Source organism: Oncorhynchus masou, unplaced genomic scaffold (assembly GCF_036934945.1).
Source record: "Oncorhynchus masou masou isolate Uvic2021 unplaced genomic scaffold, UVic_Omas_1.1 unplaced_scaffold_2282, whole genome shotgun sequence".
Classification (NCBI taxonomy): Eukaryota; Metazoa; Chordata; class Actinopteri; order Salmoniformes; family Salmonidae; genus Oncorhynchus; species Oncorhynchus masou.
Window position 1 is genome coordinate 17,448 of NW_027008751.1, and position 58,376 is coordinate 75,823.

At 43.6% G+C, this 58,376-nt stretch overlaps 2 protein-coding genes and 1 pseudogene across 32 annotated transcripts; 2 read left to right on the forward strand and 1 right to left on the reverse strand.

Annotated features, from left to right (window-relative positions):
• LOC135533198 (collagen alpha-1(XVIII) chain-like) overlaps positions 1-5,844 on the forward strand; it is a 7,359-nt pseudogene extending 1,515 nt beyond the window's left edge.
• A 2,246-nt stretch (positions 5,845-8,090) lies between these two features.
• On the reverse strand, positions 8,091-18,540 carry LOC135533194 (reduced folate transporter-like). 2 transcript variants are annotated; one of them, XM_064960590.1, is made up of 6 exons: positions 18,489-18,540; positions 17,006-17,664; positions 14,800-15,601; positions 13,721-13,913; positions 13,403-13,544; positions 8,091-13,288 (listed from the first exon to the last, which is right to left on the reverse strand). In XM_064960590.1, exons 2-6 carry the CDS (start codon positions 17,276-17,278, stop codon positions 13,085-13,087), a joined length of 1,614 nt encoding a protein of 537 aa, XP_064816662.1. In that variant the 5' UTR covers positions 17,279-17,664; positions 18,489-18,540; the 3' UTR covers positions 8,091-13,084. The 2 variants fall into 2 exon arrangements, with proteins under 2 accessions (XP_064816662.1, XP_064816663.1); XM_064960591.1 differs by lacking the exon at positions 18,489-18,540 and having other exon boundaries at positions 17,006-18,002.
• Positions 18,541-23,773: 5,233 nt separating this feature from the next.
• Positions 23,774-54,768, forward strand: LOC135533195 (poly(rC)-binding protein 3-like). 30 transcript variants are annotated; one of them, XM_064960593.1, is made up of 16 exons: positions 23,774-24,064; positions 24,277-24,323; positions 30,858-30,924; positions 32,627-32,749; positions 48,735-48,909; positions 49,149-49,172; positions 49,326-49,367; positions 49,487-49,603; positions 49,759-49,890; positions 50,104-50,232; positions 50,859-51,002; positions 52,435-52,476; positions 53,097-53,202; positions 53,708-53,763; positions 54,019-54,188; positions 54,356-54,768. In XM_064960593.1, exons 5-16 carry the CDS (start codon positions 48,829-48,831, stop codon positions 54,408-54,410), a joined length of 1,098 nt encoding a protein of 365 aa, XP_064816665.1. In that variant the 5' UTR covers positions 23,774-24,064; positions 24,277-24,323; positions 30,858-30,924; positions 32,627-32,749; positions 48,735-48,828; the 3' UTR covers positions 54,411-54,768. The 30 variants fall into 30 exon arrangements, with proteins under 30 accessions (XP_064816665.1, XP_064816664.1, XP_064816672.1 ...); XM_064960592.1 differs by lacking the exon at positions 24,277-24,323; XM_064960600.1 differs by lacking the exon at positions 24,277-24,323 and having other exon boundaries at positions 53,711-53,763.
• The last annotated feature ends 3,608 nt before the right edge of the window (positions 54,769-58,376 follow it).

A 58,376-nucleotide genomic window follows, 5' to 3' on the forward strand; every position in this document is an offset into this window, starting at 1 on the left:
GCTGGTAGATTTATATTGTTCTGTCACTATAAATGGGTCTCCAGCTGGTAGATTTATATTGTTCTGTCTCTATAGGGTCCAGCTGGTATGTATATTGTTCTGTCTCTATAGGGTCCAGCTGGTAGATATTGTTCTGTCTCTATATCCAGCTGGTTCTTGATATTGTTCTGTCTCTATAGGGTCCTGGTAGCTGTCTCTATAGTCCAGATTTATATTTCTGTTCTGTCTCTATAGGGTCCAGCTGGTAGATTTATATTGTTCTGTCTCTATAGGGTCCAGCTGGTAGATTTATATTGTTCTGTCTCTATAGGGTCCAGCTGGTAGATTTATATTGTTCTGTCTCTATAGGGTCCAGCTGGTAGATTTATATTCTGTCTCTGTCCAGCTCTATAGGTCCAGCTGGTAGATTTATATTGTTCTGTCTCTATTCCAGCTGGTAGATTTATATTGTTCTGTCTCTATAGGGTCCAGCTAGATTTATATTGTTCTGTCTCTATAGGGTCCAGCTGGTAGATTTATATTCTGTCTCTGTCTCTAGATTTATATTGGTCTCTATAGTCCAGCTGGTAGATTTATATTGTTCTGTCTCTGTCCAGCTGGTAGATTTATATTGTTCTGTCTCTAGCTGGTAGATTTATATTGTTCTGTCTCTATAGGGTCCAGCTGGTAGATTGTTCTGTCTCTATATTGTTTTATATTGTTCTGTCACTATAGGGGGTCCAGCTGGTAGATGTATATTGTTCTGTCTCTATAGGGTCCAGCTGGTAGATTTATATTCTTCTCTGTCTCTATAGGGTCCAGCTGGTAGATTTATATTGTTCTGCCTCTATAGGGTCCAGCTGGTATATTGATATTGTTATGTCTCTAGCTGGTAGATTTATATTCTTCTCTGTCTCTATAGGGTCCAGCTGGTATATTTATATTGTTCTGTCTCTATAGGGTCCAGCTGGTATATTGATATTGTTCTGTCTCTATGGGGTCCAGCTGGTAGATTTATATTGTTCTGTCTCTATAGGGTCCAGCTGGTATATTGATATTGTTCTGTCTCTATGGGTCCAGCTGGTAGATTTATATTGTTCTGTCTCTATCCAGCTGGTAGATTTATATTCTTCTCTGTCTCTATAGGGTCCAGCAGGTAGATTTATATTCTTCTCTGTCTCTATAGGGTCCAGCTGGTAGATTTATATTCTTCTCTGTCTCTATAGGGTCCCTATGGTCCAGCTGGCCTAAAGGGAGATATAGGCATGCCAGGTAGACCGGTAAGTATCTCTGTTCAGCTATTAGCCAAGTGGTGGTGCTCTGTAGCTCAGTTGGTAGAGCATGTCTTGGCATTGCGCTTGCAATGCCAAGACAGTGAGTTGATTCCCAGGACCACCCACATGTAAAAATATATGCACACATGACTAAGTCGCTTTGAATAAAAGTGTCTGCTCAATGGCACTGAAGTGTGACTTAGAAAGAATCCAAGTGTGCTATTTCCCATTGTATTAACATGGTGATGGACTGCTGCTGGATGTGAACCAGTGTGTTGGTTACAGGGCCGTCCTGGGTTGAATGGTGTCAAAGGAGAGAGGGGGGATTCAGCGGGAGGGACTGGAGGATATGGAGTAAGTATGACACCGCTGGTTGGTGATTGATGGGATTCATACAGTGGTATGGTTAGACCGTCATGACCCAGACAGGGCATCAGTTTCACCCAGATTGATCCATGTTTTCAGGGTCCTCCAGGACCACCTGGCCCACCCGGACCCCCCGGGCCAGCAGTACCTCTGGACAGGTTCAATGTGAGTAGATGTCTGATCCAGTATTGTATCTTTCCCAGACGTTGGTGTTGTGAGTTATATGCTGTAGTCCGTCAGGTTGTTAAAACCCACAAAGTCACTAATGTGGGTTTACAAATTGATAGGGTCTCTTTCCAAGGTACAGTAGTGTAACTCTTCTCCCCTTTGTTCTGTTTCACACTCAGAGGGATGATGTCTCACGGTTATATCCTGGTAAGTCAACTCATTCTCATTGGCCAGTCCCACACCATGACATAGAACGTTACATGTAAAACGATGTCATGTGTTGGATTACATGTTGGCCTTTTTCCTCCACCCATCAGACTCCAAAGGAGACAAAGGTGATCGTGGAGTACCAGGAATACCCGGGGTACCAGGTACAGTAAAACCAGCTAGTTATTTACCTCCGCTGGCCTTGGGTGTACTAACACACGAGATTGAGCTGATTGAACTCACGTTCTATCGTCTCCACTCTAGGTCTCACGTCCAACTTTGACATCTACACCTTCAAGGTAAGTGACGAAACTACATACCCGCCATGCGTCTCTATGTGTTTGATGTGAGGTCAAATGACGTGGGGTGTGTGTGTCCCTGCAGAGGGAGATGAAGGGAGAGAGAGGAGACTCTGGGATGAAGGGGGAGAAGGGCGAGCCAGCCGGAGGATATTATGGTGGCGGTTACGGTGGACAGGGTGGTCAACCTGGACCTCCAGGACTTCCGGTAAGAATAACCACTGAACAACAACAGCCATTTTATTTTACTGCATTCTCCACGTTTTATCAGTGCCTTGCATCAAAAGACATGTACAATGGAATTCAATTAGAAAGTTTTAATGAGCAAGATCTATCGATCTCCAGGGGCCAAAGGGAGAGTCCATCATCGGTCCTTCAGGGCCCCAGGGCCCTCCAGGTAACCCAGGAAGAGGGTACGAAGGCAGGCAAGGGAACCCAGGCCCACCGGGGCCCCCCGGACCTTCAGGATCATCCTCCTCACCTGGAGCCTACAGGCCAACACAGAGTGAGGCGTACTCTCTCGCACACACACTCATACATACAGTACATAGGCAGGAACACAACCTTCTGGTGACATGAAGTACAGTAGCTCCTTGGTTAACAGCTTCAATGAATGATCTTTTTACATCTCAGCCATCAGCATCCCTGGACCTCCGGGCCCTCCTGGCCCACCTGGAACTGATGGACACTCCTCTGGGGTGAGTCTGTTAACCCCTTCATTCCTAGTATAGGGTCTAGGAGGTTAGGGCCTGTTTCTGGACTGGGCCTCACTGTGATGATATATACACCACTTCCAGGATGTGGCATCATTTAGCTCCTTGTCGTCCACGTTTGAACAGGTGATGGTCCTGAGGTCATATGACACGATGACAGCCACGGCCAGACGACAGGCAGAGGGGACGCTGGTGTATCTGGTCGACCAAACAGACTTTTACATCAGAGTACGAAATGGCTTCCGGCAAATCCAGGTGCAGTGTTTACCGGTGTAATGGATGCAAGCCACTATATTTATAAAATACAACACCTTCATCCTTTGTTAGTTTACATGATTAACTTGGAAGTTTTACCTTTCAGCTTGGACCATACATAGCTTTACCCCCTGACCAGGTAAGTCGTTGGAAATGTGCACTTGAGAAATGCTGACAAACTATTGTGACAGTGAAGGAATCAATTAATGAAGTTATTAATCACATTAGTGAATCTTATTGACATGATTTCTCTGCCTGTATCCATCTGAAGGGTAATGAGGTAGCAGCTGTCGACCCTCCTCCAGTGGTCTACTACCAGCCAGACCATCCCTCTAACACGGCCACAGAGCAACCCCCCAGACAGCTAGACCCCCACGAGCCACAGCCTGAGGGACAACACCCTGTTCACCCTGACCCACGTTATTCGACTCACCCGGATCCACGCTACCCAGCTCAGCCGGATCCACGCTACCCAGCCCAGACGGATCCACGCTACCCAGCCCAGCCAGATCCACGCTACCCAGCCCAGCCAGATCCACGCTACCCAGCCCAGCCTGATCCACGCTACCCAGCCCAGCCTGATCCACGCTACCCAGCCCAGCCTGATCCACGCTACCCAGCTCAGCCAGATCCGCGCTACCCCTCACATTCAGATCCCAGATACCCCTCACACACTGATCCACGGTACCCCAGTTATACAGACCGACAGCACAACCCTGACCCTGTTCAGCCCCAGCCAGCCCCTGTCCCACAGAACCCGGTTTACACAGACACCCGCTACCCTGTAACCCCACAACGCAGACCCAGACCTCCTGAGACCCCCAGCCACCAACACACGTCAGGCCCAAGCGTGAGTAGCCAGTGATTTAAAAGTCATAAATGTAACCTAAAAACATGCCACTGCTGAAATACTTCTGATTGTGGATGTGATGGGAAGCACGTTTTTAAAAGCAGACTTTTCTTCTTCTTCTTTCCTTCTGCAGATTCACCTGGTCGCCCTGAACGCCCCCAGGGGGTAACATGCGGGGTATCAGAGGGGCAGACTTCCTGTGTTTCAACCAGGCTCGGGCCATCGGGCTGAAGGGAACCTTCCGGGCTTTCCTCTCCTCCAAGCTCCAGGACCTTTACAGCATCGTCCGCAAGTCAGACAGAGACCGCATGCCCATCGTCAACCTAAAGGTACTGTCAGCTAAGACTGAGATGCATTTTCAGCTTCATTCAGAATCCCAGTATCATTCCATATCATTTAAGTAATTGGCTGCAACTGTCCCTAACCATTTGTCTGTCCCCTCTATAGGATGAGGTCCTGTTTGACAGTTGGGAGGCCATCTTCAGTGACTCAGAGGGCAGAGTGAAGGACAATGTACCCATCTACTCCTTCGATGGCAAAGACATTTTCACAGACGGCACATGGTGATAAACTACACTTCTACATATCACTCACTATACAAAATATCAAAACCTCTCTTTTACAACACCCATAAAGGAGGCATTGATAAGTTATGTAAAGTTAACAGCTGAGAAAGTGAATGGAAGCAAAAATATGATGATTCATCCCTTCATCTCGTTCTCTCTCCTTATTCCCTCTCCTTACCCAGGCCAGACAAGATGATATGGCACGGTTCGACCAGCAGGGGGCACGGCCAGGTGGATAACTACTGTGAGACGTGGCGTATAGGGGAGCGTGCGCTGACGGGCATGGCCTCCTCTCTACAAGGGGCCAGCTCCTCCAACAGAGAACCAGCAGCTGTCACAGCTCCTACGCTGTGCTCTGCATCGAGAACAGCTACATCGGACAGTTCAAGAGATAGGACTGACCAACCAAACGCACACACACTACAGCCAGATCAAGAGATAAGCATAATGAAACACCCACACAAACACATCAGCCAATCCAGGAGGCCTAACAAAACGTACCTACCAGTGGAGGCTGGTGACTTAAAATAAATAGGAGGGTAGACCCAGGGTATAGGTGTGGAACGCACAGGGACAACAAAGTGTGTTTCAAAAATCGTCAATGACTAATTATTTTAACCTAAAACATTTAATAAAGACATTTATAGTACACTACTATGGGGAATGGGAATGAGGGCTACTTACAGTGTTGGAAAGGGACCACAGCAGTGATTGAATGAGGGTATGAGGCATGAGTTGAGGTGTTCAGAGGCTTGACCAGTGCAGGACAGGATTTGCCTAAAAAGACAAACAATAACACAACACACTACACAGTTAGACAAAAGGGCTAAGAATGAGTTAGTCCAAGCAAGGAGTAAAGTCATTGATGTGAAATAATGTGATTGTGTTTGTCTCGAAATACAGGAATGAGAGAAAATTGATAGGGGTACTCAGTGCTTGGAGAGGAAACATTCAATGTGCCAGTGGAGGAGCGGGCACATGAGACATGGCTTCAGTTCATGTAAGGAGATAGTTGACAATGGTTGTGGAGTGATCATCACCTCTTAATCAGGGAACAGGAGGGACTTCCTGGAAATACAAATAGCCGATACATTCCATTACAGCTGCGCCGTCATAGGTTTGGACAACAAGTTTCTCTATGAAGTTAAACTCAGACATCTCAAAATTCATTAACTTGATCAAAGTAGCCCAAGAAAACTCCTGTCAAACACAGACTGCGGCGCATCTCGCCCACTTGACACATCAAAGTAGCCCAAGAAAAGTTCCTGATTAAAGCCCTGATCATCCACATGCCTGACCATAACTGACAACTGCAAGCACCATAGGTCCCAGAGCGGTGGGGCAATTTTTACCCCAACTGGGGCCTGGAGTTTTTCCTTATATGGTAACCTAACTAGGAAAACTCTGGACACTATAAAGTATGCCAGTGATTAATTAGTTGTAAAAAAAGGTTGATCAGACTGAAATATAGTCTCGTTTTCATCCCATACAGCATGTCCGATGTCTAGCGTTCAGGTGTGCCTGGGCTGCTGCAACATTTATGTCATGAGTTTTTACTTGTGTCTGTCCGGAGTGATTGTGTTCTTTGCTAAATAAATACCGGAGGAAAGTGGAAAGCTTACTTGAGTGCACGCGGAAAAATGTGCTGTGTCAACCTCTCTTTAATCAAAATGTTTATGGATGATCCGATGAAGCTATCAAATCATTCTCAATTGTTTTCCACATCCTAGAAAAAACAAGTTGAAAGGTCGATATGTTCAACAAGTAAAGCATTCTAATGTGCAATTACCTCTGCAAGCTCCTTGTAGTTGCCCTTGTTGGCGGGAATGTCCCCTCTCGTCATGTCCTCTATCGATGCAGCTTATTCCCAGAAGCTTGAATGTCTGCATTTATATTCTCCCTGCTTTTGTTTTGCCGTTTAGCTGAACGATCGATGTTCTTCAGGTCACTGTACCCACCTTTCCACCAAGGCTCAGACTTTCCCTAAAGCAGGCAAGGCCAGCAACACAGGCAGCTTGATGAAAGGCTCCCTGTTACCAGCTTTACTTTTGATACCAGTTGGTATTGAACGCCCTCACCTTTTCATCTTTCTTCATGAAACTGATCTCAGGCAGTGGTCGACCCTCCCTTTTCCGTGTACCCCAGAGAATGAAAGGGGTTCTTCAACAAAGTCCACAAACTGCACACTTCACGCTGGTAGATAGCTAGCTACTGAAGTTAGCGAGGCTAACTTTAAAAAAAGTTAAATCAGTTGCACTAGCTGGACACAAAAATTAAGTTCTAAAACCAAGAAAACAATTTATATACCTCTTCTGTCTCCTGTCATTTGAAAAAAAAAAAATTTGAATTGAATAAAATACCAAAATTGCTTAACTATCACTGTTCACTCAATCTCTATCCGACAATGTCACCAAGCTTCTCAACACATAGAATCCCCATAATGCTCTGTGGCACAATCCCAATACAACACACTGTTTGTTCTCTGATCCTAAAAGCTTTGATCGGTTGGAGGACTTCCTCCGGAAGTGGTCATAATTACCATGTATGTCTATGGAAGGGGGTGAGGACTACAAGCCTCCTCGGTTTTGTATTGAAGTCAGAGGAGGATGGAAGCTTGCTGTCCTCCGGCTACACCATGGTGCTACCCCAGACAGTGCTTTTGAAGTTACTGTAGACCATTGCAAAACAGTGTATTTTAATCAATTATTTGGTGACATAAAACTATACTAAATATATTCTTATCTAAAAAGTATAACTTGAATGTTTCTGTTTACATTTTTATGAAATTTCACTGAGGATGGTCCTCCCCTTCCTCCTCTGAGGAGCCTCCACTGATACGTACACACACACAATGGTGCTTTGTATATAACAGCTACATTCCCCTTCTCAATACACTCAGTCCAGCTGGCCAAATATCCATAATATGGGGTTGATCAAGAACAGCGACAACCAGGCTAAGAGATCGACACCCCCCCCAAGCCACCCCCTTTTTACACTGATCGCAGCTGACTAAACAGCCCACCCCGACCCCCTGCACCTAAATCGCTGTTCTGTAAACACCTCTACTGTTTCAGTAGAGTTTGTATTCATTCCACTTCTCCTTTCACTGTCCACTTCGGAAAGCCATGTTCATTGGGGGTTAGATAACAGACTATCACAATGTACATTTATTTTTTTGTGGTCTTACCCTCAAAAGCATAATACCCGCACTATAGAAAGTCTATAGCCTTTTAACAGTTTGCCCTAGAATCAAACCACACCTACAGATTAAACAGGACACATTCTGTTCAACAAGAGTCCAACAAGCTAATTGTTACAGTATTGTACATTAAATGTTTATTATCCAATGTTGTAATTTTTTATTCACTTTACATTGTTGTAATCAGTACATATAACCAGTTTTTGAAGCACTATCTATAACATTGTCATAAATGTTGGATGGTTTTATTTTTCTAGCGGACATCAAAAGGGAACAGGATATTTCAAATGTTTTGATAACAAAAGGAGTATTTATTTTGCGATTAACATTTTGTTAAGTAGTTTTAACATTCACACTTTTCAGTAATGTACTCCATGGATCTATGTATTGACAGAGGAAGAGATGAGTCTGGGCCAAGAATCATGACATTTTGTATCAAAAATCAAATGCCAATGTTTTTGTTTTGCAATGTCCTTTTGCGTTTCAAAATCCTCAAAAGTGCTCTTAAGTGTTTTTCATGTCTATGCACTGTGATGGAAATTAAATAAGGCTTTTAATCCAAAGACCAAAGCATTGCAGCTCACTGAATTAACCGGTGTATGACCCTGGTGAGGAGTTTCAATGTCATCAACGTTTATTAAAAACAAAAAACAAATGCCACATTGGAAAAACAAACTGATTTATTTGTAAATCAAAATAAAATGTTGACATGAGTCAGTTTTTTTACAGCAACAAAATAGGTTCACAGTCATTCACCCAAAGTGTATATTTTCGGCATTGATTGAAGTCAGTGTGACAATATTAAACATGAACAATTCTGACAGTTAACGTTACAAATCTTATCCTATACTGAACTCGTTGGCTAGTATACTGCACGGCATATAGACCATTAGGTGCAATTAATCTCATACCTTTGTATTTGTTTACGAGGCCATATGACCATGTAAAAATCATTGTATACTCTACAACCTCATCACTATAGGCTGAAACCTACCTTGAGATATGACCTTTTAAATCAATTAGAGAATAGTGCAAAGTTCAAGTTGCATAGCGTTCTCAAGTTAAGTGCTTGTATTGTTCACACACATCTTTTATCCACCCTGCATGTAATTAATAGGCACTCAAACTACTATAGTCTATATTCTGACATGATTTCTCAGTTTGTAGTAAGATGGTCCTAAGAATACTCAAGGGGACAGGAATTCAGCAAACCACTTTCTATGCACAGCAATTAAACTAAAGGCAACTTCAATTAAAAAAACAAAATAGGTTAGGTGTAATCTGCATTTATGGGCGTACTTTAAGTATGGTATAAACACATTTAGAATGTAAAGGGTACACCAGATATGAGTTCCCAGAGTTGTCAGATTCCAAAGAATAAACATAGGCCGAAAAGATATTTACATTTTTCAACTTCATTTTGCATTTTATTTCCTGTGACAAACATTTAAGAAAACCCAATTTCACTCTTATACACAGATAAATAAATTGTTCCATTAAAACAGTAGTTCCCAAACTGTGGGATGGGATGCAGAAAAGAGAACGGACCTATACATTTTTCAATAATAGCCTATAATCTGAGAATTTACAATCAACAAAATAAAAGCTAGACAATCAGGCCTCCACTGATGGTTGGTGTTCTTATGTACCAACATAACATGTCAAAATGCATAATAGAATTGTATGAAATTTGCTTAAAAGCAAACAAAATTTCAGCTCCATGGCAAAATGCATAGAATTGCTGGAAATTGGTTTTAAAATTGCAATAAAATGTTATTTCAACTCCATGGCAGGATGTGAAATTGCAGGGGATTAGCTTTGAAACTGCAAAATAGTGTCCGCTGCCAAGATCATATTTTGTATTTATGCTTTGGTCTGTGTGTGTTTGTTTTTTACTACTCGACCCTTATGGTGGGTGGAGACTCAAAACACAGCACAATTGGTGGGTCACGAAGCAAAAACGTTTGAGAACCCCTGCATTTAAACAAAATAGCTAATTAGAAAATTCTGGAAAATACCATGCAGAATAAAAGTCTGCCAGCTCATTGCTAAATCCTCAAAACTCATTTGCAGTAGTTCATAACAACTATACTCCAGTTTACACATTCACATTCATGAGGGCTTCCTATTACAATAGATGACAATGAATTTATGATTAGCACTGCTGGGGGAGAAAAGACAAATCTGCATGAAAACATTTAAACAAAAATAGGGGAGAGTGGGATAGCCACCCTTGTTTCTAGGAAACCATACACAAAATGTTATAATTTGACCAAATATCTAGGAAGAGGGTCATCATTTCATTGAGTCTGAAGGAAGAAACCACATGAAAAAAGTAAAGTAAAAAAGAAAAGATTTTCACCAAGTCAAATTATTTTCTGTTATAGAGGTTTCATGATGCTTGTATCTAAAGCCAAGTAGATCATTTTAAGATTATTCTATACATAAGCATGAAATTATTGTATCTGTGTGTGCTAATATAATCCAAATGTTTGCCTTGGGGTAAAAGTTGAGCCAATTGAAGTGTTTTCTTCCCAGGCATAATGCAAGGCATTATCGCTGGGATGAGGTAACAGGGCCTGGCCAAAGTTAAAAAAATATATATATATATATATATATATATATGAAGTACAAAGTGTTTGTTAGGAGCCTGTGTTAAAAAGGTGCTTAAAATTATTAAAAAGAAAAAGCAATTGTGTTCGGGAAATAAAGATAGATATTATTTTTAAAAGGTTTTGGTAATATTTCATTCAGTAGAGACATTTCTATGCGGCTTAACTTGCTCTATTCCGTGGCTCAATTTACCCGAATGCCAAGAGACCACTTTTTTCCCCCAGACAACCTGTTTTCAAAACTGTAAAGTTTACATGAATTTGGATTATTTCCAGGGATACACAACATCCTGAAATATATGTAGATATCTTTGTTAGAAAGAATACAATAGATCTCGTAGTGATGCTGAACGTAAAAAATGGCTCAACGTACCCCACCCTCCGTAAGCAAAACTACACACAACATGGTAGCTAAAACACTTCCTGACACAAGGTGCATTGAATTACTCACTGGCAGCAAGCATAACTTGTTCTCAACTGGCCTACCTGGTTAAATAAAGGTGAAATCAAAAAGAATCCACTGACATTGTTAGTTTGAAGGCCCTAAAACAATTGGCATCTGCTTTGTTCACAAGCAATCGCTGATTAAACCTAAGACAATGGGAGTGTAGTGAACATACACACAAAAGGGCTTCATTTAGAAAATCCTTTTACACTTTTCAAAGAAAAATCTTCATGAAGATTCAGCAGCCCAAAAATGCATCCTGTCACATGTCTACTTAATCTAAAGCAGTGCTAATGTGATCACATAGTAATCATGATCCTGTAAGGCACACCTCTCTCACTGGAGGACTTCTGTACAGCTAACAATAGACACACAGATTCAAAAATATGGTTTGCGCTAATCAATACAATTGCAGCAATTGTCGAGAATTCCTAATGATCGCAAACAGTGAATCATTTGCTGAATATAACAGGCTATTGTTCCATCAGTAGAAGAAGTAGTCCAATAGAATTAGTTAGACTGTTTCTGTAGATCATTTCCTATTGGTCCCCTCTAATTGAGATTATTATTTTCTCAGTCAGAGTTACGAAAACAAACATGCTTTAACATCAGGGAACATATGATTACCCTGTATTTGGAAAACTCTGAACATAATCAACAGTGGACAACACCATTTGGGATGTTTCTGGGATAAGAAGAGCAAAGCAGCCACTACATAGTACATGTCAACAGTCTCTCTGAGAACATTAGGCTGACAACTAGGCCCAAACTGACTATTAAAAACAAAACACTGTTTGAGTGAGATGTAGGGATTGGTCTAAAGCCGAAAAATAAAATTCCTTAAATGTAGCTACTACAGTAGCTATATGCTGGTCTATTGTACTTCGAAAACAATGTTGAGGCAGGTTGCTTAGGATGCAAACCTTCCCAAACAGCCTAATTCATTCTCTTAGAGGTGCTCCCACAATAATGTGATTTGTAAAAAAATACTTAAGTACTACTTAAGAAGTATCTGTACTTTACTATTTCTATTTTTGACAAATTTTACGTCACTACATTCCTATAGAAAATAATGTACTTTTTACTCCATACATTTTCCCTGACACCCAAAAGTACTTGCTATATTTTGAATGCTTAACAGGACAGAAAAGTGGTCCAATTCACACACTTATCAAGAGAACAAACCCTGGTCATCCCTACTGCCTCTGATCTGGAGGACTCACTAAACACAAAATGTCTCAGTGTTGGAGTGTCCCCCTGGCTACTGATGAAGAAAAATGCAATTGTGCCATCTGATTTGCTTAATACGTCATTTGAAATTATTTATACTCTTACTTTTTAATACTTAAGTTTATTTAAAACAAAATACTTTTAGACTTTTACTTGAGTCATTTCTATGAAGGTATCTTTACTTTTAATCAAGTATGACAAGTTGGTACTTTTTCCACCGCTGCTTACAAGACCATTAGGCTCGATCGAGTGAGCTTTTTTATTATCTTGTAGTAATGTAGGTGGGCCCTGCCTGTAATTCTTTAAAAAAATATATGTATTCCATAATAACATCCTTTTGGTGAACTGAATACACATTGGATATAACGGATAAGGCACTAAGGGCTGAGAACAGTGACTGTTCACTAATACTGGTAAACTACACTCCCCCAACACATCCAACGAAGTGTCATGAGGTTTCGACTTACCTCTAAGTCTCATCTGTCCTTGTGCAGTCGTGTGGAAACCGTAGCAGAGATTCCCAGACAGTTTAGACCACTCAAAGTCAGTGTAGGGGGTTTAGGTGTTGATGTAAAGATGACAATGTTCAAGGGATAGTTGAGGATTTTGGCAAGGAGACCCTTTATCTACTTCCACACAGTCAGATGAACTCATGGATATCATTTTTATGTCTCTGCATCCAGTATGAAAGAAGTTAGAGGTAGTTTCGCGAGCCAATGCCAACTAGCGTTAGCTAGCGCAATGACAGGAAGTCTACAGGGACAACTTGCATGCTAGCTGTTCCGATAGACTTCCAGTCATTACGCTAACGCTAGTTAGCAAATTCCTTCTAACTGCATGCAGATACATAAAAATAGTCTCCAATCTGACTCTGGGGAAGTAGATAAAGGGCTTCACTGCCATCATTCCACAATATCCCTTTCAGGCCTTCACATTGTTCCCATTGGACAGAGGTTCCATCTCTGAGGGGTTTGATGGTACGGAACATAGCTCAGTGGGCGTGGCCTGGTCTGTGTCCCCTCTCCCTCCTGCCGATTGGTTCCTGTAGTGGTGAATGATGACCCAGGCAGCACAGCCCAGGTAGATAACCGTCAGCAAGGCAAAGTAGAAGAAGTAGACCAGGAACTATTGGAGAACAGAACAGCACCCATTAGAAAACATATGGTGTTCCTATATGGGTGACGTCAGCTTGCAGGAAGTCGTCTGAGCGTGGTTGTAGTCAGAGTGTGTGTGACTGACCTGGGAGTGCACGTCTAGTCCCAGACCCTTCTTGTCAGAGACGATGAGGGTGATGATGGTCTTCAGAACGGTCGCCAGGAAAGTGTTGACCCCAAACACCAGGGCACACAGCTCCTTGGTGAGCGACGAGGCGATCTGGAAACTACAAACACCACAACAGGATAGTCAGCAGATTAAATGTACAGCCTATAGTAAGAAAGACGTGACAGTTCTATGACAATGCATTCATGCACTGCACACGTCTGAACATGAATATCCCCCAAATCCCATTATACGTATACAACGACTTTAAATAAAAGTAGACCTAAGGAAACGTACATGGCGATGGGCACGAGGAACTGGTAGAAACCCCTGAAGAGGGAGTAGGCCACATAGCAGACCCAGATGTTGCTGGTGGTCCCCATGAGGAGCAGCAGGCCAGCCTGTAGAGCAGTGATGACGCCGATCACCAGCTCAGACCACACGTTCCAGCGGATCTTCACGAAGCCCGCTGCAAATGACGTGATCGCACCTGGGACAGAGTTAACGAGGTGGAGTTAGTCGAAGAAGATAAGCTGACTAAGTTCATGACTGAGTAGGTGATTAAGGCTTGGGGGAACTTCATTTAATAAATGCTGTGTGTGGACTCAGGGTCACAGTTTGACATTATCATATCAAGGCAAACAGAGGGGACTGCTGGTTCAGTAAGCCTTTATGTTAATATTAGGCATCAATAAAATAATTCTACTAAATGACTATGGGGAGCAGCACATTGTCTGGCGTCATCTCCCTGTGTGATCAACACCTAAACCATTGTCATCTTCCACCACCTGTCAACAGAACGTGACTGGTTAGACTTCTGTTGTCTCACCACATTCTACTTCATGGGAATTCCTCTTCCTAGATTGATGGGCTTTGTATGTCTCCTGTCCTTGTCAGCTGTTTAGGTCATGTCATTTCAGTCATAATTAAATAATTGGAGAGGGGTCAGTCTAAAACAGTGTTTCCCAACTCCAGTCCCCCAACAGTGCGCATTTTTGTTGTGGCCCCAGACAAGCACACCTGATTCTACTTGTCAACTATTGAATCAGGCGAGTTAGCCTGGGGCTACAACAACGTGTGTTGTTGGGGGTACTGGAGAACTGGAGATGGGAAACCCTGGTCTAAGACAACTCATTTGACTGAGAAAATATGTACCTTGAAGCATGTTGCCATGGTGCTCTCACTACTACCTCTGCCAACTGCTGTAGGGGTGTTAATATTTTGTAGGAATCATTGACTTGGAGAACACAGGCTCCAACCCTGTCAGACAGTGAAGACCCAGGTGAATGCTACACATTGGTCATTAAAACACTTGTATACCTGTCTTTGGAGGGCCTTTGTACCCAGACTAAAACCTAGGGAAATGGATCCCTCACCCAGTAGTGTGGAGACAGCCTCCACCCCTCCGTTGTAGACGTGTTTGTTCTCCGTGGCGGGGTACACCTTGTTCCACAGGACATGGACGTACAACAGCACCAGGTAGTAGCCAGCGGAGTTGAATACCCACCACAGGCTCCACAGTCTCAGGCTGGGCCTCCGCGGCATGTTCCTCAGCTCCGTCAGCATCTGAATAAACACTGAGTCCCTCCAGGAGGAACCAGAGCTGAGGGGGGCCAGGGAGGGTGTGTCACCTGAACCCAAGTCCGCTTCACCCTGCTTCATCCTGGCCAGCTCTGACTGGGCGGCAGCCTGCTCCTGGAGGTTCCTCTGGGCAGCGTGGTGGGCCCTGTTGAAGAACAGGGACCTCTTGGGCCAGGGCAGGCAGCAGGAGAGCACCAGGCCGAAGGACACCAAGGCCAAGGAGACAACACTGAGCGTGGCGAAGGAGAGCCTGCCCACGGATATCAGCACCTGGCCCAGCACCGAGCTGGCAAACACCCCCATGAGGACGCAAGAGCGTGAGTAGCTGGCCACGCGTTGGTAGAGCTCTGGGGTGACCAGGGAGAAGATATAGGAGGAGTAAGCCACGCGTGCTGCCATGGTGATGCCGTAGAAGAACTCCATGAACTGCATCTCTAAGAGAGAGGAGCCCAGGAGGAGGAGGAGCCAGATGGCCACGTGGCTGAGGCTGGAGAGGACCAGGACGGGCTTGTAACGCAAGACGTCTGTCAAGAGGAAGACTGGCACCAGCACCGCCATGTAGGAGTAGGACAGAATCGGGTTGATCTCATTGGTCACCTGGAGGAAGAGAATGGCGGGTATGAGAGGGGAGACCACATAGAAGAGAGAGGACTACATAGAATCCAATTCTCCTTGTAAAAAGTTGCAGCTGAAGGCTCTATAAACATGCCGGCAGGTGTTCTCAAATTGCGTATTTAGGCTAGTTTCCTGAGAGTCCTCGAACACTGACAAATGCACATACCTCATATGCTGTTCAGAATAACCTTGTCGCTGTGCTGACACCTTTTGCCAATGCAACAACGTTAATCCCCTCTACAGGAAATGAGGGGAGCAAAAACCTTCACTGATCCCCTTCATTGGAACTAATGCTACATTGTAGGCAAGGACACCTTCCAATGAGACTGCAGACGTCAGGCCATTAGGTTCATTAGTTGATACTGAGCCAGACAAGCCTACAGTAACCAATCAGAAAAAGACTCTGGCCTAATTTGTAGGAATGTGAACTCTGACCATACTGAGGAGGGGTTACTGCACTCACACTGTGATAGCCTTATTACAGTCCAGTGGGTTCCATGACTAAGGAACACTGGTTCAATTACTTTAGGATAGAGCGGTTGTAGTTCAAGCTCCTAGTATAAATTCAGATGGAACACGTGTCAGCTGATATAGCTTATATCAGGGTTGTCCTTCTACGTGACATACAAGGCTATAGCCTCCAGCGCAGGACATTGTCTTTCATATCCCTCAAAATCAATTGGGCCTCAGGTCAAACTGACATGCCCTGGCCTTTAAATATTTACATTTAACCTTTATTTAACTAGGCAAGTCAGTTAAATAAAGGTTAAATACATTTTTGTTTATTCAGTAGAAGACCGATAGCAATAGTTGACACGACTAACAAAATACTTGTTTACTAAGGAAGAGTGAAGATACGTTTCTCAATCCTTCCTACTAGTGCTCCATCCAGCACTAGTAGGAAGGAGCCAATTTGTTTTCAGCACTTATTTCCCTGACTGATCAAAACTCATTTTCTCATGGCTCTCTCTCATCCCTCTGCAGCAGACATATGGTGAGCAATATGTTTGGAACATCGAATCGCAATGAAATCACAGTATCGAATCGCAATATCGGCACCTAGGTATCGTGATAATATTGTATTGTGAGGTCCCTGGCAATTCCCAGCCCTACTTTGTAATATAAGTTAATCAATTTCTATGATTCCAACAGTTCACCCTAGTATTTTGATCTTTAACATCAAATCTCAACATTTGGTAAGAAAAAACATTTCTCAACTCGATTATTTGCCCACATCGTGCAGCCCTAACTCCTACACATCTACCCACCACTTAAGACACACACACGGATAGTTGCACACACACACTACACACATTGCACACTCATGCAAAACACACCACACCAACATTACAAACTGTTATAGGGGGATGACTGTGCATCACTGACCTGTTCCCTGGTGAAGTTCTTCTCCATGCTGAGCAGGTTTGGTGTTATAAAGGGCTCCCCAGGCTTCAGCTGCACCATAAACCCATAGAAACACAGGAACACCACCGACAACTCCCAGGTCCGGGCGGTCTTGGTCTGGCCGTCTGAGGGGTCCTCAGGTGGGGGAAGAGACACCTCAGGGTCAGGCTCTCCAGGGGAGGTCTCCTTCAGCTCCAGTTCAGCCTCTTCCTCCACAGCCCTGTCCCCACTCACCATAGCGTCTTTGTTCACCATGGTAGTGGCCTGACAGTGGACACTGGGGTCCCAAGTCTACCTCTGACTGTATCAAATGACTAAGTGGTATTGCTATAGTGAAGAGGCTTGCTATAGGAATTTTCATAGAAACCAGAGAGTAGGGCCTAAACCACCAATTCAGATGTTCTAAGCAGACAAGTAGAGATTCCTGTTAGAACTATTCCCTTCCACAGAGGATCCAATGTTACACATTACAGAGGGGGTGAGAGGGAAACTTTTCACAATGACGAACATGGCGGTAAAGTGCTACCTGCAGCGATTTTCATACTGTATGCATGAGAGAATGTCAACCTTTGCTCCATTCCATGGATTAACAATGATTGAAAGCAAGCTAGTTTACAGCTGGACCTCTGGTCATTGCGAACCTGAAAAATACAAGAATGTTTGCAAATAGTCATTCAAAGTTTGTTTTATGCTGTATTCTTCATTATTTTGTGGGATGGTGCTCAACCAAACTCCCTATGTCCAAAGCTGTCCTTTCCAGGCAGGGTCATCAAATCACACGTATTATAGTAACAACCATGGTAAACAACGACCCAAACAGATCTGAGTTGTCAGGTCACGAGTATTATTTGGGTGCAGTCAGCGTATTATAATTTTGTTGTTCTCTGTTGGACTGATTTACTAACTTGGGGTTGACACACTCCAAAAATAGATTCACAACGAACGACTTTTGTGACGTCTACCTCTTGACCAGCTTTTGCATTTCAGTTTACCAAAGCTAAATAGCTTTGTAATTGCAATGCATGCGAGACCAGACATAGTTACTTTAAAAAGTATTCGCTAAAACAGGGGTGCAAGTTCTGCACGCATGGCTGGCACGAGCCATATTCAATGTTAGCTAACTAGTTACGTTTCCAGTCTGGAATACCTAACGTTAGTTAGCTAAAGGTAGCTAAGCTTGTCTGGAAGAGGTAGCTGAGCTTATTTTGATAAACCCCTTGCTATTGAACAATGTCAGAGAGCTAGCTCCAGATAACATCAACTAACCTAGACAATTTAGCTAACGTTAACGGTCTATAGTAGCTGACATTATCCAGCTAATATTAGCTAAATCATGCGAGTTAATATCTTTTTGCAGGGAACATTGGTGAACTTGTTAGCGAGCTGAAGTTGACACCAATAATTGGGTTTTAAAACAATGTACATACAACTTTATACATTGACAAGGAAAGTAGGTAAAACCTACCCCTAAATTCTTCCCCGACTGAACTCGTGTGCGCGCTGTTGTCCAGCTGAATGCATTTCAGAGCAACTGAGTCTGTGAGATTTTGCATGGAACTATGGGGGCTGTAGTTTCTGTCGGTTGAACGGAGATAATCCAAAATGCACCTTAAAATGTATTTAATCAATTAACATTAGTATATCACTCAATGATCAATACTTTTCACTAGTTTCAATACCAATGGCAAATAGGCTACATACTGTATTCCAATATATTAGGACATAATATCACATGAACATTTAATGAATAAAGACAAACACCCTACACAAAACATAGAGCATTCTACTGAGCACGCAACTGAACATTGCCCCATGGATAATCATTGGACCTGACCGTCGCGCGCTGTGAAATCAGGGAGTTCTATTTTTCTGGTCCGGGTTGAACCAAGCAATGGCGCATCATGTCATCGAGGAAAAGCGGGGAGGGAGGAGCGCCCTTCTCAAATCAAACAGCAATCTGCTCCCCTCGGGCAATCGTCCCGAAACATACAACATCTCTTTTCCATAAAAATAAATGTTTGAATGTTCAAACTAGTTTTCATTGGGAAGGCAAATAAAAGCGTTTTTATCGCAATCACTTTTGCACAGAATCCGACTCATCACTAATCCGATGTATCACTCCAATTGCTAAATTACTTCACGTTTGTTAAGAACCGGCTCACGCCCGTCAGGCCGCCCTGTTCCAAAATGAATGCAATCACCTTCACCCGATACAAACTCCCCATCGGGGTAACCCGGGCTAGATAAACGAATCCCCTTTGTGTTAACGTCCATATTAAATCTTTGGAGAGTAGGCTACATGTCGGCGTTACAATGTAACTGAATAAAGTAACGTTGTAATGGTATGAGCAGAAAACGTATGCGAATGTTTGTAAATTTATTTTCGCGTCACGTGTGATCTTTTATATACACATTTGGAATACGTCTAGCAGTATGAATACGCGTGAAAACGGCTGCAACATCATAAACAAACTTCAGCAAATATTTGCAATCTGAGTTTGACCTTTGGTGCTATAAATGAGGGCATAGCAATGGAGTGGTGACTGACTCTCTCCAGTGCGCATGTCACATAAACCTATTGTGCATTTGCCTACTTATTTTTCAAACTGGGTTCTTTTATGGGATTTGGTAGGGTATTTATAACATATTTACTACACATATAAATAGTTATCTTTTTTATTTTTATTTTTATTTCACCTTTATTTAACCAGGTAGGCTAGTTGAGAACAAGTTCTCATTTGCAACTGTGACCTGGCCAAGATAAAGCATAGCAGTGTGAACAGACAACACAGAGTTACACATGGAGTAAACAATAATTAAGTCATTAACACAGTAGAAAAAAAAGAGAGTCTATATACATTGTGTGCAAAAGGCATGAGGAGGTAGGCAAATAATTACAATTTTGCAGATTAAGACTGGAGTGATAAATGATCAGATGGTCATGTACAGGTAGAGATACTGGTGTGCAAAAGAGCAGAAAAGTAAATAAATAAAAACAGTATGGGGATGAGGTAGGTAAAATTGGGTGGGCTATTTACAGATGGACTATGTACAGCTGCAGCGATCGGTTAGCTGCTCAGATAGCAGATGTTTGAAGTTGGTGAGGGAGATAAAAGTTTCCAACTTCAGCGATTTTTGCAATTCGTTCCAGTCACAAGCAGCAGAGAACTGGAACGAAAGGCGGCCAAATGAGGTGTTGGCTTTAGGGATGATCAGTGAGATACACATGCTGGAGCGCGTGCTACGGGTGGGTGTTGCCATCGTGACCAGTGAACTGAGATAAGGCGGAGCTTTACTTAGCATGGACTTGTAGATGACCTGGAACCAGTGGGTCTAGCGACTAATATGTAGCGAGGGCCAGCCGACTAGAGCATACAGGTCGCAGTGGTGGGTGGTATAAGGTGCTTTTGTGACAAAACGGATGGCACTGTGATAAACTGCATCCAGTTTGCTGAGTAGAGTGTTGGAAGCTATTTTGTAGATGACGTCGCCGAAGTCGAGGATCGGTAGGATAGTCAGTTTTACTAGGGTAAGTTTGGCGGCGTGGGTGAAGGAGGCTTTGTTGCGGAATAGAAAGCCGACTCTAGATTTGATTTTCGATTGGAGATGTTTGATATGAGTCTGGAAGGAGAGTTTACAGTCTAGCCAGACACCTAGGTACTTATAGATGTCCACATATTCAAGGTCGGAACCATCCAGGGTGGTGATAATAGTCAGGCGTGCGGGTGCAGGCAGCGAACGGTTGAAAAGCATGCATTTGGTTTTACTAGCGTTTAAGAGCAGTTGGAGGCCACGGAAGGAGTGTTGTATGGCATTGAAGCTCGTTTGGAGATTAGATAGCACAGTGTCCAAGGACGGGCCGGAAGTATATAGAATGGTGTCGTCTGCGTAGAAGTGGATCAGGGAATCGCCCACAGCAAGAGCAACATCATTGATATATACAGAGAAAAGGGTCGGCCCGAGAATTGAACCCTGTGGCACCCCCATAGAGACTGCCAGAGGACCGGACAGCATGCCCTCCGATTTGACACACTGAACTCTGTCTGCAAAGTAGTTGGTGAACCAGGCAAGGCAGTCATCAGAAAAACCGAGGCTACTGAGTCTGCCGATAAGAATATGGTGATTGACAGAGTCGAAAGCCTTGGCAAGGTCGATGAAGACGGCTGCACAGTACTGTCTTTTATCGATGGCCGTTATGATATCGTTTAGTACCTTGAGCGTGGCTGAGGTGCACCCGTGACCGGCTCGGAAACCAGATTGCACAGCGGAGAAGGTATGGTGTGATTCGAGATGGTCAGTGACCTGTTTGTTGACTTGGCTTTCGAAGACCTTAGATAGGCAGGGCAGGATGGATATAGGTCTGTAACAGTTTGGGTCCAGGGTGTCTCCCCCTTTGAAGAGGGGGATGATTGCGGCAGCTTTCCAATCCTAGGGGTTGAGACAATGGCGGCGGATAGTTTCAGAAATAGAGGGTCCAGATTGTCAAGCCCAGCTGATTTGTACGGGTCCAGGTTTTGCAGCTCTTTCAGAACATCTGCTATCTGGATTTGGGTAAAGGAGAACCTGGAGAGGCTTGGGCGAGTAGCTGCGGGGGGGGAGCTGTTGGCCGAGGTTGGAGTAGCCAGGCGGAAGGCATGGCCAGCCGTTGAGAAATGCTTGTTGAAGTTTTTGATAATCATGGATTTATCGGTGGTGACCGTGTTACCTAGCCTCAGTGCAGTGGGCAGCTGGGAGGAGGTGCTCTTGTTCTCCATGGACTTCACAGTGTCCCAGAACTTTTTGGAGTCGGAGCTACAGGATGCAAATTTCTGCCTGAAGAAGCTGGCCTTAGCTTTCCTGACTGACTGCGTGTATTGGTTCCTGACTTCCCTGAACAGTTGCATATCGCAGGGACAATTCGATGCTATTGCAGTCCGCCACAGGATGTTTTTGTGCTGGTCGAGGGCAGTCAGGTCTGGATTGAACCAAGGGCTATATCTGTTCTTAGTTCTGCATTTTTTGAACGGAGCATGCTTATCTAAAATGGTGAGGAAGTTACTTTTAAAGAATGACCAGGCATCCTCAACTGACGGGATGAGGTCAATGTCCTTCCAGGATACCCGGGCCAGGTCGATTAGAAAGGGCTGCTCACAGAAGTGTTTTAGGGAGCGTTTGACAGTGATGAGGGGTGGTCGTTTGACTGCGGCTCCGTAGCGGATACAGGCAATGAGGCAGTGATCGCTGAGATCCTGGTTGAAGACGGCGGAGGTGTATTTGGAGGGCCAGTTGGTCAGGATGACGTCTATGAGGGTGCCCTTGTTTACAGATTTAGGGTTGTATCTGCTGGGTTCCTTGATGATTTGTGTGAGATTGATGGCATCTAGCTTAGATTGTAGGACTGCCGGGGTATTAAGCATATCCCAGTTTAGGTCACCTAACAGAACAAACTCTGAAGCTAGATGGGGGGTGACCTCTGAGTATGGCATGACCAATTTGATTATCACGTGGTTGGTTTTAAGTTAAAAGAACTGCCTCAGGCTACATGGAGAGAATCAGTCCATTGTCACAGCACTTTAAATGTTATGTGATTTAGCCAGTCATGAGATATCTTCTGTGCCCTCAACAGAACCCATAAACACATATCTGGGGATTTGGTTGTCATGCAGTTATCCCAAGGCAGTCCAACAGTGTGCCTTGATTTCATGGACATCACAGCCATAGCTGTGAGGAAGGCCTCACTGCAAATTCTGGATCCATCCAAGACCTGTCTGCATCTAGTGCTATTTCCCAGACAAAGCACTTCCTTCTGTGTCACCTCCTTTGAGAACCAGACCCTAATGTGAAAGGATAGCATGCATGCAAACAGTGGCAGCCATTCTGCTGTATCACTTTCACCCATGAATGTATTCTGCGCTTTCAACTAGGAACTTTCCATCTCTTTCAGATCAGTGGTTATAAGGAATCGGACAGAGGAGGAAATTAGTCTTAGGACATCATTTCCACAACATTTTCCTGTTACCTTGGTTTGACTGTGGCAATATCCTGTATATTATCCACAGCGACCAATACTCATTTCATCGCAGCTGGTAAACCCTGCCTATATTTCCCCTCTGTGCCCATCTTTCCCCTCCCATTTTCTATGAATCTTTTATAGCCATCTCCTGTCCAGTATAGAGGAGGTACATCCTCTACAGCACAGCCTGTCAGCTGTGTTTTATTAGAGGGCTGAGATACTGCTGAATCAGAGGTTTCACCTCTCCTCCCTCTTTAACAATCAACTCTGTACGTGTGTATGCATGCATTCCTGTGTGTGTGTCTGTGTGTGCACGACTGCGTGTGTTCTGTTTTCAGAAATAATGCAACATGTCATGCGTAACCTCCTTTAAGAGGGTAGCCGTACATGAGAATGACTATAGCATGCAGTACAGCACCTGACTGGATCTCAGCTAGTGTTGTAGGGAAGAATGCTGCCTTGTGTTATCACACTGGTTTAGGTGAATCAAAATCTAATCACTCTAATATGTCCCAGGTCAGGGTCTTAAATCACTCACACAGGCTAAGTGCACCTTCCAAATCTGTCATTAAGAGAGAGGGAGTTTCTAAGAGTCCAAAGGCAATTTCTCTGATTGGCTGGATGAGTCATTGCACCTATTGGCCCTGCCTTCAACGTCTCTCATTGGGTTGTGCAGTTTTACAGCTGCCTCTCATTGGGCCAGTAGGAGAGAGTGGGCTGGGTCTTACTCTTGTTCTCTGTGTTTGAGTGTCTGTGGATGAGTAAGACACTCTCTCTCCCATCCTGGGAGTAACTGCTTGTGTTAGTTCCTTTCTGTTGGCTGTGTGAGTGTGTGTTTGGGTGTGTGTGTGAGAGAGAGAAAGGGAGAGAGTAGCATTTACGTTTCACCTCCCTGTCTCCCTGTTCCCTGTCCTTCCTCTCCTCCTCTCTCGTTCCCTCTCCTGGACTACCCCATTGGAACCTAGCCAGACCCCTTCCCTGCCTGGACCCTCCACTCTCCATCCCTGTGACTCTCCTCATCTGTCCATCCCTCCCTCTCCCAGGTCAAGGTAAGCACCACTCTTTCCTATTCAGAATGTGACTTTATCTAGCTTCCTCTAATTTCAGACGTCTGATGAATTACAACCCTGGATAAGTTTACACCATATTGCAGTTTTCTAATCAATCTCAGGTCAGAGATTTTCAAGACAGTTGGCATTGCATACAGCCAGTGATCCTGAAAAGCTCTCTTCCCTTTTTCCTCCTTGGCTGCTGTTCAAAGACGCCTGCTTGCCTGGCCCTTCTTCCTCCATGCAGACCATGGCTCTGGTGAGTCTGCTCAGAGGGAGGCAGGGAGGGAGAGAAAGAAGCAGGGGATTAAAATCAGCCAGCAAGGCCACATGGATTTCATCTACCCAGACTAAGCTCAGTCTAAAAGAGGTCCCTTATCTCTCTCCTCTTTTTTGGTCTTTGAAACATGGGTATCCTGCTCTCTGGGCATGGTAGTCTCACCTCATTTGAAAGTTTAAAATAAAAAGTAAATTCATGCTCGGGTGCAGTGGTGGTTGTTTGTACCAGGCTGACTCGTGTTTTGTTGTTCTTTTAGGCTGTTGTTTTCATAGGCTTTGACCTAATTATCCACAGATGCTCCAACAGTAGGTACAAAACAGTATCCCTACTTCCCCTCTTAGAAATGCATTGTCTCCTGTACTGTGGAGGTTGTGGGAGCACCATTAGCTAGCAAATGGAATTATGATGGACACAGGATAATTGCCTTACCAGATAGTGTAATTACCTGCTAAATTGAATCAAAGCCATGGCCTCACTGTTTCCCTTCTGTAAACAGGGTTTAGAGGGAAGGCATGCTGACTTGTACTGAGGATGGACAGGATGTGCTCTGCTGGCTGTCTGATTGGACTTCCTGTTTTGAATCTAGTTAGGAGGGAGGGCTGAGTGTGTTGATGTACTCCCTCAAACAAATATTGTTCTGTATACATACGACTGTGCTTTTACTAGCCAGTTAGAACCAGCACATTGTAACTACTGTGACCTGCATGTGATACCGGTTTGTTGGGGTCATCTTGACTAATTTCAACTGGTGGTGATTGTACAAATATTCTCATGGCATCTTGTTTTATTAGATGCATAGCTACTTGTACTAGAAACAAACAGAGTCAAATAAATGTTGACATTTTCCCCCTTACAAGCTTCACACGTCTTTGTTAACAATCCAACGACTGTTGTTTGGAGTAAGAACACAAGGTTGCGGTGTCTATGGCTTGAAAAGTCGAGAGACCAAACGGTTTGCCAATAGTGCTGTTAACATTGTATCCTTGACTTCTCAGTTGCCCTCTGTCTGCATAGTAGGACAGCAGAGTTCAAAAGACATTAAAGATCCAGAACCTGCCATTCAGGCAGTACTGTGTCTTATTGTTCCATTGTCAACCTCTCAATAGGATGGATTCATGTTTTTTAACGAGTGTGGGAAATGCAGCTCAATAATGTGACATTTATTGAAACCATAAGAATAGTTAAATTATTATAATAACTCTGATTTGTGCAGGTGTTTGCAGTGGAGCCGTATCATGTTGTAATCTATGTTCAGTATCTGCTCTATGCATCCATAGTACTGTAGCTCTGAAACATACCTGCTGTGTACATGCCTCAGGGTTTTGGCAGTTCCATTTACTCCCATATGGCTCTACAACAAGGAGCTGACATGAGCTGTTTTATCAGGTGTAAGGAGGAAAACTGATGATGATGGCTTATAGAACTCAGGGCCCCAAATGGAACAGAAAACACAGCCGTATGGAATTTGGAGGACATTTTGACAGATTTGACGTGTAAGTGTTTGTGCGTGTGCATGCTAGCACCTTCTTGTGTACAGTAGGATGGCATGTTGATAAATGTGTATTGTCCTGTCAACAATAAGGAAGGAATGACTTTACTTAACCATTGATGGACGTTAGGGATGATACAATAGCTTCTCATTACCACACCTCTGTGTTCAATAGGCTCATTAGGTTGTATTCTATTCCTCCTGCACCCATTTGCACCATAACTCATAACAGGATGTAGTGTAAGTGATACTCTGGCCTAAGAGAGAAACCTGAGTCCTCTCTCTGTTCACTGGCCACACAGAGGAGAGTTATGGCCTGGAAAATCGAGATATATTTTTCTCAGAGGAATACAATCTATCTTTCTGTTTGTCCTTTCTTTCTTTCTTTCTTTCCTTTCTTTCTTTCTTTCTTTCTCTCTCTCTCTCTCCTTTCTCTCTCTCTCTCTCTCTCTCTCTCTCTCTCTCTCTCTCTCTCTCTCTCTCTCTCTCTCTCTCTCTCTCTCTCTCTCTCTCTCTCCTTCCCTCCATAACCTGGTTTGACAACCATTAGTCAGTTTTATGATGTTGACGGGAGGATTATAGACGGCTCACTGTTAGCTCACTGTTTCCTTTAGACACATTTCCTCCTAAGCATCTGCAGGTGCAGCACATGGAGTTGAAAGAGCAACTGATGATTGTCACCGCAGCTTCTTACAGTAAGCCGAGCCACTCTCCCTGATCGCTCTCTCTTTGGGAAGGAGGGGGTAAAGATGAGTACGAAGCACAGAATACCTAGGGGACGAGGATGTGTAAAATATAATTTGTCTTCATCTAATACGTGATGCTGTTTTGTCATGTGTCTATGCAAGCCTTGTCTGTCCCTGTTTGGTACACAAGCATTTCTGGAGAGAATGGATTGTCTGGCCGTCTCGGTTGACACGCACATGACAAAGTTGTTGTTGAAACAACCTTGTGCAAATAATCTGCACTTCCAGGTTAGCTACAGTACATATTAACTATACACACCTATAGATGTAGAATAGGATCAGAGACGAAGGCAGACATCTCAGTACTCTCTTTGAGCTGTTGTATTTCTGCCTGTATTATAGAATTAACTGAGTAGACCGGAACAGGGCATTCGCCTCAGACTGATATGGAAATCATGTTATACACACTATTTTGTCTTATGGAATTCAGTCTCATTTCAAAGCATTGCATTTTGGTTGATACCGCAGCCCTTGTGACTGTTGTTGTCAGAAAGGGTCAAGTTATACTGCAGCCCTTATGACTGTGTGGTTCACAGGGTAAAGTTGCACGTACTAACAGACATAATTTCAGTACTTAAACCAACATTGTTTTTTCATCACTAACATACTCTTACTAGTGGCCTTTACGGTGTTGATGTCAAAGCAACGTATAATTAGAGAGCAGGGATATTTCTCTCAGCAAGAGGTTGAAAGAGGGAGAAAATGGAGGGAGGAAATAAAGAGGTAGATGATTACTTTAAAGGGGCAATCCACAGTTGAAATAATAAAGCGTTTTCCCCCACTTATGTTTGGTAAAAGGCTCAGGGATGTGCCTGGAGAAATGTTACCACTTTCAAATTCATAGACAGAGATATAGATGCAAGGATCGACCAACCAAGATATCAACATTATAGTTTTAAGCATGCACTGTTTGTTTACAAGTACAATGTTTACAAACATTGGAGTTAAACAAGTTTATATTTTGTGGTTCTGATGGAGTACGGTAGTTGAACTAAGCTCATAAGTTATGTTATTCAAGAATCAATGGGTACATATCATACGTCCATATGTCCAAAAATTTACAGTTGAAGTCGGAAGTTTACATACACCTTAGCCAAATACATTTAAACTCAGTTTTTCACACTTCCTGACATTTAATCCTAGTAAAAGGTCAGTTAGGATCACCACTTTATTTTAAGAATGTGAAATGTCAGAATAATAGAAGAGAGAATGATTATTTCAGATTAGATTTATTTCATCACATTCCCAGTGGGTCAGAACACTCAATTAGTATTTGGTAGCATTGCCTTTAAATTGTTTACCCTGTTATGGCTGCTGCGAAATTTCGCAGCTTTTTGTTAAAAATCGCGCAACATTTCAACGTCCTGCTAGTCATGCCAGGAATATAGTATATGCATATGATTAGTATGTGTGCATAGAAAACACTCTGAAGTTTCTAAAACTGGTTCAATGATGTCTGTGACTATAACAGAACGAGTTCCGTGGTCAAAATCGCAAGGAAACCTGATCACAAAATCGACGAAGAAAAAATCCATCCGCCAGTCTTTGTATTGTCTATTGCACGCTATAATAGATGGAGATGGGCTTGCAGTTCCTACAGCTTCCACATGATGTCGCCAGTGTTGTGATTTCTAGGCAACTTGATCCTTGGTCAGATGAGTAATAGGCACAACCTGTCTTCGGGAACACAGCTGGAAAAAATGGAAGGGGGAAAGTGGACTTCGTTTTCCAAACTTGTTGCTATTGAATACAGATCGCTCCGTGATCAATTTGATCATTTATTAACGTTTATTAATACCTAAAGTTGGATTACAGAAGTAGTTTGAAATGTTTTGTCAAAGTTTATAGGCAACTTTTTTAATTTAAAAAAATGACGTTGCGTTGGGAAACGTGACTTTTTTCCTGGATTTCACGGTGTTCATAAATGGACATTTTGGGTATATATGGACCGATTTAATAAAAAAAAAAAAGACCCAATTGTGATGTTTATGGGACATATAGGAGTGCCAACAAAGAAGCTCGTCAAAGGAAATGAATGTTTTATATTTTATTTCTGCGTTTTGTGTAGCGCCGGCTACGCTAATTTCTTTGTTTACGTCCCCTTGTGTGTTTCTGGGGGCTGCATGCTATCAGATAATAGCTTCTCATGCTTTCGCCGAAAAGCATTTTACAAATCTGACATGTTGGCTAGATTCAGAACGAGTGTGGCTTTAATTGAGTACCTTGTATGTGTGTTTTAATGGAAGTTTGAGTTGTATCGTGTACTATTAGTTGGCGCTCTGGAATGTCCGCTGATTTGGTCCCTGTACAGGTACAGCAGCCATAACAGGTTTTAACTTGGGTCAAAGTGTCGGGTTCTTCCACAAGCTTCCCACAATAGGTTTGGTGAAGTTGGCCCATTCCTCCTCACAGAGCTGGTGTAACTGAGTCAGGTTTGTAGGCCTCCTTGCTCGCACACGCTTTTTCAGTTCTGCCCACAAATTTTCTATGGGATTGAGGTCAGGGCTTTGTGATGGCTACTCTAATACCATGACTTCGTTGTCCTTAAGCCATTTTGCCACAACTTTGGAAGTATGCTTGGGGTCATTGTCCATTTGGAAGACCCATTTGCGACCAAGCTTTAACTTCCTGACTGATGTCTTGAGATGTTGCTTCAATATATCCACATAATTTTCTTTCCTCATGATCCCATCTATTTTGTGAAGTGCACCAGTCCCTCCTGCAACAAAGCACTCCCACAACATGATGCTGCCACCCCGTGCTTCACGGTTGGGATGGTGATCTTCGGCTTGCAAGCATCCCCCTTTTTGGTGGTGGTCATTATGGTGATGGTCATTATGACCAAACAGTTCTATTTTTGTTTCATCAGACCAGAGTACATTTCTCCAAAAAGTATGATCTTTGTCCCCATGTGCAGTTGGAAACCCTAGTCTGGCTTTTTTATGGAGGTTTTGGAGAAGGGGCCTCTTCCTTGCTGAGCGGCCTTTCAGGTTATGTCGATATAGGACTCGTTTTACTGTAGATATATGTACTTTTGTACCGGTTTTCTCCAGCATCTTCACAAGGTCCTTTGCTGTTGTTCTGGGATTGATTTTCACTTTTCGCACCAAAGTACGTTCATCTCTAGGAGACAGAACGTGTCTCCTTCCTGAGCGGTATGACAGCTGCGTGGTCCCATGGTGTTTATACTTTTACTATTGTTTGTACAGATGAACGTGGTACCTTCAGTCATTTGCAAATTTCTCCCAAGGATGAACCAGACTTGTGGAGGTCTACAATTATTTTTCTTGGCTAATTTCTTTTGATTTTCCCATGATGTCAAGCAAAGAGGCACTGAGTTTGAAGGTAGGCCTTGAAATACATCCTCCAATTGACTCAAATTATGTCCATTGGCCTATCAGAAGCTTCTAATGCCATGACATAATTTTCTGGACTTTTCCAAGCTGTTTAAAGGCACAGTCAACTTAGTGTATGTAAACTTCTGACCCACTGGAATTGTGATACAGTGAATTACAAGTGAAATAATCTGTCTGTAAACAGTTGTTGGAAAAATTACTTGTGTCATGAACAAAGTAGATGACTTGCCAAAACTATAGTTCGTTAACAAAAACGTTTTTGGAGTGGTTGAAAAACAAGTTTTAATGACTCCTAAGTGTATGTAAACTTCTGACTTCAACTGTATGTAGCAACTGCAGATTGCCCCTTTAAGGTAGAGAAAGTGGGAAGGGGCAGAAGACAGACAGCACAGGACTTCCTTTTAGAAGTCATAAAATATGAAACAGTCTGATTCATCGTGGTAGGCTTTGCTAAGAAGCTTCTGATGTAATAGCATATTGCATTCAGAGCATTTCTGTCCTCAGTCCAACAGTGAGTTGTATTTGTACACAGCGACCAACAGAGGGCACTGTTATCCTGTTGAAACAGCAGCCACAGCGGTAAAATTACTAGTTTCCTCTGGCAGGCCAAGCACATTGAACACACACGACTTGTCCTAAACCACCCTCAGAGTGGCAGGTTATCATTGCGTTATGTGCAATTGATGTTGACGACATCCGCTGACCTCCCACTGTCTAGCCGACTATCTAATCAAGATCTAGAGACAATGTCATCATCTATATTATGGTCAATTCTATCTAAAGCATTTCAGGGGTCCAATGGAGGAAATCAGAAATAATAATGGAAAAGCGGTTGATTGAGATAGTCAATGTTCAATGAAAAGTCACATTTAACCCCTGCCTGCAAATGTTTGACTCTTTCTCTCGTCTCCGGGTGGATCAGAAGTGGAGAGCTGGAATCTTCTGGAATGTGGGATAAGACAGGGTCCCATGACATGGACCCCTCTTTGGTAAGAACAGCATGATCTTCTGACATTACCCATTAGGCTGATAATCAACACACACACACGCCTACACCCAAGGCCTATACCCAAGGCATGCACCGAAGGCCTACACCCAAGGCCTACACCCAAGGCCTACACCCAAGGCCTATACCCAAGGCCTATACCCAAGGCCTACACCCAAGGCATATACCCAAGGCCTACACCCAAGGCCTAAACCCAAGGCCTATACCCAAGGCCTACACCCAAAGCCTACACCCAAGGCCTACGCCCAAGGCCTACACCCAAGGCCTATACCCAAGGCCTACACCCAAGGCCTATACCCAAGGCCTATACCCAAGGCCTACACCCAAAGCCTACATCCAAGGCCTATACCCAAGCTGTTGCAGAGTTTAATGTGTAGTGCCAGGGTTGCAAAGGGCCATCTCTGAGGGTCTGGTGACTTTCTTTGCATCTCGCCTCTGCCTGTTTGTTGTGCCACTGTCAACACACACGCACGCACGCACGCACACACACACACACACACACACACACACACACACACACACACACACACACACACACACACACACACACACACACACACACACACACACACACACACACACACACACACACACACACACACACACACACACACACACACACGCATACACTTTTTCACACAATATAAGGAGGCTGTTATTTTCAGCTGCAGCAGAAGGGAATGCTACTAATTAGAGTTTTTGTTGAGTTTACTAATGATGAAAGTCATTTAAGCATACACTAATGGTGTAGGTCCACATACTGTATGGTGTTTGTTCTGCCTTTTAGCCAGGGGTGGACTGACCATCTGGCATTTCGGGCAAATGCCAGATGGGCTGGTCCAGTTTTAGCCCATTGGGCCTGTCTAACTTGGGTTTGTTGTGCAAAATTATCTTTATCTGAATAATATAGGTGGCCTCAAGGAATAAAATGGGCCGTTGTGGGGCCTCAAGAAAAAAAAATGGGCCTTCATGCAGGCCTCAAGGAAAAATATGGGCCAATATGTTAAAAATGCCAGAGCCGATTTCGGGCCCCAGTTTCATTATCTTTGACCTAGAAGTGGAGGCTTTCACCTACTGGAGAAATACTAATAGATTAGATGTTCCATAACCTGTAGGTAAGTAGGAATGGTTCTGAACGGATAGTTCATCACTTCTGCTCTTTTCTATAACCTGTAAGGAACACTATATATGGTCTATTCTTGGCATGTAGGTTTCTTACTTATGGTTGGCACAAATTGAGATATGGGGAGGGGAATGGGCAGGTTATACTGTGTGCAAATTAATTACTGTAGTATTTATATAGTTTAAAAACTGTAGTGTTTTTGCAGATATTACTGTAGTTTTTACTGTTGACTATAGTATACTATAGTATTTCTTATTGTATTCTACGATGTACTACAACATGATATACTACACATGATCGAGGCATACTTCAGTGTGTGGTATAGTATTCTACAGTATACTAGAGTTTACTACAAAATGATATAGTAAGTACTGTAGTACTCTCTAGTAAACTGAAGCATTTTTTCATGTGGGCTGAAATTATTTATTTTGCAGTATGCTCTATTTTACAATACAGCGTTTCAGTCATATATTTTCAAATATATCTGGAATTTAAAAAAAAAAGTGGTAACAGTTGTATGTATGTATTCTTAATGGTTCGTATGTTTTCCTCCTCTCTCTAGAATGGGTTGATGCTGGTCCTGCTGGAGCTGATGATCTGAACCAGTCTGTCAGCCACCGAGCTCCCCCTCCTCCAAACACAACCACTGCCCATGTCCTGATCCCAGTGGTCCAGTTTGTCTGTGGTAAGTCCCTCCTTACCCCTCCCCTGCCCTCCCTCCCCTGCCCTGCCCACTCCTCTTTAGTTTTTTTCTATTAAAAGCACATTAAGTCTATGCTTAACTAAAGACGTCCAGTGCAGTCCATAGGCCTATACCCAAGGCCTATACCCAAGGCCTATACCCGAGGCCAACACCCGAGGTCTACACCCGAGGCCTACACCCAAGGCCTACACCCAAGGCCTACACCCAAGGCCTATACCCAAGGCCTATACCCAAGGCATGCCTACACCCAAGGCCTACACCCAAGGCCTATACCCAAGGCATGCACCGAAGGCCTACACCCAAGGCCTACACCCAAGGCCTACACCCAAGGCCTACACCCAAGGCCTATACCCAAGGCCTACACCCAAGGCATATACCCAAGGCCTACACCCAAGGCCTAAACCCAAGGCCTATACCCAAGGCCTACACCCAAAGCCTACACCCAAGGCCTACGCCCAAGGCCTACACCCAAGGCCTATACCCAAGGCCTACACCCAAGGCCTATACCCAAGGCCTATACCCAAGGCCTACACCCAAAGCCTACATCCAAGGCCTATACCCAAGCTGTTGCAGAGTTTAATGTGTAGTGCCAGGGTTGCAAAGGGCCATCTCTGAGGGTCTGGTGACTTTCTTTGCATCTCGCCTCTGCCTGTTTGTTGTGCCACTGTCAACACACACGCACGCACGCACGCACACACACACACACACACACACACACACACACACACACACACACACACACACACACACACACACACACACACACACACACACACACACACACACACACACACACACACACACACTGAAGACACACACACACACACACACACACACACACACACACACACACACACTGGGGCTAAGGCCACTCTCCGTCTGACACCCAGGGTAATTTGTGTCCTTTGTCACCGCAACTGGCTCTGCCACACTGGCAGCTTTAGCTTACAGCCAGTCAGTGCAGGAGTGTGCAAGTGCAGGCATTTGTGTGTAATTTCTTGTGCATTTGGTGCCTGTGTGTGTGGTCTGTAGCCTACTTGTCAGGGATAAACATGTGTCCTAGTCTCCAAGCTTTAAGTGCTCACTGTGCCACACAAGTGTGTGGTGAATGGGGATACGTACAGTATGATTAGAAGCCTCTTACTTGGGCCCTTCTGTGATGTATTCTAGTGTTTGTATAGTCGTCCATGTCACCAAGCTATGAGATTGAAGACCTACGGGTGAGAACATGCCACCTCCCTCTGTACATGTGGGTGAGTTGCTCCGGGTGCCAGTTCAACTGACGTGGTCAAGTTCAATCTATATCACACTCATGTGTCGGCAGTATTAGACAGTGTTTCCATTGACCCCAGGATCAACAGCGCAGGTATAAACAGGCACACACACACACACATCTCTCTCAACTACCAGCAAAATGTACACAGTCATGAATCATCTCAAAACAAGTGATGTATGCTTCAGATACCCTACGAGAAGACAGCCGAAGAGAGAGAGGGAGGAGAAAAAAGAGAGAGAGGAGGGAAAGGAGACAGTAGAACACAGAGAGAGAGAGACCCTAGAGCATGGTACATGTAGCTTTATCCATCTAAACACAAAGGGAGACAAAGTCCCCTCTCTCTTCTGTGCCCTCTGCAGATCCTTAATGGAAGAGACAGATATTACAGACTACAACTAGTGCTTCCACTAGCTGCACCCCGCAGTACTCTGACTGGTTATAATCTCTGTCCTATATCCATGGTGATGCAGTATTCTGGCTGGTTATAGTCTCTGTCCTGTATCCATGGTGATGCAGTACTCTGGCTGGTTATAGTCTCTGTCCTATATCCATGGTGATGCAGTACTTTGGCTGGTTATAATCTCTGTCCTATATCCATGGTGGTGCAATACTCTGGCTGGTTATAGTCTCTGTCCTGTATTCATGGTGGTGCTGTACTTTGGCTGGTTATAATCTCTGTCCTATATCCATGGTGGTGCAATACTCTGGCTGGTTATAGTCTCTGTCCTGTATCCATGGTGATGCAGTACTCTGGCTGGTTATAATCTCTGTCCTATATCCATGGTGATGCAGTACTCTGGCTGGTTATAGTCTCTGTCCTGTATTCATGGTGGTGCTGTACTTTGGCTGGTTATAATCTCTGTCCTATATCCATGGTGGTGCAGTACTCTGGCTGGTTATAATCTCTGTCCTTTATCCATGGTGGTGCAGTACTCTGGCTGGTTATAATCTCTGTCCTATATCCATGGTGGTGCAGTATTCTGGCTGGTTATAATCTCTGTCCTATATCCATGGTGATGCAGTACTCTGGCTGGTTATAATCTCTGTCCTATATCCATGGTGGTGCAGTATTCTGGCTGGTTATAATCTCTGTCCTGTATCCATGGTGGTGCAGTACTCTGGCTGGTTATAATCTCTGTCCTATATCCATGGTGGTGCAGTATTCTGGCTGGTTATAATCTCTGTCCTATATCCATGGTGATGCAGTACTCTGGCTGGTTATAATCTGTTTTATATCCATGGTGGTGCAGTATTCTGGCTGGTTATAATCTCTGTCCTGTATTCATGGTGGTGCAGTACTCTGGCTGGTTATAATCTCTGTTCTATATCCATGGTGGTGCAGTATTCTGGCTGGTTATAATCTCTGTCCTATATCCATGGTGATGCAGTACTCTGGCTGGTTATAATCTCTGTCCTATATCCATGGTGGTGCAGTATTCTGGCTGGTTATAATCTCTGTCCTGTATCAATGGTGGTGCAGTATTCTGGCTGGTATAAATCTCTGTCCTATATCCATGGTGATGCAGTACTCTGGCTGGTTATAATCTCTGTCCTTTATCCATGGTGATGCAGTACTATGGCTGGTTATAATCTCTGTCCTATATCCATGGTGATGCAGTACTCTGGCTGGTTATAGTCTCTGTCCTATATCCATGGTGATGCAGTACTCTGGCTGTTTATAATCTCTGTCCTGTATCCATGGTGATGCAGTACTCTGGCTGGTTATAGTCTCTGTCCTATATCCATGGTGATGCAGTACTCTGGCTGTTTATAATCTCTGTCCTGTATCCATGGTGGTGCAGTACTCTGGCTGTTTATAATCTCTGTCCTGTATCCATGGTGATGCAGTACTCTGGCTGGTAATTATCTCTGTCCTATATCCATGGTGATGCAGTACTCTGGCTGGTTATAATCTCTGTCCTTTATCCATGGTGATGCAGTACTATGGCTGGTTATAATCTCTGTCCTATATCCATGGTGATGCAGTACTCTGGCTGGTTATAGTCTCTGTCCTATATCCATGGTGGTGCAGTATTCTGGCTGGTTATAATCTCTGTCCTATATCCATGGTGATGCAGTACTCTGGCTGGTTATAATCTCTGTCCTATATCCATGGTGGTGCAGTATTCTGGCTGGTTATAATCTCTGTCCTGTATCCATGGTGGTGCAGTACTCTGGCTGGTAATTATCTCTGTCCTATATCCATGGTGGTGCAGTACTCTGGCTGGTTATAATCTCTGTCCTGCATCCATGGTGGTGCAGTACTCTGGCTGGTAATTATCTCTGTCCTATATCCATAGTGGTGCAGTACTCTGGCTGGTAATTATCTCTGTCCTATATCCATGGTGATGCAGTACTCTGGCTGGTTATAATCTCTGTCCTTTATCCATGGTGATGCAGTACTATGGCTGGTTATAATCTCTGTCCTATATCCATGGTGATGCAGTACTCTGGCTGGTTATAGTCTCTGTCCTATATCCATGGTGATGCAGTACTCTGGCTGTTTATAATCTCTGTCCTGTATCCATGGTGATGCAGTACTCTGGCTGGTTATAGTCTCTGTCCTATATCCATGGTGATGCAGTACTCTGGCTGTTTATAATCTCTGTCCTGTATCCATGGTGATGCAGTACTCTGGCTGTTTATAATCTCTGTCCTGTATCCATGGTGATGCAGTACTCTGGCTGGTAATTATCTCTGTCCTATATCCATGGTGATGCAGTACTCTGGCTGGTTATAATCTCTGTCCTTTATCCATGGTGATGCAGTACTATGGCTGGTTATAATCTCTGTCCTATATCCATGGTGATGCAGTACTCTGGCTGGTTATAGTCTCTGTCCTATATCCATGGTGATGCAGTACTCTGGCTGTTTATAATCTCTGTCCTGTATCCATGGTGATGCAGTACTCTGGCTGTTTATAATCTCTGTCCTGTATCCATGGTGGTACAGTACTCTGGCTGGTTATAATCTCTGTCCTGTATCCATGGTGGTGCAGTACTCGGGCTGGTAATTATCTCTGTCCTATATCCATGGTGGTGCAGTACTCTGGCTGGTTATAATCTCTGTCCTGTATCCATGGTGGTGCAGTACTCTGGCTGGTAATTATCTCTGTCCTATATCCATGGTGGTGCAGTACTCTGGCTGGTTATAATCTCTGTACTATATCCATGGGTGGAGCAGTGCTCTGGCTGGTTATAATCCCTGTCCTATATTCATGGTGGTGCAGTATTCTGGCTGGTTATAATCTCTGTCCTGTATCCATGGTGATGCAGTACTCTGGCTGGTTATAATCTCTGTCCTATATCCATGGTGATGCAGTACTCTGGCTGGTTATAATCTCTGTCCTGTATCCATGGTGATGCAGTACTCTGGCTGGTTATAGTCTCTGTCCTATATCCATGGTGATGCAGTACTCTGGCTGGTTATAGTCTCTGTCCTATATCCATGGTGCTGCAGTAATTTGGCTGGTTATAATCTCTGTCCTGTTGTCCAATATCAATGGTGATGCAGTACTCTGGCTGGTTATAATCTCTTGTCCTATATCCATGGTGATGCAGTACTCTGGCTGGTTATAATATCTGTCCTATATCCATGGTGATGCAGTACTCTGGCTGGTTATAATCCCTGTCCTGTATCCATGGTGATGCAGTACTCTGGCTGGTTATAATATCTGTCCTATATCCATGGTGATGCAGTACTCTGGCTGGTTATAATCCCTGTCCTGTATCCATGGTGATGCAGTACTCTGGCTGGTTATAATCTCTTGTCCTATATCCATGGTGATGCAGTACTCTGGCTGGTTATAATATCTGTCCTATATCCATGGTGATGCAGTACTCTGGCTGGTTATAATCCCTGTCCTGTATCCATGGTGCTGCGGTACTTTGGCTGGTTATAGTCTCTGTCCTGACCTACATGTCTGATGTCATCACATAGCACTAAACCGTTTAACCCACATGTCTGATATCATCACTAATTCTAACTATGGATGGATTTTCCATTAATGTGGTCATTTGATTGGATTAGTGTAACTTGTACTGCATAGGATATGTTATTTAAGCAATAACGCTCAAGGGGTGTGTGGTATATAGTCAATATATCACGTCTAAGGGTTGGTCTTATGCACAACGCAGTGTGGAGTGCCTGTATACAGCCCTTAGCCGTGGTATATTGGCCATATACCACAACCCCCTGAGGTGCCTTATTTCTATTATAAAATGGTTACCAACGTAATTAGAGCAGAAAAAATAAATGTTTTATCATACCAGTGGTATCATACCAGTGGTATACCAGTCTGATATACCACGGCTGTCAGCCAATCAGCATTCAAGGCTTGAACCACCCGGTTTATAATGTTTTATAGAACACAAATCTACAAATCGCGCATTGAGAAATTATGTCTCAAAAACACCAATCTGTTGAGGAGGTGAATAGCGTCAGTGAATGTTGCGTTTGATTAGAAGTTGAAAGGACTATTCCTCTGTATATGCGGACGCTGGCATTACTAAAGGAAGACTACATACGACACATGACACAAGAGACAGATCAACACGGTTAAAGTTCCATTTCACCCCATTCATTATTGGTTTTAGCTGCAAGGCAATGTGGACCCATTACTGGCTGCATTGACCACATCAGTGGAGAGGGTCAGGCCATATTTTCCATTAGGGGCTGGGATTGTTGGTGTGGATTATGGGGCTGTGGGGGCACAAAGGGGAAGGGGAGGCTTTTAGAAAGGGAGGGGAGAGGAAGCAGCCCGGCAGAGGAGGTCTGTTGTTTTGCCTGAGACAGAAAGAAGTGCCATGCACTCTTATCCCCATGGGTGTATAATGCTGGTCATTGGGATGAAAAGATGGTCAAAGATTACACGACTCTATTCTATGATCAATACCGGACATCAGGGCCCAGTTTTTCAAAAGCGATGCCCAGAAATATAAAATGCCTAGAAATAGATTGAGTAGAGCGGGAGTCCCCATTCAAGTCAGTGATACGTCTGTCCTATTCATTCTATTTCTATGGATTTAATCCTATCCAATAGGCGAAATCCATATAGATAACTTTAGAAATACTGGGCCCTTGTTAAACTTGTTAAAGCACCGTTCTGAAATGGAACTTTAACCGTGTTGATCTGTCCCCCCCCCCCCCACACACACACACATAGACACACTCACACAACACTCATTATTTGGTACCTCAGCCCCGCCTCCTTCAGTCACCACGTCAACAATCACTGGCGGGATCGACTGTTCCTCCTGATCCCTCTCCCTCGCTCCCTCTCTCCTTCACGCCCTTCTGCCTCCATCAGCCATGCCTGTTCCTGACAGGGGACTGGGCTGGCTATGGGGAGGGTGCTTCTCCCACCGAGGGGTAGTCTGGGTTGGGCTGGGCTGGGCTGGGCTGGTCACCTTGCTGGAGGCTATGAGGGAAAGTTTACATATAGAAGCAGGCCAGCCAGCCCAGGCCAGAGTGTCCATTGTCCTTCATGTTTGTCTGGTCCCAAACTGAACCTCCATCTCCTCCTCTGGAACTTTCCCTTCATCTGAACCGGTAAGATACTGTATACTGCCTGACCATATGAATACTACTAGGTAAAGAGGTCTTCTACAAGACTCACTCTGGACCTTTTGCATGGACTAGAGATGTAAATATCCCTGCCATCTCAAGCACATAATTAGTATGTGTGGTTGCTATAGGGGTTTGTATATGTTTATAGTAAAACATGCACTGTGACTGCCTTGGGATATGGAGGAATACATTGGTCATGTCCCAATACTCTCAAATGTATTTCCTTCCTTATTTCCTTTCCTTCATGAGCACTGATAGGTGCAACGACTGGGACAGGTTTCCCAGTTCCACAATATCACTTTCACCTATCAAGTCCTTTCAGACCAGTGGGCCCTAAAGGAAGGAGACAAGGAGAGGACGCTGTCTAAACTATGGGGACAAGGCCTTAATAACTTGAGGAAAAATGGTAAAGTTCAAGTCTGTGTCTGTGGGGCTTCCACCATGTACTCTTGGTTTTGAAGGAGAGCCAGCAGCATTGTTTGAATATAAAGCAGATTCCCTGTGACACTGTGCCTCTCTCAGCTTCTTGTGATTCAATGTGGAGCAAATTTAATGCTCTATTTGTGGTATTCTCCCATGGGCCAATCGACAGGCGGGGCGGTAGGGCGGGTGTTTTTTGGGGGATAGATAGATGTTTAGTGTTTAAGAGGACATATTTAAACCGAGATATGCTTCTTGCTTCCCTCTGAACAATTGAAATGTAGGTGGGACACGCTCCTCATTGTTTGTGTTGCCCCTAATCCAATGCCTGTACCCCCGTCGCCCACATCGCCCCCCCTCAAACCCTCCACCCCCTAAACCCTACATTCTGTCTGTGCTGCTGGGGTCCCTGCACAACTGTCCATCTGACACAGGGTTGGATTTTAGCTGGATTGGATAATCTGGACGGGATGCCTCTAAAGCTCCCTGTAATTCCACAAACACTCACACACACACGCAGATTAAAAGCCAGCCGGGAGGAGCCAGGTTGGTTCGAGGGCGGCTGGATGTTACGACAGACATGTGATGTGGGGTTTGGGCTTTGACCTCTGTATCGCCATCTCTCTACCAGCCTCATCCTCCAGGGCGCACAGACCACCACCCCAACCCACAAACCAACCACTAACCCTGGTAGTCCCTTGTCACAGACCACCACCCCAACCCACAAACCCACCACTAACCCTGATAGTCCCTTGTCACAGACGTTGGGGGTCTGTGGGTTTGTGCTGGTGTTCCTTGGCGGTTGTTGTATCTGAAAATACTTTGGGTGTTGTGTTCATGATCAGCAAGAGAAGAAGGCGGTGGGTTGGTGAGTTGGTGGGTTGGTGGGTTGGTGGGTTGGTGAGTGTGTGAGTTGGTGGATTGGTGGGTTGGTGGATTGGTGAGTGTGTGAGTTGGTGGATTGGTGGGTTGGTGAGTTGGTGGATTGGTGGGTTGGTGGGTTTGTGAGTTGGTGGGTTGGTGAGTGTGTGAGTTGGTGGATTGGTGGGTTGGTGAGTTGGTGAGTTGGTGGATTGGTGGGTTGGTGGGTTGGTGAGTTGGTAGGTTGGTGGATTGGTGGATTGGTGAGTGTGTGAGTTGGTGGATTGGTGAGTTGGTGAGTTGGTGAGTTGGTGGATTGGTGGGTTGGTGGGTTTGTGAGTTGGTGGGTTGGTGGGTGTGTGAGTTGGTGGATTGGTGGGTTGGTGAGTTGGTGAGTTGGTGGATTGGTGGGTTGGTGGGTTTGTGAGTTGGTGGGTTGGTGGGTGAACAATTGACCTACAGGACAGGCGAGTGCCTGGGGGTGGCTATCCAGACTTTGACACCCCGCCTCCGTAGACATGCCCCAATGCCAGTGTGCCTCACTAGGCACCCCCTTTGTTCCGTTTGGGGGTCAGGGAGGGGGGACGGTGACCCCATCCCGCCTCATCATACAGCCTATTTACAGTAGACCACAACATCGTCAGTGTAGTCAGGGTATCACACTGCCACAAATTGTTCGGCTAGGATGCAAGGCTGTTTCATTTCGTCATTTTATTTAGAGAGAGGTCACGGGTTCTCTGTCTCGCCCATGTGATTTGGCCTTTCCAACCAATCAGATATCCCGATTCAGACTGGGCATAGCAAAGGGAAGAGGGAAAAAATCCTTTTCATTCTGTGTTTTTTTAATCTTTTGCGAAACGTCGAAAGTGGTCGGCATCTGTTTAACGCTGCACGAAGGTAATGCCTATTTTTCAGTTTCTAGATCAGGTTTGAGGAAGGCCTCTGATGTGTCCAATGGTCATATTGTTACTATTCAAATATGTATTTATTTTTATAAACATATATGGTGGAAATGTAAAATAGTGCAATTGACTGTATCATATGCACGTACAGTAGGCTAGTGTTAAACCATATGTAAAAAAGGCTTCATGGGTAGTCTCCTGGCTTTAAACTGGCAGCAGGAGATATTGGCCAATGTTGAGTTGGGAAATGTCTTCAATAATTAATGAATGTCTGTAGAGTTATCGTTAAGTGGCGCGGGAACAGCAGCCGTTGACATGTTGCGAGTTTATTATCTCAATCCCATCGTTATTTGAAACCCCTTTGTTTTGTAATACAGTGGACATCGATCTGACTCCATTGTTTTAGCCGTTGCTCTTAGTGTGTCCTCCATTAGGCAAATACAAAGGGTGTTGCGACCCCATGCGTGTGCTGTGAAAGTATTTCTGTATTCCCTTGAGAATCGCCGGTTAGCTTGTTGGTTGGTTGGACCCCTCTCTTTGTGGTCCCTCCATGTTCCCTGCTATTGACTCACCCTTGTGATCGTATAAATTGGGGCTAATTGTTTAATGGAATTATCGGTTAATTGTTCCTTTAAGGTGGGTTCTAATGACATTGTGATGTTTTGCAGATCAGAAGTGGCGTCGTTCTATTGCGATAGGTTCCGCTGACCTTGTCCACACTGAATGGTAACAGAACCTGATAGCCCATGAGATGGATGTATCTAGTCCTCACGACCATTATCCCAATCATCCTCACTATCAAATTAGCTCTCTTGATGGTGTTCTTGGTCTGTAGGAACAGTCAACGTGTCATTTGGCATTATCGCTAATTCATGTGAACCGTGGGATTGAACTAAGGAAGCACCAGATCATTAGAATGTACGTTTCCTCCGTAATGGTTAGGACAGGTATTAAAAGATCACATAATTGTTCAAATATTGCATAATCGACATCTCAAATAACAATACCAAAGGCTGGCACTATTTTTTGTTGTTGAAATTATCAAATTAATATTTGTATTGGAATTTAGAAAATGAAATATCATTGTAATCTATCAAGGAAGTAAAAATACTACGATCAAAAATTATATTATAGAATTTCAAAATTATTTAAAAAAAAGATGTGTGTATGTACACTCGACCCATTTAACATGACTGTGATCTGTAAATCCATGCATGCTCATTCAGCCTTGACTTAGTGACAAGCTGTGATCTCATGTACATTTGTGGGAAATCTAAGATGGCCGACCGCATGCTCTTCTTTTACCACCACAGCCACGGTACAACATGGTATGCTACAACGCAAAACGGGGTCGACATTCTCTATCCCGTCATAGGCAATGGCACATTTTACAACCCCATTTTGTGATTGGATTCTAATTAGGGGACAGTGACAAGTGTTTTTGTGGCCACCCATGCCCCATCCCTCTCTTCTCTCCAGTGTCGCCTGGCCTGGTGAGGTCACTACACAGTGAGAGGGAGTGAGTGGTCGCCCCCGTTTTGACTGTGATGTAGGCTGAGGTCTCAGCGAGGGGGTGGCTGATCTAGAGTGACAGCTCTAGAGTGTAATGTCACAGCCGGGTAGAGGAGAGGACGCCCACTCCCCACCTCCCCCTTCTCCCCCCAATCACACGGCAACAAAAGCCTAGTTAGCGTCAGATGAGACCAGAGCTGCTGTTCACATCTCAGTGTCCTGCATCTACAACACATTCTATTCTATTCTATATTCATTGTCCCCCATGTAAGAGTTTCTTTTTCAAAGGAAGATCTGACAACTTGGGTGGGTGCAATTCTGTCTCTGGCCACTTCGGTACAACAACAAGTATATTTGGTTATTTTATTTTCCAACAGCAACACAAGTTCAACTTGAATATCTAATGTCAACATGTACTTCTCTGCTGTCCACTGTGGCCCTTACTTACTGACAGCAGGGCATTTTGAATCCAGCATTCCAATCTATTAGAAGTAGAATGGTGATTTTAGTGACAGGCTCAGTCATGCAGGAGACGGTTCTGCCTGAGTCATGAAAGTAGATGGAGTTCTTCATATGGGGTTTCCTTCTGTGACTTCCTCATGGTATTGAGGATACATAGGACATCCTTAAGGCTCAACATAGGCCGTCTAAAAGGTTAGAGGTGAGAGGTGATTGAATCGGCATATCGGTGCTATTTGAGGGTGCTGACTTGCTTTTAGTGAGTAGTTCACTGCAGCTATTTTCCTAATGAAAAGTCTGTTTAGTGCGTTCAGAATGTAGAATGGACTGGATCCCCTGGCTGACATTTCTCTTGGCTCCTCATAACAGATTACAATGCTGCGTCACTCATCTCTTATCTTTGCCAGCAAACGTGGCCAACCAAAGAGAATGCAGCTACGATTTGTGTGCCATGCGTAACATATGTATTCCCCTTTCTAGTTTGCTTGTGTGTTAACGCATGCTCTATTAACACTATGCTTGAGCTCAAAGGTCATTTGTAGAATCGGGGTCAATTAGAGTCGGAGCAGGCCAACATACAGAGTATATGAATGTGGGGTGCACTGCTTGTGAAGAGACAACGTCTTGAGTCACCCTCAGTTTAGTGGTCTCCCTCTCTCTACTGCTTTGGCTTACAAGTGTATGCTTATGGAGGGTTTATATCAAAATCATAACAGCATATCTCTAGCTCGGTGGATTAAAAGGGAACAGATGACGGGGCTTTGGCCTAGATTATACTGCAAGTTCTGTCCTCCATTTTCCCATTCCTCCAGATCTCAGTCTTTTTCTCACGTGCCCTGTAAGAGCCTTTGGCTTGATGTTTCATATAATCAGTCTCTGACTTTGTGGAGATTTTCAAACAAAACACATTTTCCAACACAATCTCCAATCTCTAATAAGGAAATCTTAAAGATGCTGATTGCATGTTCTCTTTGGTCTAAGCTTGAGCAAGCATACAGTACACACATGCACATGCACCAACTCACACACAGCTGACCGGAAGCAGGGAAGGGCAGAGGTGAGGCTGGATAAGGTGAGGCAACACTGCAGAGAAAATTGCTGGCTCATTTCTACAGTGCATGATAAGACTGCAGTGCTGATCCACTTCCAGTCAGTGCGTTCCTTTCTTTTGCCCAGCACTAATCAAGGCATCTGGACGGCCTCTGTCTGTCATTCCCGGGTGATGTCACCCAATTCTCCCAAATATCTTTCTCTCCTTTTTTTCTTTCTTTCCTTCCTGACTGCTGACAGAATCATTTCAGGTGATCAGTGATGGCGTCACTTCTATTTAAGTCTCACCTGTCTCAGTGAGGGGGCCGTGACTGTACTGACTCTGAGATCTCTACTGCCCACCCTCTTCAGATACTGAAGACAGCTATCTTTTCATATTTAGTCAAGTGTTCTCAGTCACTCACAGTCCAGTGGTTCCACATAAGAGGAGGCATCCTCCATTGTTAGCTCTACATTAAAGAGCCAAGGAATGAAAAGAAAGACAGGCAGATGTAAAGCTTCTTCTCCAGGAGTGATGCTGCAGCCTGCTGTCTTTTCTGCACTGGGCTGAGGGCAGGCAGGGCAGCAGACGAAGGGAGAGATGAAAGAAAAGGAAGAGACATTTTGTGCGCGGTGTTGTCCACCCGAGCGTAAAGCGTGATTAATTCAATAGCAGAGCACCATGGAGGAGGAGGCCAGCAGCTCTGCAGCTCTGCAGCTCAACATAGCTCTCTCTGACCCACTTACTAACTACATCAGATGTCACAAGAAATACTGCTCTCTCTCTCTCTACCACTTTCTCTCTCTCTACCTCTTTCTATCTCTATCTCCATCTCTCTCTCTACCTCTTTCTCTCTCTCGATACCTCTTTCCATCTCTATCGCTCTCTCTCCCCCCTCTCTCTCTCTCTCTCTACCACTTTCTCTCTCTCTCTCTACCTCTTTCTATCTCTATCTCCATCTCTCTCTCTACCTCTTTCTCTCTCTCTACCTTTCTCTCTCTATCGCTCCCCCCCTCTCTCTCTCTCTACCACTTTCTCTCTCTCTCTCGCTCTCTCTCTCTCTCTCTCTCTCTCTCTCTCTCTCTCTCTACCACTTTATCTCTCTCTACCTCTTTCTATCTCTCTCTACCACTTTATCTCTCTCTACCACTTTATCTCTCTCTACCTCTTTCTATCTCTCTCTACCACTTTATCTCTCTCTACCTCTTTCTATCTCTCTCTACCACTTTATCTCTCTCTACCTCTCTCTCCCTCTATCTCCCCTTTTCTTTATTTCCAACTTGTTGATGTAATAACTCTGTTAACAGAGAGGATTGAGAATGGTCAACACATACATTGTCCAGAGCACTGAAAATATACTTGAAAACACTATTGGTCGAATGCAGACAATTGGTTTTGATAATGTAGTGTTTGGTCGGATGCATTTATTAACCTTCACTCTGTTGCCTCACTCTTGAATACAGTGGTATTGTGTCCTGAATTGCATACCCTACTAATAGATTCTAATACATAACTGATTGTGCTCAGATTCAAATGTGAACGGTTTGGGATTAAATTAAATATCATTCAACCAAGGGACACAATAGGCACATTTAAAGATAAAACAGGATTTTGGATTTTAAATGTATTTTTTTTTATGCTGCCGCTGTCTCAAATAGACTTCCGTCTGAGAATGGTGCCTCGCCGTTGAAATAAAAAGCAAGTTGACTGGAAGGCATGGATGAATCATGAGTCTGTGACCTAATTCTATTGTGCTGCAGTGGATGAGGGAGAAGGTGGTGGATGGTAGAAGAGCTATTCAAACACACCACCGGGCACACGAGAGAAAATACATTCTCATTTCAGCCACACATGACGACTCTCAGGAGGTGTGGACCCGATTGGAGTCTATATGATTTGTTTTCTGCATGCCGTCTTTTGAAGAATTCTTCAAATACTCAACCCAATTCCAAGGCATTTCCATCACCACGTATGCCTTCACGAAGACCAGAAGTGGTAGCTCCATATAAAGCAGTATTTTTATTACAATACCACAGAGAGTGGTTACATCCTCTCATCTAGTTCCATCACCAAAATACCACAAATAACCCCCGTAACCCCTGGCTCCAGCAGTCCATTGTGCTACGGTCACAACCAGCCCACCACTCCCCACGTGCATCCCCACACCCAACCCCCCTCCTGCACTTGGTTTTAGTGGGTTTATTTCTGTCCCTGGCCAGGCCCTGTGGCAGACCTGCACCACTGGCCTGGCTCTTAAACCCGGATTAAGGCTTTTTATGTAATCTGACCTCTGGGAGATTGGAGAGAGACAGCTGGTTGCAGAACCCTTTCCTCCCTTATCTCAGAGACCTCCCGTTGCCTCCCACTCTCTCCGTTTGGCCTCTCATACAACCTCTGGTTCTCGCTCTTTCCTTCTTTCTTTCTACAACGGGTTGGTCAAAACAAGCATTGTGATTGGTTGAGATGTGTTCTAAACCATACACAAAAAAACAGTTTGGCAGGGGTAAGCCTATGACATAAAAATGGGCATCTTGTTCCATCTGAGAAATCTCTAGGCATCTAGTGTCTCATCGGCCCAGCCAGCCAATTCATTAACTTGGTTTCCACTGCAAAAAGCATCTTGACATTTTTTCCCCATGTTTCTAGCTTATAACATTTGGGTTTTATAACAACAGGTGTTTGTCCAAACATCGCTGTCTGTCTCTTGACATTTGCAACATTGTTTCAATATTGAAATTCGATCTCCACTGTCCTATTAAGAATGAACGTGTCAGGACGAGATGGACATCTTTTCTCAGCCAGTCGAAATCAACATCGTTTTTATGGATACATACAAAGAAATTGAATGCAGACACATTGCTGTTATTCTAGCTGCACGGTTTGACGTGACTGTGTTAGCCGTAGTTGGCTAGCAAGCAAGGGATAAGAACGTTGCCAGCCATCATGGCAACGGAACATTTAGAATGAACGACTTCCCATTCTATATCCATAGATCTAGAACGGGAAATCTTTTCTCAGCCAGTCGAAATCATGAATCAGTATCCTTTGTATGGATATAAATAAAAAACATGAAATGGAGCTACAACTAACCAACCAAACAACATGAAATGGAGCTACAACTAACCAACCAAACAACATGAAATGGAGCTACAACTAACCAACCAAACAACATGAAATGGAGCTACAACTAACCAACCAAACAACATGAAATGGAGCTACAACTAACCAACCAAACAACATGAAATGGAGCTACAACTAACCAACCAAACAACATGAAATGGAGCTACAACTAACCAACCAAACAACATGAAATGGAGCTACAACTAACCAACCAAACAACATGAAATGGAGCTACAACTAACCAACCAAACAACATGAAATGGAGCTACAATTAACCAACACTGTTATGGCCTTCCGAGTCTCTTATGACAGCCTTAGTTCATTTAGTTCTGGGTTCAGGGATTATGGCCTTCCCTGTCCCTATACTTTTATGATGTACAGGTGTAGGATCTTAATTTGATCACCCTTTTGCTGCTCAGTTTCATAATTTACATGAATTCACTGAAAACCAACAGTAACACAACACATATTAACAGTATTGCACTTTTCATGTAGGCTACTTTTGGCCAGCTAATAGCCTAACCACTGATCAAGCAACATTATGGAGTAAACATTCAAATCCTGTTGCTGCAGGATTCTTTTGCTGTGACAATATAGGTCAAATTAAGATCCCAGAGTTAATGATTGTCCTCCAGAGTTAAAGCACTGTCTGCCACACAGTCTATAAAACTCTTCCTGTCTGAACAGAACTCGAATGGTATTCATGAGCAGGTTCATTCAAAGATGATATCCATCAATGTTAACCAGTGGTAGTTTGGTAACTCTGTTTCCAGTGGGCCTAATATTGAGTGGTCGTGTCTCATCCTTCTTGTCTTGCAGGTGACTGGTTGGCTGGCTGTTCCATAACACTCTCATTGGCCCTGGGACTCCTCTTCTACGTGACCACACCCCTTCCTTCACATCCAATCCCAACATGGAACCACCCAAGGTGCAGCAGCCAGGCGAAGGAGGCCTCAACGTCACCCTCACCATCAGGCTTCTGATGCACGGCAAGGTACAGTACACACCGCCTGGGTTCCAATACTCTCATATGGCTTACTTTCCTTATTTCCTTATCTCCTTTCCTTCACGACCACCATTGGCTGAATAGGTTACTGTCTGTGAAGTGTTTTTAGATCAGTGGTTGTGAGGGAGACGAGGAGAGGTCGCTTTTCAAGGTTTTTGGGATAGTCTCTGTCATGTATTGAGTTGGACGTTGATGCAAACTGTTGTTGAACCTCTGTTTCTTTACAGGAGGTTGGAAGCATCATTGGAAAGGTAACTATCATGTTCATAAACACATCACAATCGTATGAATATTACAAAACTGTTTTAAGATGAGTACATTTTTTTAATGTGACATCTCTCCGATGTTTTAACTGTTGTCTGTCTGCTGTCTGTTTCTTGTCTGTCTGTTGTCTGTCTTTTCAGAAAGGAGAGACAGTGAAGAAGATGCGTGAAGAGGTAAGTGCAGTATGTATCCCATAATGCACCTTACCCAGTTTAAGAATGCATATTAAATGGATAGTATTCCATTTAGTACTTCATGATCTCCTTTATTTATCTGACTGTGTCTACTGTTTGACCCACAGAGCGGTGCACGCATCAACATCTCTGAGGGAAACTGCCCAGAGCGGATAGTTACCATCACCGGACCCACAGATGCCATCTTCAAGGCCTTCGCCATGATCGCATACAAGTTTGAAGAGGTATCTAGCGTACATATTTCCCTCAATCTCCTCTTGGTCGTGGTTCATTTTACAACGGCTGTTTTACAATTTTGTGGCAGTTTTAAAATGCTGTTACACCAGGTATTTTAATACAATACTATTATGCTGATATGATCTTTATGGTTTCTTCCCAGGATATAATCAACTCTATGAGCAACAGTCCAGCCACCAGCAAGCCTCCTGTCACCCTGCGTCTGGTTGTCCCAGCCAGCCAATGTGGCTCCCTCATAGGGAAAGGAGGCTCCAAAATTAAAGAAATGAGAGAGGTAAGGAAGGGCGTAATTAGTGATGAGGATTGATTGAATTTACTTGACAATTTATTAGTTAGTTAATGATTAATTGGCAAAAAAATGCACAATTAGCCATTACATTTTTATTAGTCGTTTGTTTAGGAATCGTTCCTTTCTGGCTTGAGGACCAGCTATTTTTCATTGCACCTTACACAGTACACATGTTCAATAACAGTCTTCCCACTTCAGTCCACAGGTGCTCAGGTACAGGTCGCAGGGGACATGCTGCCCAACTCCACTGAACGAGCAGTCACCATCTCAGGAGCCCCGGAAGCCATTATCCAGTGTGTCAAGCAGATCTGTGTTGTCATGCTAGAGGTAGAGTGTGGAGGGATGAAGGAGGAGGGTCAGTCCTCCCGGGAATACACAGGAAAATACATTCACACAGACCTTAGGAATCAGCTAGAATGTACAACGTGGATGTACAATTTTTTTTACAGTCTCAAACATCTTGGTCTTGGTCAGTATAGACCATGGGACAAAATGATTATAACAATGTTGTAGATGATGGCTTCCCAGGTTGCAATGATATAGCCGACCTATGAGGTAAAATCATGTGATTCCAGTTGTCAGTGTGCTCTTAGACACAACACCTATTTCACGTCACTGCATGCATCCACAGTAAAGAACAATAGTGTGATGTAGTGAGTGTCACAGACAGTCTTCTCCCAAGGCACTGTCCCTCAGTCTACAAAACCTCTTCCTGTCTTCTCTTCTTCTCTTCTTCTCTCTCTCTCTCTCTGTCTCTCTCCCGCTCTCTCGCTCTCTCTCTGTCTGTCTCTGTCTCTCTGTCTCTTTTTCTCTCGTGCTCTGTCTCTGTCTCTTTGTTTCTCTTTGTCTCTCATGCTCTCTCTGTCTATCTATCTCTCTCTGTCTCCTCTGTCCCTCATCCCACTGCTCTAACACTCTCTCTACCCCTCTTCCCCTCTCCTTCCTCTCCTCAGTCCCCACCGAAAGGTGCCACTATCCCCTACCGCCCCAAGCCTGCCTCCACCCCCGTCATTTTTTCAGGTGGCCAGGTAAGAGCCGACCCGCTGGGGGCCTCCACTGCCAACCTCAGCCTCTTACTGCAGCACCAGCCACTGCCTGTTAGTGTCACTTCCAGGTTTTATCACTCACCTCCTCACCACTGCCACTGCCTCTGCTGGCATGATATCATCACCACCATCATCATCACCACTATCATCACCAGAACTGGGCTAGCTGCCATTTCAGTGCCAGCTGACTCAGGACTTGATCCTAAACATGATCCAAAAATATGTTGGATGAAGTTGCTGTGCTGGCTGGTGTTGAAATTGAATTCAGCCCAATGCTGACCCCATTATCACACTGTGAACCCCGATGAGCACACATCAATTAGGTCCAAGCACATTCCCCTGACAGTGGGTCCTCGACTCCTTCCTCCAATCACATCTCTCCCCAGCCCTCACGGTAGCCACTCCCACCTGGCTCTTCTCAGCCAGTGCAGTTAACCTGAACCTGATTGATGTGAGGGGTGAAGAACTAGAGAGGGAGTCTAGAGGACAATGGAGGAGCTTGCAATATGATTAAAGAGAGCAGTTATTATTGTAAATAAAATAGTAAAATTAGTTCTATGCCTACCACATCATTTTCCTAAAAAATAAAAATTAAATTGCCCTACTACCCAAGAAATGATCAGTAACATGTTTAGTACATCAGCAAAGTATTTGTGTGCAAGCTCCCATTGTTTATCCAACTCCCTCCAACAGATATTATATCACATTTCTTTATGAATAATTGCCTGAAATATGACATTATCTCAAGTTTCACAAATGGTGACTTGCAAAAATGGAGCCACATAAGTGGTCAGACTGAAGTAGACAGTTATGTTCAGTATTCACCTCAGGACCAGGGATATGATATCTGAATTGTTTTTCAAGGTTGCTCATAGATCCTTTTTTTGTTGCTAGCATTGTATGTTTAATTTTGACATTAATTTAACTTGATTTCCATAAAAGATAATACTAAGACAGGGTTGGGGTCTATTCCATTTAAATTCTAGTCAATTCAGGAAGTACACTGAAATTCTAATTCAAATTCTCTTAAATGTTTTTCAATGAGGAAATGTGGAATTGGAATTTGGTTTACTTTCTGCATTGACTGGAATTGAAATGGAATTTGCCCAACCCTGCTAAGAGAATACTGAAAGAGTTATCAAGTGACTAGAATCAGTGAATATGACTCTGATAGATGTGGGGTCACGAATGTAGAGCACTACCGCCCCTAGTGGAGGTATAGTGGAAGTACACGGACTTTCCCAAACTCGGGCCCCAGGACACCAAGGGGTGCACGCTTTGGTTTTTGCAAGAGCAGAACACAGCTGATTCAAGTAATCAACTAATCATCCAGCTTTGAAATTTGAATCAGCTGTGTAGTGTTCGGGCAAAAAAACAAAATGTGCACTCCTTGGGGTCCGAGGACCGAGTTTGGGAAACGCTGATTTAGCCACTTCCATCAGCAGATTCTAATAGCGTTGTATGTTTCTCCCTCTCTTTCCAGGCTTACACCATTCAGGGACAATACGCCATCCCTCACCCTGACGTGAGTTCTAATTCCATGAGACAGTCTTCTCTCTACACTCTACTCTCTCGTTTCCAATCCTATTAATATTAACCCATAATATTAATACTACCAATTCTGAAAAGTAATTTCTGTCTCTTTCAAATCTGAAATTACTCACAACCTCTGTCCTTCGTTTGGAGCCAAACTTCATAGGACTTGGCCTGTAGGAAAACGAGCAGAGGGACACAGAAAGAAAACAATTATTTCCTTATCACCCAGAATAATAAGGATACCGGTTGCTCAAGTGAGGAATGTGAAAGTTAAGTGCAGTATTTCTTCAGAGAGGAGGAGGTCAATTTCAAGGAATACCTCAACGTAGTCAATCGGACATGGTATGTTTCATGACTCCATGTTGGGTCCAAGTGTTTCAGACACAGACATCCATGAACTACATTTCACATGGCACCATCCAAACACACAGAGACATCCTTTCTTCACCGACTCGGGCCAAGTCCTCTATGAGTTTCCTTTCTCTCTCTCTCTCCTCCTATCTGTGTCACTGCTTCTCCTGAATCCTGTCTTTCTTCTTGTACGGTTTCTTGGTGACAGACCTGACCTGTGTGCGTGTGTGTGTGTGTGTTTTAACGATGCCCTCATAGCTCTGCTGTCCCTCCTACCCCCCTCAGCAGTTGACCAAGCTCCACCAGTTGGCTATGCAGCAAACCCCCTTTAACCCCCTTGGACAGACCACCCCTGCCTTCCCCGGTACGTACCCACCTACACGAGAACCACCCTCTACCAAATCTCCTTCTCTTTTTTTACCTGTAGAGACACACACACACACTTCCTCCTCTTTCTCTCTCTTCCTCTGTCTTTCTCTGTTCATTCTCTTCCTGTTGTTCTTTGTGCTGCGCTTCCGATGACATGGCCACCTGGTGGTTGCTCTTGTTGACCTTTTATTTGTAGTTTTTCAAATATTTGGTTCATTTTCTTAATCTGCTTTTGTAGCTCCCTGAAGATTTTGGTCCTTCCGAGTTAGTTTTATCTGGGTCGGCGGGTAAATCTCCCTTGGTTTGAGAACCAGCCCCCTTTCCAACAGAGAAGCAGAAGCCACAGGCTCCTCTCTCAAGACCTCTGCAGGAGCATCTCCAATCAGGGTTCCGACTATAGGTCTCCAAAGCTAACTGTCGCTCACAGCGGACGCCACCCTCCCCGTGCAAAACTATATTTTATGCCGTGTCCCCTCTCTCGGTCTCTCTCTCCCATATAGCAGGTCTGGATGCCAGTAACCAGGCCAGTACTCATGAACTCACCATTCCCAATGATGTGAGTATGGGGACCATGGAGCTTTTCATTTGACATTTGTCATCTATTGTCATGTAAGGGATGGGTAAGGTGATTTCACCAATAGTCAGTCAATATTTTAACAAACAGTTTTCAAATGCTTGCATGCACCGCCATGGATATATTTGTAAAAATAGAACAATGGGGTCAGTGTTTCATGGTGCGTGTGACTTTGCCTGCATTCCATTCAGACTTTGCTATTCCCCTGTTTTAAGTCCCTCCGCCTCTTCTTCCCAGCTAATAGGCTGCATAATCGGGCGCCAGGGAACCAAAATCAACGAGATCCGTCAGATGTCTGGGGCGCAGATCAAAATTGCTAACGCCATGGAAGGGTCATCGGAGCGCCAGATCACCATCACAGGAACCCCCGCCAACATCAGCCTGGCCCAGTACCTCATCAACGCAAGGTCAGAGTTCTGGCAGACACACACACTACAATTGACAAAGGGGTCAATAGCTCACCTGTTGTCCCGGGGATCCTCTGTTTGTCTGTTTGTTGTTATTACATTATCTTCAGGTGAAGTGTTTGACAGAAACAATGATGCACTCCCTTTCCCATCATGCCCTGTGGCAGGTTCAGAGACGTGGCGGCCATGTGGAATGACCCATCCTCCATGACGACATCCTAAGGACCCAGCCCGGCCGGCCTCCACTCCCTCTGCTCCGCCCCCTCCATCTCCTGACCACTGAAGACATGATGTTCCTACCTAACTCCTGATGATGATGCCCTCTAGACTAATGAATCTGGCTCTGATAACAACTCCCTTGACCCTCCAGCTTACTACCATGATCGCTCTCTAATAAGAGACCTGTTTCTTTCAGAGAAACTGAAAAAATAAGTAATGTCTTTGTTTTCGTTGATTTTAGACCTTTAGACAAGTGTTGAAGCATGTTGAACGTTCATTAGGATCAAATTGTGTTATTCTGAATTCTCTCTCTATCACTCTCTCTGCTAGTGTTACAAAATAGGATTTCAATATCAGTTTGAAAAAATGTACAAAAAAAATGTAAAAGTGTAAAAACATTGGGAAAAAATGCTACTCTTCCATTTTCTAGGTGCTGGGTGATGCTATCGGCACAGTAAGGTGGGATGGAGCCCAATGATTACTTTATGATGCTCTTTTGAAAAGAGGTCTTTTTTAGGTCAATTTAATCGTTCTATTTTTACCCCTATTTGGATCCTTAAAATGATCTGCTTACTAATCCGATCTCAACCCATAACTTTTTGCTGCATCGCATGACCTCTTTGAGCCAATGGTATCACTCCTAGAGCCCTCCTTTCTATGTCCATTTCTTGTATTTTACATTATGACTTATACTGCATGTGTTCAGTAATGTATTGTATGTATTTGAGTATTCCAGTTTGGTGTAAGTGTTCCTATGGTGTTGCTATGTTATTGCTGGTGGGAGGAGCTATTGGAGTTGGGCTCATTGTAATGGCTGGAATGGAATTAATGGAACTGAGTCAAGCATGTGGTTCCCATATGTTTGATGTGTTTGATACTATTCCATTTATTCCATTCCAGCCATTACAATGAGCCCGTCCTCCTATAACTCCTCCCACCAGCCTCCACTGCTCCAAACCTTTTTTTTTGTTTTTTTTGCCATTCACATCTCGTCCTACTACCACCCCAAATGAATAACTCTCCCTCACATCCTCCAGGAAACCTATTTATAGTATTTAAGAAGCATGAAAGGAAATTACTCAAGAAAAGAATCATCAGTGGCTAAAAACTGTATCCTAACTGACTGAAAACTAAAATGATTGTTTACTCGATTTCTTAACCAAGACTACTGTGGGTGACCACATAGTCAGCTATGCTACGCTCATGCAATAGACAATTCAACTCTTCATTATACTGTGGACTGCCTCTAGTGTGTGAGGAATTAGTTGGACTTAAGACTATTGCTGTGTCCAAATTCTCTTAGTTAGCTTCCTTTCGTCGTCTCCTTCACTCCCATGTCCACGACAGATAAAAGAGGCTTCAATGTACTACTCTTGAAGGAAAGGAGACCAGGAGAGGAAGCTGTTTGATATTATTGGGACGTGGCCATAGATGTTTATGGATGGAGCCAAATGTTTATGGGCCATGGAATGTTCCGGGGTTCATGGGGGAACCCGTGGGGCCTGGGCGGACATGTTTACCCCCCATGCCGCCACATTCGCGATTGTTCATCCATCATGTTAGTTTTATTATAATATTGTTTATTTAATGCTTTAGGTTTTGAATGTCATTATGCTTTTACGATGATGTCAACAGATTAGATGACAAAGTCATGTTGCTTGTTTTAAGTGATGATTTAAAAAAAAATTGCAATTCTATTTATTGTTTCTTGGTGCATTATAATGACTGTTTTGGTTAATCATGATATTTAAGCTAGGTTTTTTTGTGTGTATTGTATTGTATTTCAGGGTAGGTTTGGGCTATATTTGCTTGGATTAAACATGTCAAATTCTCTTCATAACAATTCTCAAGCTTATTCAAAGTATAGGCGGTTGTGACATGGCATGTTTGCAAGCCTGGGCTGAGGTCATATTCAGCTCTGATGCATATGAACAGCCATTGAATGTTATCCTCTCAACACAGGTCATTCATTCACTGTCCAACTGGTTTCAAGTACAGTAAAAACCATCCTGGTCTGGATTTTCATTCTGTAAGACTGGTTTGTTTCATGTAACTCCCTGGTTTGGTTTCAATATGCTGAGCCTGACTTTGGGTCTAATTTCAACCGCTTTCATCATATAAACGTGATACGTCAATGGACCAAATGCTGTACTGATGTACTGAACGATGCATAGTTGATTATTATTCTGCAATAATTCTTACATTTTGATGTTAAACATAAGTAGTAGTGCTAGCCTTGACATTATGGGTTTGTGTTATTCGTTTAATTTACATTTTTTGTCATAGCTTGTAATTCAATGGAATGTTTGTCATTTAAGCAAGTTAAAATGTCTGTTTTTTTTGGCAAGCTCGCTTTTTAGAACTGTTCAGCTTCTCATCATCGATTGCATTCAGACTAGGCAGGAATATTGAATTGTTGAAATAGTGATGCCAATGTGATTTCAATAACTTCAATATCCATATGTTGTTACAGTGTATTGAAACTGTATTTACACTGGCGTATATGACTGAGTATACACACCTACTGAAACAGACTAAAATGCAACTGATGCAATAACAAGGGAATGATGTGCAATTATTATTTGTATTTTTTCTTGTGCATATAATACAAGGAAAGTTTGTCATGTATTTACAACTCATTGTTGCTCCTTGACCTCCTTCCTTTCTGGACGGCGGCAGCAACAAAAATTGAAAAAATACATGAGATATTTTTTTCAGCTTTTGCTCCTGTATATTTTGCTTATTTAGGAAAATGTATTGGAGCTTGGTATATATTTTCAGTTGGATTATTTGCAATGAGCAAATCTATCTTAGGTTTGAAGTAATTTCATTATTTAGGTTACTTTTGAAAATGTTTGTAAGTAAGAAAATGAATAAAGTTTTTTTTCTTCTTGTGAACCTAGGTTTGTCTTGTATCATTTTGATCTTCAATGATATCAAAAGGGGCTTGTTTTTTCTGTGTTGCCCATCAAAATGGTACTGTCAGTGGCAAAAATGTTACTGTCAGCGGCGTACATGCCATCTTGTATGTCTTCTTGAATGTCTCATCTTGATGGTATCATCCTGAATGTCCCACCTTGAATGTCTCATCTTGAATGTCTCATCTTGAATGTCTCATCTTGATGGTATCATCCTGAATGTCTCATCTTGAAAGTATCATCTTGAATGTCTCATCTTGATGGTATCATCTTGAATGTCTCATCTTGAATGTCTCATCTTGAATGTCTCATCCTGAATGTCTCATCTTGAATGTCTCATCTTGAATGTCTCATCTTGAATGTCTCATCTTGAATGTCTCAATCTTGAATGTCCAATCTTGATGGTATTATCTTGAATGTCTCATCTTGATGGTATCATCCTGAATGTCTCATCTTGAATGTCTCATTGAATGTCTCATCTTGATGGTATAATCTTGAATGTCTCATCTTGATGGTATTATCTTGAATGTCTCATCTTGATGGTATCTTGAATGTCCATCTTGAATGTCTCATCTTGAATGTCTCATTGAATGTCTCATCTTGATGGTATAATCTTGAATGTCTCATCTTGATGGTATAATCTTGAATGTCTCATCTTGATGGTATTATCTTGAATGTCTCATCTTGATGGTATCATCTTGAATGTATCTTGAATGTCTCATCTTGAATGTCTCATCTTGATGGTATATGAATGTCTCATCTTGATGGTATAATCTTGAATGTCTCATCTTGATGGTATCATCTTGAATGTCTCATCTTGAATGTCTCATCTTGATGGTATTCATTTGAATGTCTCATCTTGAATGTCTCATCTTGATGGTATCATCTTGAATGTCTCATCTTGAATGTCTCATTGAATGTCTTGATGGTATTATCTTCATCTTGAATGTCTCATCTTGATGGTATCATCTTGAATGTCTCATCTTGAATGTCTCATCTTGATGGTATTATCTTGAATGTCTCATCTTGATGGTATCATCCTGAATGTCTC

Coding starts and splice junctions, on each gene's coding strand:
- LOC135533194 (XM_064960590.1), bottom strand. CDS start 17,278: ATGGTGAACAAAGACGCTATGGTGAGTGGGGACAGGGCTGTGGAGGAA. Junction 15,602..17,005: donor AGAACTTCACCAGGGAACAG/GTCAGTGATGCA, acceptor CTCTTCCTCCAG/GTGACCAATGAGATCAACCC. Junction 13,289..13,402: donor GACTAGACGTGCACTCCCAG/GTCAGTCACACA, acceptor GTTCTCCAATAG/TTCCTGGTCTACTTCTTCTA.
- LOC135533195 (XM_064960593.1), top strand. CDS start 48,829: ATGGAACCACCCAAGGTGCAGCAGCCAGGCGAAGGAGGCCTCAACGTC. Junction 49,173..49,325: donor TTGGAAGCATCATTGGAAAG/GTAACTATCATG, acceptor CTGTCTTTTCAG/AAAGGAGAGACAGTGAAGAA. Junction 51,003..52,434: donor TGCAGCACCAGCCACTGCCT/GTTAGTGTCACT, acceptor CTCTCTTTCCAG/GCTTACACCATTCAGGGACA.